Source organism: Trifolium pratense, linkage group LG7 (genome assembly GCF_020283565.1).
Source record: "Trifolium pratense cultivar HEN17-A07 linkage group LG7, ARS_RC_1.1, whole genome shotgun sequence".
NCBI classification, from domain to species: Eukaryota; Viridiplantae; Streptophyta; class Magnoliopsida; order Fabales; family Fabaceae; genus Trifolium; species Trifolium pratense.
The window spans coordinates 20,377,866-20,428,555 of NC_060065.1; the positions used below are offsets into that span (position 1 = coordinate 20,377,866).

At 32.8% G+C, this 50,690-nt stretch overlaps 6 protein-coding genes and 1 pseudogene across 6 annotated transcripts; 6 read left to right on the top strand and 1 right to left on the bottom strand.

Moving 5' to 3' along the window:
* Positions 1-567: 567 nt before the first annotated feature.
* Positions 568-924, top strand: LOC123896024. The gene has a single exon (XM_045946477.1). The coding sequence runs from the start codon at positions 568-570 to the stop codon at positions 922-924; it is 357 nt and encodes a 118-aa protein (XP_045802433.1).
* A 6,856-nt stretch (positions 925-7,780) lies between these two features.
* On the top strand, positions 7,781-9,592 carry LOC123896025 (annotated as a pseudogene).
* Positions 9,593-12,824: 3,232 nt separating this feature from the next.
* LOC123898536 (65-kDa microtubule-associated protein 5-like) lies at positions 12,825-19,914 on the bottom strand. Its single transcript, XM_045949518.1, has 9 exons — positions 19,779-19,914; positions 18,539-18,781; positions 18,221-18,436; positions 16,722-16,877; positions 16,477-16,636; positions 16,205-16,356; positions 14,363-14,450; positions 13,134-13,207; positions 12,825-13,062 (listed from the first exon to the last, which is right to left on the bottom strand). The coding sequence occupies exons 1-9, from the start codon at positions 19,788-19,790 to the stop codon at positions 13,000-13,002; spliced, it is 1,164 nt and encodes a 387-aa protein (XP_045805474.1). The 5' UTR covers positions 19,791-19,914; the 3' UTR covers positions 12,825-12,999.
* A 1,781-nt stretch (positions 19,915-21,695) lies between these two features.
* On the top strand, positions 21,696-22,944 carry LOC123898667 (probable carboxylesterase 8). Its single transcript, XM_045949680.1, has one exon. It carries the CDS (start codon positions 21,786-21,788, stop codon positions 22,794-22,796), a length of 1,011 nt encoding a protein of 336 aa, XP_045805636.1. The 5' UTR covers positions 21,696-21,785; the 3' UTR covers positions 22,797-22,944.
* Positions 22,945-30,061: 7,117 nt separating this feature from the next.
* LOC123893745 (probable carboxylesterase 8) lies at positions 30,062-31,250 on the top strand. The gene has a single exon (XM_045943546.1). The coding sequence runs from the start codon at positions 30,087-30,089 to the stop codon at positions 31,101-31,103; it is 1,017 nt and encodes a 338-aa protein (XP_045799502.1). The 5' UTR covers positions 30,062-30,086; the 3' UTR covers positions 31,104-31,250.
* A 9,523-nt stretch (positions 31,251-40,773) lies between these two features.
* On the top strand, positions 40,774-46,991 carry LOC123895699 (UTP:RNA uridylyltransferase 1). The gene is made up of 6 exons (XM_045946179.1): positions 40,774-41,930; positions 42,220-42,591; positions 44,986-45,209; positions 45,329-45,392; positions 45,890-46,086; positions 46,571-46,991. The coding sequence occupies exons 1-6, from the start codon at positions 40,989-40,991 to the stop codon at positions 46,782-46,784; spliced, it is 2,013 nt and encodes a 670-aa protein (XP_045802135.1). The 5' UTR covers positions 40,774-40,988; the 3' UTR covers positions 46,785-46,991.
* A 580-nt stretch (positions 46,992-47,571) lies between these two features.
* LOC123895700 (glyoxylate/hydroxypyruvate reductase HPR3) lies at positions 47,572-50,311 on the top strand. The gene is made up of 2 exons (XM_045946180.1): positions 47,572-48,157; positions 49,489-50,311. Exons 1-2 carry the CDS (start codon positions 47,672-47,674, stop codon positions 50,005-50,007), a joined length of 1,005 nt encoding a protein of 334 aa, XP_045802136.1. The 5' UTR covers positions 47,572-47,671; the 3' UTR covers positions 50,008-50,311.
* The last annotated feature ends 379 nt before the right edge of the window (positions 50,312-50,690 follow it).

Below are 50,690 nucleotides of genomic sequence, written 5' to 3' on the forward strand. Positions count from 1 at the left end.
GTTAATGGAAATTAATTAATGACAATTAATTTTATTTTATTTTTTTAGAAAAGAAGTTGAAGGGTTTTTTGGAAAAAGAAGGAAGGTGGGTAGCAGAGTACTTAAGCGGGATAATACAAAAATTTTGGCTCCAAATCAATGTTAACAATGTATCCTGTCTTAATATATAAAGGATGCGACAATCCTACAAAACAGAAACAAGTACCGTATGAGTTTTATTCCGATGTACTACTAATATATTAAAATTCATTATCACCAAAATTACTAATTTATCCTTATTATTTTTAATCACGTTAAGTTTTATATCTTTCATTGTAATTTTTTAAAAAAGAAGATATGCTTAAAAATAATAACGAAATAAATTATTATAGATATAAACAAAACAGAACAATCTATACGATAAAAATAGGAAAAAAAACAATAAAAACATTATAGAAAGTTTAGTCAATAAAAAAATTATAGAAAGAATATAAAAAAAATAAGAAGAAACCCCATAAAAATATAGAAATAATTATAAAAAAAAAACCCTATAAAAAACAAAAGAAACATAACAATATTTTGGTTACTATGGATGATGCGGAAAATCTCATATGGCACTCTCAGGTTCCTTTGAAGGTTTCCATCTTCGCGTTGCGTTTATTGCGTGACAGGTTGCCCATGAAAGTTAATCTGGTTACTCGAAGCATTCTATCTTCTACAGCTCACGGTTGTGTTTTCGAATGTGGAAAGGTCAAGTATGCTTATCACCTTTTCATCTCATGCAGCTCTGTTGGTTCTCTTTGGGATTTAGTGAGTTCGTGGATTGACATTCCTTTGGTGGAGTTCACTACATTGCGTAATCATTTTGTCCAGTTTACATCTTCAGCAGGTGGATCTCGAGCACGTCGATATTTTTTGCAGCTCATTTGGCTTGTCTGTGTTTGAGTTGTTTGGACGGAGAGAAATCGTCAATTGTACAAAGGCTCAACAGACACGCCCATCTTTTGTTGGACAAGATCAAATTTTTTTTCTTTTAGGTGGTTGAAGTCAACGGGTATTACGCTAGCATAGTTCACTTCCATAGTTGGTGGTCTAGTTTTGTTTGAGCCTTGTATGATTTGTTTTATTTTTGGATTTCTTGACTCGTTGTAAACTTTTGTAGTCTACCTCAATATGTCTTGTGATGGGGGGACTACTTTAAGTTAACATATCTCATTTTGCCTTGTTCAAAAAAAAAAATTCATAAAAAAAAAAGAACAGAAACATAAACAATATTACTAAAACATTTTCACCAGGGGGGATAAATTTGCTTAATAAAAATATACATGAGACCATTATTTATCACTAAAACATAAAAAATTGAATAAATTAAAATTTACAAGAAAAAAAAATAATTCTCCCTATATTTTAACAGTATTATATAACAAATTTTTAAATATTTAATTTTAAATCAATTTTTTACCTTAATAGACCCGTGCAAATGCGAGTCTTTAAACTAGTCACTAGTTACTTAGCATTTTCACCACTACAAACCTTTTAGGCACCCAGACCAATGCATACAACTAATCTTCAATTTGGACAGGTACATTATACATATGAAAAGAAGGCCACCTGTGACAGCACTATACTTGCTACTTCCTCCATTCTAAAACTTTGATCCTTTTAGAGTCTTGCACGTGGATTAAGAAATAATAAAAATTGATAAGTTAAGTAATTTTTACCCTTACTTTGTTAAGAAAGAGAAAATTTATTTAATGAATGTTTTAGCTTTTGTAAGGGTATAAATGATCAAGTATCATTAATTGTGTCTTGGTTTCCTAAAAGGACTAAAGTTTTGGGACAAAAATAAAAAGCTAAAAGGACCAAAGATTTGGGACGGGGGGAGTAATATAATACACAGGTTAATTGGTTATATTTTGGAACTCCAACGAAAAACAATGGCAAGGTTGATTGTGCAAAGAGTCGTGCTAAACAGTGTCACCGGGGCACTTGTTAAGCATGACAAAAAATGAAATAAAAAATAAAATTAATATTAAAAAGATAACTTTTGATACTTTTGAGGTATTGATAATGTCTACATTCAATCGTTCACTACATTGTCAAATGGTGGTCAAATAACTGCATCAAATGTTTTTGAATTCACTTTTGCTGACCTAAATAAGGCTACAAAACTGAATTTGTAAGCTGTTATTCAACATAAAGTTTATTTGTTGGCGATACAATTTTCATAAGCTGGTTCTACAAGTATCAACCAAAAGCAGTTCAATAGTTCACTTAAAATATCCGAACAATCCTTCAGAGAATGTCAAGATTGCCAGAGGATGGAAAAACTTCTGTTTTGACAACAATATTAAATTGGGAGATAGGCTAAGTTTTGAAATTCAAACAGATTGGCTTAAATGTTTTCGAGGTTTCCATAATTTAGATAGACTAAATATTATGTTACAAAACTCAACAACATTATCGAATGAATTATTTGTAGTCACATTATGTTATTTTCAAAGTTATTCATCTTCTGGTATATTGTTTTAATGGATGTTATGTTAACTATTTATTTTTTTTAACTATAATTGTAAACAAACATTGTGTCGATTAATGATAACGCAACCTTTTAATTCAATTAATTGTTTTGTTTATCAAAAAATATCTTCGTTGAAACCAACTTCGTAACGCGGTTGAAGGCACGTGCAACGCGCCGTAGAACCCTTACGACCTATCGCACCGATGTAATATAACGCGCCGAAGGCGCGTCCCGTGGATATTAAAAAGATAACTTTTGATACTTTTGAGGTATTGAATGCACGCATTTCGATGCAGAATTTCTATTTTTAAATGCTTAACCGGTGCCGGGGGCACTGTTTAGCATTTTCCTAGTGCAAAATATAGTTGTTCCCTTTAATTTATCGTCGATAGGAACAACATTTTCATGGTAGATAAATCAGCGTTACAACAATCAGAAAATAAAAACCAAAATTACGATCCCTTTATAGTTGTAACAGCTCACCTTCATCTGCAAATAACAATTAAAAAAAATGATTACAGTAAGATGTAAAAGACAGAAACATGATTATATCTCTAATCATCCTGGATTGAAATCTTGAAACCATGAAAATAGATAGAAAGTTCAACCAAATATTATGCTACATACCTTCGCTTCCTGGGTGGAACAATTTCTTGGCCAGACTTTACTTACCTCGCGGCCGAACTCTGGACTACTAGGGCCCCCTTCCCTTCATAAATAGAACAGCAATGGAATGAAGCATCTATATCTACAAGAAGGAAATGTGGTGTTAAAATATGTCAGGCCATGTTTCTATAATGCAAGTAAAAAAGGACTCATATAACTGGGTCAAATAAACCAAAGGTTTTCTCTGGCCAAACAGGTCCAATAACTTCAACTTTTTATAATTGGAAATAGACTATTATGATGATTGTAATGTAAATTCGAATGGATGAAAACTAATCTCATAAAAAGCACGATGAATCACCATGTGTAGTTAATAAATATTCGTTTTTCAATCATACTATCATTTTCCACATTTACTTAAAAATATAAATGAAGAACGGGAAGACAAGACCAATCCAGGTCAACAGATTGGCTTTTTTCTAAAGAAGGAAAAACATGAAAAATGTGAATTGTTCTTCAAATATTTGGCTACAAGAAGGAATGTTCATCACCTGGATTTCAATAAAAACCAAGAATCATTGTCTGCCTGTAAAATTTGGCAATATCTGTATTTAAATTTATAGGGATACAGGACTCCTTGAATCATTCCATTACTTTATATGCTTTTCATATTTTGATTTCTCACGTTCTTTACTGATTAAAATTCAATTAGATGTAAATGAACCATAACTATTTAGTCCTATTCCTAATAGATTGATCCCCAAATAACATATCCAAATCATAAGAAATAAATAGGGAAATCATGGAACAAATCATGATAATAATTTGAATCTAAAACCCACTTGGGGTTGGTCCAGTGATATTGGCTTGGATCCTTGGAGTATGCTCCTCTCAAGGTCTCAGGTTCGATCCCCCCTGATGCCAATTTCGGTGGGCTAAGTCCATACAGAGCAAAAAAAAAAAAAAAAAACTCTAGATTTAAATGGGCCCCCGCAAGTGAGCGGTGGAATTGGTCCCCTTGAATTAGTCGGTCTTAGGGCCGGATACCAAATTTTAAAAAATAAAATAATAATTTGAATCTAATCCTGGGAGATAAACTTAGATACTATAACATCATATGATAAGATATTTCATATATTCTAACATAATAAAAGCAGGGCAATCTTTTCTGCAACGTCCAACTGAGTAGATATTTGTAGATAGAATACAAATAGCATGCACAACAGTGGAGGAATATCTGATTGGATGGGGTATAGAGTGAAGATCCAATGGATTTGAGCGACAACAGTGGAGGATCACTTGAAATGCTTTAAGTTGACTTAAGATCATTCATGATTCTAGTATGTTTTGTTATCTAATCAAGTTTCTTTTGTTCCCATGAGATCAGAAACATCATCACTCCAAAATCATGGTTCATAAGCAACATAAAAAACAACTTCAATTGATCAAAATCAAGTTAAGTAGATTGATGAACTGAAGTTTCGATTCGTAACATCAGAATCAATATTAGATCATAAATTGTCTTGTTCACATTCAGTGGTGAAGACAGAAACTTTATAAAATCTGAGTACAATCTCATTTTTAATCAAAAATATCAGTTTTGCACTAAACTAACTCCTAAAACACCAAAAAATTTACCAGCTAGGCAAGTGTTGTCCGGGCTGTAGATCCGACCATATTCCCGTTATTGTTATTGTTATTGTTTTTGCTGTATCAACCTCTAATTTTTAAGGAAAAGATACTATGGAGGTCAGTTTTGGCCTAAAATCACTCTCTCAACATCTTTTTTTCCTTGCTTTCAATCTAAATAAGTGATTTTCACATAGATTAAATCTTTTAGTTTTTCTTTTTTTTTTGTTGTGATATCGTCGTCTGTGTGCGGCATTGTGTTGTTAGTCATCATTAGTACGACATTTGATTTTCTCGTTTTGTTGCGGTGTTCGTTTAGTTTGTATTTGAAAGATCAACTTGAATCAACTGCAGATTCAATCAATGATTTGGGCTTTATCGTTCCAGATCCGGAAGCATAGACATTCCGGTAACTTTAAATTTATGATGTTATTTGTAGGCATTATGCTGTTATATGCTATTAACTTGGATGCTGTGAGTTTGTTCACAGATTCATCATTTTTATTTTTAGCGGTGTTGAATTTGTAGTCACATATGATGTACTTTATCAATCATTGGAATGAATGAATATAGTTATTATTTTTCGGACAAAAAAAAAGGAAAAGATACTATGCTAATTTAGAATTTCGTAGTGAGGTAGTAAAATCAATTACTCTGTATAAGATAATATGGACAAAAAAAAGAAGACGAGAGATTGGTATGTGCCATTATATAGGGGTGGGCATGGTTAAGTTTTTAAGAAAAATCGAACCGAACTAAACCAAACTGTTTTCAAAATTCATAATAATCAAACCGAACTGAACCGTTTGTCTTTTAAACCGAACCAAACCAAACTGTTAAAATAGTTTGGTTTTATGGTTCTGAACCAAACTATAATTAACTTTTGACTAAAAAGAACTGAACCATTAAGATAACCGAATCGAACCAAACTGATAATCATGAATCGAACCAAACTATTTCATTTTAGTTCTAAAGCTGTTAGTTATGGTTCAGTTTTTTTTTGTTTGGTTCGGTTTAGTTTTGTATTTCGGTTCACTTTTTGGTTTTTTTGCCCACCCCTACCATTATGGGAGGTTTAGGAATGGATCATGATGCTATGCGGTAACTGAATCACATAATGTGGTCCATCAGATTTTAGCTATCCATTTCAAATCGGTTTATATATATATATATATAATGGGTGAAAGTTGTGTTGAAGAAGATGAAAGGGAAAATGAGTATAAGAGAAATAGTAATAGACTAAGAGAGGCGCATAATGAGGTTTTTAATCTTACCCATCCATTTTTTATCCAACGACTATTATTTCATTCTCATATTCTCATGTATTTTTACCATTCTCATAATATACATCCTATATATATATATTTGCTTTCACCACTAGTTTAATATGGTTCGAGGGTCAGTTCTGGCATCAAGTGGTTCCAGCCCCCTCCCGATCACAGTTGTAGGGATCGAACTGCGGTCCTCCCTACCAAATTCAACGCCAATCACCACTGAACCAACTAACGATCGGTTCAAATCAGTTTATATTGTATCTTAATAAAATTAGTATAAATCAATTTTAATCATTACTACAGGGTCTTGTTAACATGTGCATATAAGACACATGATAAGATAGTTTAATATAGAAATTTAACATTTAATGATACAAAACATTTAATGCTTTAAAAGTTAAAAACCACAAATTCTAAAGCATAATTTCTATTTTTTCTTGCTTAACACGTGTCATATATGCACATGTTAACATTCTCATTACTACAGAAAATATTTAATACAGAAAATCCTAATTAAAATCGCGTCAATATTTAATCCTGTTTCGTATATAAATTGATACACTAAGGATGCATTTAATTCGTAAAACAGCAAAACTGGACAGAACAATACAGAACAGAATAGGATAATACATAACAGGACAACACTGTACTGGAGAGATATAAAACGATAATATCTTTATATTCGAAAATAAAATGAGTATTTTCGTTTTTCTTATAGTTGTATTGTGATAAAAAGTTGTCATGTGGTTTAGTGAGGGACAAAAAATCTTGTTTTTGTCCTGTTACTTGCTACATAATTTGTCCAATCTCATAACCAGTTTCAAATCAAACAGAATACAACAAAAGTTGTCCAATTCAATACCCAATTTTTTAACATATCAAACGCACTCTAGAGTGAAAAACCTTGATGCACATGGGTTTCTGTTTCATTTATGTGTGCCTCGTCAATGTATCATAACTCCAACGTGCCAAACCATCAGTAGGTCGTACAAATTCTTATGAGCATGTTTTTCCTTTTAGTTGGAAATAATCTTTTTTAAAGTAGTCTCATAGATAAAATTTTTATGCAGGGTCGGTTTCGATTATTTGGAGACACTGTTTAATTAAATATTGAAAATTGACCCTAATAAAGAAATACAAAATACATAAAAAATAATAATTTATTAATATACATCTGATATTTTATGAGTATAAATAATATATAACTAATATTTTCTACCAAACAAATGAAATAAAAAAATATATTACTAATATTATATGAGCTCAAAATTTTGAGATGAGACCCTCAAAATTTTGAGGCCTAAGGCCGTCGCACACCTTGCACATGTGTGCACGCCGGACCTGATTTTACCTTGAAAGTAGATAAGTCGAATGACCGGGATTCGAACCCTAACCCCTACATATATAATTCAACGTGTCTCTGCTAACTTAACTAAATTCCAAAAACTTTCTGCTATTTCTTTTAATGATGTATTGATGTTAATGTTTAATTAATTAGACATTCTTTTAAAAAATTATTGTAATGTCTCATCTCTTTTTCCAACTAGCGCAGTGGCCACAAATATGAAACTATTGCTTGCAAATAATGCATGGCAAAAGTGTGATCACAACGAAACGTAACAAAAAAAAAAAAGTCAAAACAATGAATTAAAAAACCCTAAAGAAGAGAAATATTAAGTACCACCGATTTTTTTGTTCAACTATACAACATTTCCATGTTATAATTATTCACCATGAATGAAAGAAAAAATAAAAATAAAGCCTAAAGAAGAGAAATATTAAGTACCACCGATTTTTTTGTTGTCAACAAATACAACATTTCCATGTTATAATTTACTCACCATGAATGAAACAAACGCCTAAAGAAGAGAAATATTAAGTACCACCGATTTTTTTTCCCCAACTATACAACATTTTCCAGGTTATAATTCACTCTAAATTAACCTTCCTTCCTCTCCACACTCTTGAAACATTTCAACCACAATGGCAACATCACCATCTTCCAAACAAAACTCAACCATTGATCCCTACAAATTTCTCAAAATCAAACTCAATCCAAACGGTTCCCTAACAAGAAACTACGTCGTAGGGATGACAATTTGACTCATACACAGAGGGTACCCGCAAAAATTACCCACAACGAGTAGGGTAAAAATCCGCATTTTGGGTACGGGCACGGGTATGGGTAATTACCCGCAAAAATAAACGGGTATGGGTGCGGGTACCTTAGTACCCACCCCGCCCTATACCCGCATAATATATATTTATTTATTTTATTTATATTAGTATATTATAATATATGTAAATAATTTAAAACAATACAACTCTACTAAACTATTACATATTTTTAATAAAAATGTTTATGTATAACATAATATAAAAATAATGTGAATATTTAACATAAATATGAACTTTAACATAAGGTTAGTAATAATTTTGTTTATAATTTTCATTAGTCAATATTAAAATCTTTAAATTTTTTTTAATTCTATTAAAATTATATGATATTTTATAATTGATCAATTTATTTTTAGTAAAAATGCGGGTAACGGGTATGGGTACCTGGTACCCATAGGGTATGGGAACGGAGGCAAAAGTTGTTACCCGTGCAGGTATGAGAATGGGTACGGGTATTTTTTCAATCTACGGGTATGGGGATGGGTACTATAATACCCTACCCATACCCTACCCATTGTCATCCCTACTACGTCGTCCCCACTATGCCACCATCCTCCGATCTCAAAGACTCACAACCCGCTCTATCCAAGGATATTACCCTAAATGCCGACACAAAAACATTGATCCGCCTATTCATCCCAAACCCTCCACTGTCTTCCTCCACGGCTAAACTCCCCCTCATTCTCTACTTCCATGGAGGCGGTTTCATCCTCTACCACCCTTTATCCCTAATCTTCCATCATTTCTGCTCCACATTTGCTGCTGAAATCCCTGTCTTTGTTGCCTCCATTGATTATCGTCTCGCGCCTGAGCATCGTCTTCCCGCCGCATATAATGACGCCGTTGAATCTCTTCTCTGGCTCAAATCCCAAGCTCAAAATTCAACCCAATTTGATCCATGGATTAGAGACCACGTCGACTTTAGTACATGCTTCATAATGGGAAGTAGCGCGGGAGGTAACATCGCATACTTCGCGGCTCTTCGTGCTCTAGATCTTGATCTTTCTCCTGTTAAGATCCAAGAGCTGTTATTAAATTCTCCAATTTTTAGTGGAGCTCAGAATCTGAGCTCCATTTGATTAACGATCATATATTACCGTTACCTACAGGTGATCTCATGTGGACCCTATCATTGTCCAAGGGTGCAGATCGCGACCACGTGTATTGTAATCCAACGACTTTGAATGCAATATACGGTGAGAAGATCCAACGGCTGTCGAGGACTTTTGTCAACGGCTACGGCGGGGATCCATTGGTGGATAAGCAAAAGGAGTTGGTGAAGATTTTGGAGGCACATGGGGTGCACGTGGAGTCCTATTTTTGTTAGGATGGGTATCATGATGTGGAAATATTTGATCGTTCTAAGGCACAAGCTTTGGGCTCCTTCTATGGTGGGAAAGGCTAGTAGGTCTCCCACCGTGGGAAACTAATATTATCCGTTAGATTAAATAGATCATTTTAGACTTCTTACACCTTATCATTTTCAACTTCTTACACCTTATCATTTTCAAGTATCATTATTGTACTTTTCTACCACCCAATTGTTAAGATCTCTATTTCCATCTATGTCCGTCCACATTCACTTTCCAATTAATTTTCTTTTTCTTCTGTTTGGTGAGAGAGATAAAAAAATTATGGATTCAAGATAGCAAGTTTATGCACTCTGTGTTGAAGCCACTCTGGATCCCAAAAATAAAATTGAGAAAATCATAAATTACAAAATAAGAAAGGAAAAAGAGGTAAAAAATAAATAGTTGAGTGAAAATTAAAGAATCCAGATGACTATATGACAAGGAAAAGAGAATTAAAGAATTTGAATTAACGGAGTAATTGTTTTCATTGATATGTTTGCCTTCACTTCACATATGAGATCCACAATCTTAGCCTAGAATTGAGGAGATGAGAAAGTTCACTCTATTATTAAGCAACTATCACAACTTAATTACAAAATATTCGACACTTTAATGTTAACCCTCTATTAGAAATTAGAAATCAGATGAATTATTTATCTATTTTTTGGTCAGGAAATCAGATGAACCTTTGTTTATTTTGGCAGTGAAGAAGAAAGCACAAACTTTACTTCTTTATCGTTTTCTGGAATTTCATTTGAAATAAGGAGGTGGTGGTGGTGATACTGATAGGCATTGGAGGCAGAGAGAGGGAAAGAGAACAAAGAGATGAGAAAGAAAATGTATAAAGTGTTGATGGTGTATGATAACATCACCGCCCCATTATTTTTCCTAAGGTATCAGTTTATTGAAAATTGAACTTTATAATATTTTATTATTTTTAGAAGACAACATTCAACCATGCACCATTGATCAAATTGAATAATACTCTACTTTAACCACAGTTGATTTGCACATCCATCCAATGATTTCTGACATGACATTGTCCAATTGGTTCATGGAGTTCAAACATTTAATTGATCAGAAAATTTACTTCATCTAACTATTCTCAACAACCACCTAGAAATTTTGAATAACAATGCGATTCAGCACAATAAAGAGCAGGATACTGTGAATAGTCATTGTTTACACCTTGTTCTTCCCTTCGATCTGCTTCTTCCTCTGATTGTATTTCTAGTCGATAAGCTTCTTTTTAAGCTAGTTCGGAGTTCATCAAATCCGCCATTTCAATATTTACAACGTTCCCTTCGAGCATTATAAGAACCTTGTGCATTGCATAGACAAGATACGAGCACCAACAACCCAACTCCCTAATCTTTGAACCGCATGTGATTCCCTCAGTGTCATCAACCGCGGTAAATGCTATTTGATTATGATTTTTGACATAAGTGGAGGTTGGAATAGGGTATTGTTTTGGAATACCGAGAGGTATTCCGGCCGAATGACAGCAATCATAAAACGGATGAAATGTCGCCCCGTCAGGGATGTTTTCCATAATATCATCTCCTGTGCAAACAGAGAAACAATACAAACAAATGTCTATGCATAATTCAAAAAGAACAAACACAACCAGACAATAAAAAAGCAACAAAACGAGCAGCAAATAAAGTAGTTTATGAACTATCTCATAAACTAACTACCATTGATCCTTACCATATAATTGTTCCAAATTGCCGTCTTGATCCGGTCCAAGATCCATACAATATTCTTCATCAATTTTGAGCCCATGACCACTAAAAAAGAATATTAATTTATCTCCTTGCTTAGCACCTTCGGCCATTATTCCCAAAATCTGCATTATGTGGTCATGATTTTGTAGTTTCTCGACAAATGTGTCGGAGGAAGATGTTGGAACATCAACAATATAATCTGTTAAATATTTTATTTCATTTGGTTTACAACCGAACCCTCCAATCAGGTGCTCCCTAAATAGTGCCAAACTTGGAATAGACGATACTAAACAGTCATCTTCGTAACTCGGGTGTGCTAAAGCCACCAGTAAAACTTTGATCGATAATGGAGTAAGCTGAAGCCGCTTCTGCTCCTGTTAAGAACACAAAAATAAATACTTGTGTAATCCAAATTCTGAACTCACATGACAACCAAACAATTACCATCCAAATTGACTTTTGTGTCAAAAATACTGTAAAGATTTCAGTAGTATAGGACATTTTTCGATTGTTTCATTCATGTGAGAAGTAACAAAATAGATTCTAATATTTCATTTCACGCCTCATAGTTTCTATTTCGATTTTAAATTGACAATAACTATTATTGTCAATTTAAAATCGAAATAGAAACTATGAGGCGTGAAATGAAATTTTAGAATCTATTTTGTTACTTCTCACATGAATGAAACAATCGAAAAATGTCCTATACTACTGAAATCTTTACAGTATTTTTGACACAAAAGTCAATTTGGATGGTAATTGTTTGGTTGTCATGTGAGTTCAGAATTTGGATTACACAAGTATTTATTTTTGTGTTCTTAACAGGAGCAGAAGCGGCTTCAGCTTACTCCATTATCGATCAAAGTTTTACTGGTGGCTTTAGCATACCCGAGTTACGAAGATGACTGTTTAGTATCGTCTATTCCAAGTTTGGCACTATTTAGGGAGCACCTGATTGGAGGGTTCGGTTGTAAACCAAATGAAATAAAATTTTTAACAGATTATATTGCTGATGTTCCAACATCTTCCTCCGACACATTTGTCGAGAAACTACAAAATCATGACCACATAATGCAGATTTTGGGAACAATGGCCGAAGGTGCTAAGCAAGGAGATAAATTAATATTCTTTTTTAGTGGTCATGGGCTCAAAATTGATGAAGAATATTGTATGGATCTTGGACCGGATCAAGACGGCAATTTGGAACAATTATATGGTAAGGATCAATGGTAGTTAGTTTATGAGATAGTTCATAAACTACTTTATTTGCTGCTCGTTTTGTTGCTTTTTTATTGTCTGGTTGTGTTTGTTCTTTTTGAATTATGCATAGGCATCTGTTTGTATTGTTTCTCTGTTTGCACAGGAGATGAAATTGATGATATTATGGAAAACATCCCTGACGGGGCGACATTTCATCCGTTTTATGATTGTTGTCATTCGGCCGGAATACCTCTCGGTATTCCAAAACAATACCCTATTCCAACCTCCACTTATGTCAAAAATCATAATCAAATAGCATTTACCGCGGTTGATGACACTGAGGGAATCACATACGATATATATATATATATATATATCCCCAGTCAACTCAATTTATGTCACTATATTGGCAATGATGATTAAAGAGGAATACACACACCCTTGCTGGGAAATGCAGATTGAGTTTTTGTTCGATGATATATAAGAAGATTAAAGAGAAGAACAACAGAGGTTGAGAAAGTACTGACTGTAAGTCATACCCTAGATTTTTGCTTCTGTTGTACATTGTAATCATCCAAGCTATCCAACAATGGAACCTGAAATAAATTTGAGTCAGAACCTCGGTAATGTATCCCCATATTACAGTCACAAGTATAGTCATCATCACCTTTTCATATAAGAAAGAAACTCTTGTATCCGCCTCCCATGCTTTCACTTTAGCAGTTAAATTCCATACCATAGCTATTCAGTAAAATATTTGAAGGATAGTTAGAGTTAAACCAATGAGGAAACTAGCAGCAAGTTACAACCTAGAGCTTTGCACTTATATGTGATTTTTTTTTCTTTCTGCAAAGAGCTTATTTTCAGTCCTTCACATATGTTATTCAAGCTATGAGAAACAAGAATGATTACTTAATCTTGCTAATCTGCCAGCTTTGGAACATAGAATAAAGGTCTGGGATTAACTTCTTTCAAAATTACATAGTCTTATAACATCATAAATTATATAGATTTTAACTGCCAACACCCCATACAAATAGCTATTTGTTAGTCAATCACGGTTAGAAATTTCTAGTTGTCAGTTAGTAGGTTGCATATTCAGTAGCTACTGGCAAACGGAAAACTTTTGTGACCTTGCCTGGTTAAGATTTCTCGTATATAGATAAAGATAATAGCAGTAACATATTTTGACATGCCAAATTTAACATCTAGCTATGTTTTTCAAGTTAATTTATGGTTTGCATTCCAAAAGTTTTTCATTTATAACACACCATCTCAAATATTTATTGGTCAGATATAAGTGGATTCCAATGGCTTTTTTCACATAAAAAATAAGGAAGGCATTTACCTCTAGCAATGTTTTAAAAATTGGACCGAATCTGAAAGTTCAACCTGGTGAACTAGGAATTGGCCAGTTTGCCAATCCTGTTTGATCCGTAAATGTGGTTGGTTCACATTTTTGCATATATTTATTATACATTATTTATACTTAATACATTTTTTATTAGTCATCTATTTCATCCATGGTTGAACTTATTGAAGCATGACCTGAGGTCTCGTCAATTTGATTTCTGGTCAATTTTGAAAACATTGAGTACTGGTACCTATACGACATAATCAAAACTATATATGGTCATACTCATACTTGGAATTACTTCTATAAAATTATAAGAGTTTCTATTCATTCAAGCTTGTCCACAGTTTAATTGGTCTACTATTTCAGCGTGTTCTGAATACCATTAACATCTTAATAGCATTCTGATTCAAGCATACGCTGCAACTAGTTCACAGGTTTCCCTTAACATGAAGGCATAAAAATAAAAAATCTATTATAATCATCAAGATTCTAGATCAACCAAAATTACTACAAATGTAACATTTAAAATAATGACTCACATTGAATCTCGCTGACAAGAATTCGTGCTTTCTCTGCACGCTTCAAATTATTGTGTGCTCCTCTTACTGCACTATACCGATTTTCATCCTGGTATGACGGCAAAAATGGCAAATTGTTTATATTTTGATATCTTTCTCAAAATAGATATACTAATCTACTAAATAATAAAAAATAGCAAGTTTATCAAACTTTTTAATTGATTAACAGAATATAAAACATTTGTAGTTAGAATTGAAGTATTAACTTCTAATATTTAAAGTCAAAGTACAGAAATGTCCTCGATAACCATCATGGATAACTTAGTATAGCGATTTCATTTTCAACATAATTTTGAACATAATGCAAAATGACCAAAGCAGAGAATGTTTAAAATCTAATATTCTTTTGTATCTCCTACACGTAAGGATATTTGAGGTTTTAAGTGTGGACAATGCACGGGTCCACCCTACCAACTTTATTTAGAAGAGGGGCCAACCATTTGTGAGTATCTAAGTTTAGATTATTAGGTAAACCGTAAAGGCCCATAAATAGTTGCTCCCTCCATCTCATTATAAGCATCTCATTTGTAATATTTCTTTATCTCAAAATATTTGTCACTTTAGAATACAAAGGATTCATTATTTTTCCCCCTCATATACCCTTATTTCTTATGTCTTTAATCCACCTGACTACTCAATTAATAAGGGTGCTTTAGTAAATGAAACTTGTGTTTTATATTCATCATTTTCTTAAGAACCGCACACAAGTCAAATGAGACACTTTATAATGACACTGAGAGAGTAATAGTTAAATATTAGAAAGGGAAACCAAATAAACTGAAATTGAATTACCAATAAACTATAGTAACCTGTGTGCATATAACAGTCATCAGGTCCCTTTGGGTTGAAAACAATAAAAAAAATCATATATAAATGATAAAATAAACATATTTGTACGCTATGGTGATAAATTTCATCTGCATCAATTTATAGCTTCTTTAAGAATAAAATAATTTGAAATAAACTTAAGAATGGTATGTTGCATGGGTACTCCATTTTAGACCGAGTACCGGTACCGGGTACGTACCGGGTACCGGTACGCGTATGGTACTCCCCCGGTACGCACCGATGCCGTACCTATTTATTTTTTTATTTTTTTTTGCAACGGGTACACACGTGGTACACCTGTGGTACTCGCGTGGTACACCAATCCAAAAAAACACGATTTTTTTTCTCCTTTTTCTTTTATTATTAGTTTTTTTTTATAGGAAGATTTACGTTTTTTATTTGTTTATAATATAAAGTAGCAATTATTGCTAAAAAACAATAACAAAGTAGCCGCCGGAATTATTCACTCATTCATTGAAAAAAAATAGACTAAATTCAAAGAGAGATGAAGATCTAGTTTTTATTCATACCAATTTTCGTCTTCTCTCAAGAAAGAGAAATATTAATACTTATAATGAAAGTGCAACAAAAACGTGGGATATTCGTAGAGATGAATGAGATTTATTTAATATATAGTTGATATTCTTGAAATTGCTAGTCTTTCTCGCGGTGAACCTAACTAGAGGTCACTCTTTTTAGTGATGATGAAGAGGGAAATAATTGACTCTTTTTGAGCTAATTGGTTTTTAATTTCATATTTTGATGTTTCGAACAATTTAAATTACATTTAAAGTGTGTTGTGATATTTTTTATGTTTAATTATTTGTTTTAACAATATAACTATATTATTTGATATATATAATTATATTTTTAAAAAAAATTATAGGGACGTACCCGTACCTTAGTTTTTCTAAAAATGACGTACCCCGTACCGGTATCGGATACCGGTACCGTACCCGCACCCGGGCAACATACCCTTTCATATGCATCTAACCATATTTCCTCCTCAACAGCAAATTTCCATTTCTCCACCCTATCTAATATATCTCTTCTGCTTAGAGCTTGCTCTTTGGCCTTTATGATTCGATCATCCATGTTTTGAAGCAATTTAGACATATCAATATTACCTGCAAATTAAAGGTATTTAAGAGAAAACAAAATGGAAATTAAAGGTACATACATTTGTAAGTAGCCGCATTTAAATTTCAAGAAAAAAATTAATAACACTTTAGATATAGTTTATGTACCAGATTCTATGAGGCTAGTCGGAATCTGTCTAGCAGATTCACTATCCACATCCATGTCATCTCCTTTGTAAATTACTTCAAGTTCATTCTGCCTTTTAAACACTAATTCCTTCATCTTACTGGCTTTCAAAACATTTAAGCGCTGAACTTCAACCTCAACCTGAATAAATATAAATAATAATCAACTAAAATTCAAACTATGCAAGTAAAATTGCAATGCAAGTTCAAGTCATATAAGTTTTAACCTGCTTGATGACATCAGCAGAAAGGCACCCTCGGATTGACACTTCATCAACTGATGCTGAAATTAATCTAGTAACATTGCTAAAGGCCTTTCGCTCATCAATTGCCATCTCCATAAGATCCCATAACTCTACCAAGAATTTAGCAAGTTCTTGTATCTGCAAGAAAGTAAAATTATATTCATAAATCTTCAAGAACCTGCTGGAAAAAATTTATCCATCAATAACAAAATTAGACGTGCAATCCATTTTTATTTATTTGCATGAATTAAAACAATAGTACCCTTTCAACCTCATGATTCCACCCTCGCGTCATACTCCCTCTAGTCCTTATTATAAGAAAAAGTTTATTTTTTAGGTTCATAATATGATTAATGTATTTGGTCTATATTAAGGACTAAATACATCAATCGTTCTATGAATCTAAAAAGTTAACTTTTTTCTTATAATAAGGACTAGAGGGAGTATTAGAAAAAGAAGCAAACCCATCCCATACACAAAAAGAATAGTTCCAGTAATAAAGAAAAGACAATATTTATGACTTAGTTTGGTTCATAGTAGTCAATCCTGGATAGCAGAGCGGCCAACCCCAAAACTGGGATAGCAGGATAGCGTATAGCGGGATAGCCGCTACTTGAATTATTTAATATATAACTATATAATAATTATGACTATATATATCTAAATATTTTTATTTTTATACTAAATATATGCATATGTAGTTATTTTTTATTTAAAACAATATTTAATAATTACTGAAATAATAAATTATTTTTACTATTATTTAATTAGTGCCAACTATCTCCTTCCTATTGGAACATATGACATTTTAAGATAATGAAACAAAGCATCACGTAAGACGACCAAATCATGCGATGGCGGCAAACGGAGACCATGTAATGGCGCTGATCAGGGGAATTCAGCCATAAAAAGTGCTTCGTGCTCCATGAAAACACAAAAGCAGACTATCCCCTAGGCTGGAGCGGCCTCCGCTAACCCGGCTGGAGCGAATGCTATCGCTAACTGCTCCGCTCTGCTACCGGCCTTCTCATCGGCGCAGCACGTTGCCGCTCCGCTCCACCGCTAGAGTGCCACTATAGCGCGCCATCGACTACTTTCGTTCATTGCATCTTATACCTTTAACATAAATTTCAACCTTATTTTATAAAGCATTGAGTTTTACTGTCAAATACACTTTCTTCTGATTGCATAATCACCTTATTCCAAATTCCAATTGCATACAAAGAAGGATATTAGAAAATCAAAATAATTATTCAAGCTGCAAGAAAATAAGAGATAGAGCATCAAAAGATACTGCAATTCGATGCAAGAAATGAATGAGTTGACTAGGATACTTATGACCATTTAACACTAAACCAGTAACTGTTGGTACAGCTTTTACAGTGATCATTTGCTGTATCGAATATGATGATCCACCTGTACTACTTTCAATAGCAACAGTGAGACACATGCAGTATTTAATCTAGATCAGAAAAAGTGACCTTTTGTAGCCTTTGTTGTTTTTCCTGCTTTAATGAATGAATAGCCCCAGTTAAGCTAGCAAGAGTGTCGTTGCTAATGCTTAGCGATGCACCATTTGATGAATCACTCAAGCTTGGGTGGATATCATTTAATGTCTTCGAAAAATCAATTGACATTACTTCTGAAAGCTCACTAATAGTACTGATATGACTCTTCACTTTCTGATGGCGCAACATCTGATTGGAGAGAAAATAAGCAATATTAGGCTAACACTTAGGAAACTAAAAAACATATGGAAGTGTCGATATTATGCAACTATATTTTGAATTTGGTAGCACCTTTTCATTTTGAAGTTCATCGAGGTGCGAAATGAGTTCCCCCAATTTCTTCATTGTCAGATCACATTGATCAACATCTTGATCCGTGACACCTTTCGATTGTCCACAGCCTGCTATTTCAGCACATATCTGAGAAATTTGGGACTTTATTTTTAAAAATTCCTTGAGCCTCTCGTCCTTCTTTGACCTCTCCTCTAAGGCAGGTCTGATGTTGGCTAGTTGCTGCTTCAGAGTGCCCTTTCCCTTTCAAATGCAGAACTGTGTTAGTTGAGTATTTATCTACCAAATTAATTGGCAAAATTCTAATTGTGCAACGGAGCAAACATAAGGATTTGGGAATGATCAAACAGGGATTGCAATTATTAACACACAAAAATTGAAGAAAATAATTAATCATAAAATCTGATAATGATTACAGTTAAAAAATGTGTCTGTAAAATTCAATTTCATAAATAACTACACATGTTGATTATTAAGAGTTAAAATACAGTCTTCTATCTAACTAAACATTAAGGATTGCAATTATTAACTACACATGTTGATTATTAAGTAACTTATAAATGCTAAAACTACATTTTGATTTGCTTATAAAAGATTTCAAGTGTTAGCAAAAAAAAGTCCAACTTTGGAAAGTTTTAGGTTCCATATTAGTTATTGAAATTGTAAGATAGGCTAATTTGGTCCATGACATTAAGAAAATTTTAAAATGATCTCAAAATTTAAACTCAATCACATTATTAATCTTTTGAAGTTGGTCACTTTAATCCTTGAAATGGTCATAAAATGTGCAATATGGCTGAAGACATTCGACTAATCTTTTAGAGTTAATCAATTTGGTCCTTGAAATTCTCACAAAACGACTGATATGATCGAAGATAATCAATTTGATGGACAGTTTTGAAATTTTGTTAATTTTAGGGATCAAAGTCAGACCCTTACAATTTCAGGGACTAGATTAGGGATTCACAATCTTAGCAAAAATATAATGGAAAATTGTGCTTAGAGTGTCGTGTTCAGTGTTGGCGATGGCTGATGGCGGAGAGATAAATCACACCATACTGGCTGTTATGTGGTGCCGTTATATTGGCCTATGGCGGAAAATCCCACAATATCACCCTAAATAGGCCATGGCGGAGAGCCCAAAAACCACCACGGATACCAGCCATGGCCGATATTCAATAACACTGGCCGTGTTAATAGAAACAGCAATAGTACAAAAGAGAATGCCAATGGAACATACCCGTGAGAACATCACAGAATCCCCAAGAGAAGAAGCAATATTGGTGACTTCAGATTCAGTATCAGCCAGCCACTTAAACAAGTCAGCTTTGTGCTTTCTGGTTTCCTCAACCTTTTTGTGATAAATGTCAAGACACTCTTTGATAGCGGGTTGGACTTAACAGGCCCAAGAGGACTATAAAAAAACCTTTTTGGGTGCAAGACTTTGAAATTTTCTTTTTTCTACCCCAACAATTGTCAATCTACCATAACATTAATTTTAAATGGACGAATTTACCCTCATATATAAACTAAAACCATGAAGAAAAAATTTGGTTATTGGAACACTTTGGAAAAAAGTGTTCTGATATGTAAAATTTTTCTAACTTTTTTTTATCTGAACACTTTGAAAAAAAGTGTGTAGGTATGTAAAATTTTTCCAAATTTATTTTGTTACCTACGCACTTTGGAAAAAAGTGTTCAGGTATATAAAATTTTTCTAATTTTTTTTTTGTTACCTGAACACTTTGAAAAAAAGTGTGTAGGTAACAAAAAAATTTGGAAAGATTTTACGTACGTACACACTTTTTTTCAAAGTGTTCAGTTAACAAAATAATTTGGAAAAATTTTACATACCTACACACTTTTTTTCAAAGTGTTTAGGTAACAAAAAAAAAATAGAAAAATTTTACATACCTGAACACTTTTTTCCAAAGTGTGTAGGTAACAAAATAAATTTGGAAAAATTTTACATACCTACACACTTTTTTTCAAAGTGTTCAGGTAAAAAAAAGTTAAAAAAATTTTATATACCTGAACACTTTTTTCCAAATTGTTCCGGTAACCCAAAAAAAAATTTACATATCAGAACACTTTTTTCCAAAGTGTTCCGGTAACCAAATTTTTTTCTTCAGGGTTTTAGTTTATATATGAGGGTAAATTCGTCCATTTAAAATTAATATTGAAGTAGATTGACAATTGACGTTGAAAAAAATAATTTCAAAACCTTGATGCACATGGGTTTCTGTTTCATACTTTCATTTATGTGTGCCTCATCAATGTATCATAACTCCAACGTCAGATAACCCACCAAACCATCAGTAGGTCGTACAAATTCTTTATGAGCATGTTTTTTCTTTTAGTTGAAAATAATTTTTTTTAAGTAGTCTGGTAGCTAAAAATTTTATCCAGGGTCGGTTCCGATTATTTAGAGACACCGTTTAACTATTAAAAATTGACCCTAATAAAGAAATACAAAATACATAAAAAAAATAATAATGTATTAATACACATATGATATTTTATGAGTATATATAATATATAACTAATATTTCCTACCAAAAAAATAAAATAAAAAATATATAATTAATATTATATGAGCTCAAAATTTTGAGATGAGACGCTCAAAATTTTGAGGCTCGAGGCCGTCGCACACCTTGCACATGTGTGCACGCCGGACCTGATTTCACCTTTAAAGTGGATAAGTCGAATGACCTGGATTCGAACTCCGACCCCCTGCATATATAATTCAACATGTCTCTGCTAACTGAACTTAATTCCAAAAAAAATCTGCTATTTCTTTTAATGATGTTAATGTTTTATTAATTAGACATTCTTTTAAAAAATTATTGTAATGTCTCATCTCTTTTTCCAACTAGCGCAGTGGCCACAAATATGAAACTATTGCTTGCAAATAATGCATGGCAAAAGCGTGATCACAACGAAATGTAAAAAATAAAAAAAAATAAAAACAAAACATTGAATTAAAAAAGCCTAAAGAAGAGAAATATTAAGTACCACCGATTTTTTTGTTCAACTATACAACATTTCCATGTTATAATTATTCACCATGAATGCTTAAAAAAAAAAATTATTCACCATGAATGAAAAAATAAATAAAGCCTAAAGAAGAGAAATATTAAGTACCACCGGTTTTTTTGTTGTCAACAAATACAACATTTCCATGTTATAATTCACTCTAAATTAACCTTCCTTCCTCTCCACACTCTTTTGAAACATTTCAACCACAATGGCAAAATCATCATCTTCCAAACAAAACTCAACCATTGATCCCTACAAATTCCTCAAAATCAAACTCAATCTAAACGGTTCCCTAACAAGAAACTACGTCGTCCCCACCGTGCCACCATCCTCCGATCCCAAAGACTCGCAACCCGCTCTATCCAGAGATATTACCCTAAATGCCGCCGCAAAAACATCGATCCGCCTATTCATCCCAAACCCTCCACCGTCTTCCTCCACGACTAAACTCCCCCTCATTCTCTACTTCCATGGAGGTGGTTTCATCCTCTACCACCCTTCATCCCTAATCTTCCATCATTCCTGCTCCACATTTGCTGCTGAAATCCCTGCCTTTGTTGCCTCTGTTGATTATCGTCTCGCGCCTGAGCATCGCCTTCCCGCCGCATATAATGACGCTGTTGAATCTCTTCTCTGGCTAAAATCCCAAGCTCAAAATCCAACCCAATCTGATCCATGGATAAGAGACCACGTCGACTTTAGTAAATGCTTCATAATGGGAAATAGCGCGGGAGGTAACATCGCCTACTTCGCGGCTCTTCGTGCTCTAGATCTTGATCTTTCTCCTGTTAAGATCGAAGGACTCCTATTAAACTCTCCATTTTTTAGTGGAGCTCGGAGGACGAAATCTGAGCTCCATTTGATTAACGATCATATATTACCGTTACCTGCAGGTGATCTCATGTGGACCCTATCGTTGCCCAAGGGTGCAGATCGCGACCACGTGTATTGTAATCCAACGGTTTCGAATGCAATATATGGTGAGAAGATCCGACGGCTGTCGAGGACTTTTGTTAATGGCTACGGTGGGGATCCATTGGTGGATAAGCAAAAGGAGTTGGTGAAGATTTTGGAGGCACATGGGGTGCACGTGGAGTCCTATTTTTGTGAGGATGGGTATCATGCTGTGGAAATATTTGATCGTTCTAAGGCACAAGCTTTGGTTGATTATGTTAAGAAATTTATACTCTCTACTGTTACTCCTCAATCCTCTATGTAAAACTTTATGCTAGGATGTATTTTTATCTCTTGCTTTTTTAAAAGATCATTTAAAAAATAATTATTGGCATTATCACGTTTTTGTTAATTAGGAAAATGTCTGGATGGTTATATTATATGCAACTTTCACTAATAAAAGAATATTGTTATAATAAGATGGTAGCTGTGCAAAAAAGAGGATTCCGATTTTTCTTTTTCTTTTTTGTGATAAAAGAGGGCTAACGCCCAGAGAAGAAACAGAGATCTACATAGTTACATAAATATTCCTAGGCATGCAAGCCCCGGAAAAATCATCAAAAAGGAGACTAGATATTCCACTCGGAGGGGTTTCCATAACATGAGTATTAAACGAATCCAAAGAAAAACTAAAATTGGTCAGCCAATCAGCACTCCGATTTCCTTCCCGCAAAGTGTGATTGAAATGCACCTGCCAGTTCAATTTTGAAAGCTTTTGTATACGACGAATCAAGGTGGGCGTCTAAAACCTGGTATGCAATAAAATCGGTCAAGTGATGATATATATATATATATATATATATATATATATATATATATATATATATATATATATATATATATATATATATATATATATATATTTGTGCACATATTTGACACACAAATCACATTTACTTCCTCTTTATCACTAATTTGATTGTTCTAAGAACGTACTGACTGTTTTATGCTTGAATCTTATTTAAATTCATAACCTTAATTTTCTTTTAAGTTGATTTTTTAAAGGTTCAGAATTCAAACCACCTTTCTTGTGAAAAACTTTTATATTTCAAGAACTTTATTTTGATTTCTCAATTAGTTTTTAATTTGCAATTAATAATAGGGTCATGCTAAACAGTGCCCCTGGGGCACTAGTTAAGCATACTAAAAAAGGAAACAAATGATAAAGTTAATGATGAGAAAAAATAACTTTTCACATCATTAAAACATTGAATGCACAATTTACGAGATAAAAAATTCTATATTTGTATTCTTAACTAGTGCCCCGGGGCACTATATAGCATTTTCCTTAATAATAAAGGAGAAATATGTATTTGAATAATGCTAGCAACACACTCTTTAACAAACATACTCCAAAACAGTCTCTTTTATTGGTTGAAATTCACATGGGTCCCATAAAAAATGTGGACCCATATAACTTTTATGGAACCCATATAAATTTTATTGGCTAAATTGCACTTTTGGCCCCCTAAGTTTCAGAAACTTGCAATTTTGGCCCCTTATGTTTCAAAATAGCAATTTTGACCCCCTAAATTTCAAAAAGTTGCGATTTTGACCCCTTATATTTTAAAATAGCATTTTTGGCCCCCTAAGTTTCAGAAAGTTGCAATTTTGACCCCCTATGTTTCAAAATAGCACTTTTGACCCCTATCTTTACCCTTTTTGCAAAAAGTCAATTTTGACCAAGTCAAAGTTGATGTGGCATAATAATATACTAGTGCCCAAACGGGCACGTTCCGTGCCCGTTTGTGTGATCCACATTCTCTATTGTGTTAAAGTATATAAATTGTAAACAATGATTTTGTGTAAATTATTTTGTGTTAAAGTATATCAATTATTTTACTTTCTTTCTAGAAAGCAAAAATAACCCATTAATTTTGTCACCAATGATTGACATCCCCATAATTTGTTAAAAAAAAAACATAAACTTCGAAATTATAATTTCTTCTATTTTCGATCCAACTATTTCTGCTAATTTATGTAAAAATTATTCTCAATTTTTTATGTATCTTTTTCTTTTAATGAATAGTATTAGCTTTTGGAAAACAACCAATTAAGTTACATATGTTGATTCCAATGCAAAAAACCCCTTAAGTAAATAAATGAGGAACAAAATTTCTAATAGGGATAATGTTCAGGTGGCCATTAACAACTTAGAAAACTAAATTTTAAAAGGATGACCAAAAGCTTATAAAAAAAAACGATGACCAAAATCTCAATTATTTTAAGTAGGACAAAAGAAATACACTTAACTATTATTTTCTTTTTTTGACGAACACTTAACTATATCTTGACATAATAACATGGATTACTTCAATAATGAGATTTAAATAAACGATCTAATCTCGTAGTTCTCTCAATATTTTAGAATAATAGAATAATCCATCGTTTAAACTAAATAAATGGCAAATAGAAGGGAGTAATTTTATCACTAAAGAAGAAATGAGTTCCTAACTTTCATACATTCTACCTCTTTTAGAAGAAATGAGTTCCTAACTTTCTTTCCCTTTAAGACAAATTTGTTCGTCATTTAATCCTCAAATGACATAGTGTAATAGATTTTACCTATTTCGGATATGCAGCAACACATAATTCAAATTGAAAATAATATACTTTAAAAAGAAATGCCTTAGTAATTAATGGATTCTAATTGTCACCGCAAGCATTTGATTTTACAAATTACTCTATTTAAAACATCATATAAAAATGTTATACATGTTCATATCTCAATTGATATTGCACTCGAAAGAATAAAATTAGTTGTAGAAAAAAAACAATATATATAGTTTAACTTCGGATAATAATATTCACCCCTCCCTCCCTGTATTTAACCCATGGAAGCGGCCTCAATGGTCCCCTGTTTTTCTACTCTATATTTTCTATTGTCCTGTTCCTCCGAATCTCTCTGTTGATGTCGATAAGATCTGCTTATTTTCATGTTGAATAGATTCTAATAGAAGAAAAAAGAAAAAAAAAATTATAAAAATTACAATAACCATCGTTAGATAATAGAAATATAAAAGACATCTATATATATAATTCCTAGATAGTTCTCCTACTATCCATCTTAACCCTAATCCACATCACCCACTTACATCCAATTAATTCACACAATAATGCCACATCACTTCCTTATATTATATCATTTTCATCTCTATTTTTTTTTGTTTCCACATCACTTCCTTATATTATATCATTCTCATCTCTATTTTTTTTTTATATTATATCAATCTCATAATAAATAATAAAGAATTATGTTTCTCCAATTATCCAAAAATTGATGTCACAAGATGTTACAATTTTCTACATTATTATTGAATTATACCTCTCCAATTATCCAAAAATTGATGTCACAAGATGTTACACTTTTCTACATTATTATAACATTTCTTAGTGACAATGAAGATGAACATAGTTGGATTCTCTTTCAACATTTATCCCATTTAAATGTCAACCGTTTTCATAGAAACAACAAAGAGTTTATAATTTAGTCACACAAAAAAATACAAAGAGTGTATACATTATTGACTTAATTACATTATAATTTTAGAGAAGAGTGAAGGTTATGCAAAAAGTTAGGTTATGGGATTGAAATATATAATAATCATTATCATTATCATATTTCATTCAATTTTAGTGTGTCGCCTATGCGTTGCACTATTGCATTGGCTGGCGCACCCCACAAAAAAAAAAAAATCATTCAATTTTGATGGTCCGTACTCATTCTCTATACATATAGGTATATATATTGGTTGGAGGAAGTGATAAGTACATCACTTTTATATTATTATTATTATTATTATTATTATTATTATTATTATTATTATTATTTTCATTTTATAATACTTATTGTTACAATTTATACGAATAATTTTTCAACATTATAATATAAAATACCACATAACACCTGTGCATCGCACGGGTGTGAGACTAGTTTATAATACAATAACGACAATGAGAAAAATATTGAAAATAATATAGTAGGAACAAATTAAATTTTACATTTTGTGTGATATGAGTCAACATTCATTCGCCAGCACATAATATATTCATCTATGGATCATTTTAACAGAATTTGAACAAAAATTGCAAAGGAATTAAGAATGCAAAAATAATGAAATTGAAACAAAGAGTGAAAGAATGGGAATAAGAATATATAATAATGTAGAAGAATAGTGAAAATTGGAGTAAATATGCATGGCAGAGAAATGAAGTAAGTACTTGGTTTGTTTCTTCTCATTATGTGCTTTTCGTTTCCTTCCCTTTTTTTATGGTAATGTGAAGCACCAATGTATTGCTCAATTTTCTATTTGTTGTGGTTACTGATTTATTTCTGAATATATTAACCGTTATATAGAATGATTTGTTTTTTGGTGATCAATGAGCGGTTGTTAATATAAGGGAGGAGAATGAAACAAATAAAGAGAAACTACTTGTGTAGTTGGTTTTGAAAGTTAAAGAAAATATGGTTTTGGAAGTTAGAGTGTCAATACGGGTAATTTGGGGTTTTTTAAAAAAGGCTACACCAAAAGAAAAGTATTCCCTTTATTATTGTTATAGATAAACCTGTTAAGCATAAACTGCAGAGGCAAAATAACATAATTAAAATGACATAACAAGTCAAACTTATTACATATAAGAAATTACATTCAAAATAGAAGTTCAAGACACTTTTCTAAATCAAAATGACATAACAAATCAAGTCATTACATATAAGAAGTCATTACATAATCAAAATAACATAATCAAAATGACATAATAAAAAGCACGAAGGGTTTCCAATTTCCATTGTTTCCTATTTTTGGATTTGGGATTAGGGTTTTTTTTTTACGTATAGTGAGAAATCCTTTTGAATAAACGTCACGAAGGATTAGGTTAATTATTTAGGATTTGAGATTATATATGTGTTAGTGAAAAAATAAATTTAATGCACGTGACTTCTTCCTTTTATTTTTTTATTCTTAGTTTTTTTAATTATAAGATGACAAAAAAATGCTGACGTGGCAGCTGAGTCACTTAAGTGACTTGCCACATCAACTTTGACTCGATCAAAATTGACCTTTTGCAAAAGGGGTAAAGATAGGGGGTCAAAAGTGCTATTTTGAAACATAGGTGGCCAAAATCGCAACTACTGAAACTTAGGGGGGCCAAAATTGCTATTTTGAAACATAGGGGGACAAAATCGCAACTTTCTGAAACTTAAGGGGCTAGAAGTGCTATTTTGAAACATAAGGGGCCAAAATTGCAAGTTTCTGAAACTTAGGGGGCCAAAAGTGCAATTTAACCAAATTTTAATTAATAGAAGAGAGTGTGTTAGAGTGTGTTTGTTAAAAAATGTGTTATTAGCACTCCTCGTATGTATTTTAAAGTTAAAAAAGTCATGTACAATTAATTAGATGGATATTGTAGAGTACTAATATTTTTTCAACACATAATCGACTCTGTCCCAAAATTTGGTTTCAAAAACTTTTTTCTATTTTAATACTGTAAATTTTAGTGGCGATTTCAATGTTTTTGAGCAACCCACTAATTTTGTACCGCAATCTTGCCAATGACCCTTAGGAATGACAATGGGTAGGGTACTGTAGTACCCACCCTCATACTCACAGTTTGAAAAAATATCCGTACCCATTTTTATATTCGCGTGGGTAATAACCTTTGTACCCGTCCCCATATCCTATGTGTACCTAGGTACCCATATCCGTTACCCGCAATTTTACTAAAAATAAATCGTTCAATTATAAAATATCATATCGTTAACTACACATTTGGTCCCTTACGTTTATTTTAGGTTTCAATTTGATCCCTTACGTTTAAAAAGTATCAATTTGGTCCCTTACGTTTATTTTAAGTTACAAGTTAGTCCTTTCCGTTAGTTTTGTCACTAACACCGTTTGAACAGTACACGTGTCAGCGTGTCCAAGTGCCACGTGTCAGTCCACGTATGCAAATTGACTGCCACATGTGACAAAATTGACGGAAAGGACCAACTTGAAACCTAAAATAAACGTAAGGGACCAAATTGATACTTTTTAAACGTAAGGGACCAAATTGAAACCTAAAATAAACGTAAGGGACCAAATGTATAGTTAAGCCTTTTAATATAATTATTTTTTTAAAAGATTTTAGTGTTGACTAATTAAAATTATAAACAAAATTTTTACTAGCCTCATGATAAAGTTCATTTCTTTGTTGACATATTCATATTGTGTTTGTATTATGTTATAAATAAACTTTTTATTAAGAATGTGTAATAGTTTAATAGTGTTGTATTTTTTAAAATTGATATAGACATGTAATTATATAATAATATATATATAAAATAAATAAATAAATATATATTATGCGGGTATGAGACAGGGTGGATACTAAGGTACCCGTACCCGCACACATACCCGTTTATTTTTACGGGTAAATTATCCATACCCATGCTCGTACAAAAAAATGCGAGTTTTTATCCTACCCGTTATGAATATTTTTTGCGAGTACCTGCTGGGTATGAGTCAAATTGTCTTCCCTAATTACCCTTTGCCAACATGAACACTAAAAAGATACTGTATAAATGATATATATGCAATTAAATAGAAAATCATTTTAGCTGGCATACTTTGACAATAAAATTCAATAAGTCCAAAAGAAACAATAATTATTTATCCATTCTATATACCTAAAGATTATATCCAAACTTACCTCAAATATAAGTAAAAACTTATCTCAAATTATTTATGGTTAGGATTAGACGTGGATCCTATTAGGTGGTGTCGGTTTTGATTTTTTTATTGGTTTTCCGCTTATATATGGTGCATTTGTTTTGTAGCTTTGCTTTTTCCGACTTCTGTTCGTCTTGTGCAGAAATCGATTATTAGTAATACAGTAATATATTTGCCGTTTCAAAAAAAAAAGTAAAAATTATTTTAAAAAATTGATTTATTTAGTTGATTTTCTTTGGCCAACTTTTACTTAATAATATTAATTAGTATAAAAAATTAAGATTATTTTATTAATGATTTGCTTAATTTGTTAATTTATTTTGCATCAATGAAATAAAATTCTTGTGGTTTTATATTTTTTTGTCTTCCACTACTAGTTTAATCTGGTTCGAGAGTCAGTTCTAGAATCAAATGGTTTTAGCCTCAATCACCGATCACTGCTAAATTCAACGTCAATCACTACTAAACCAACTAAATATTAGTGTAATTCTTATTGGCTTTTGAATTATATGAAACTACACCTTGTTTTATGGAGCTGCACTTTCGACACCCAATTGCTGTTCAGAAAAACTTTCGAGTTTAACACCCAACAATTTCAATTCATTGCATCGCCACATTAGCTCATTTTAAAACTATTAAAAATATTTGATTCTTATTAATTGTGTGTGTAAAATTAATTTACTATAATTTCATCAATTCACAACCATGAATAAAAAAGTCTAAAAACGAGAAATTTTAAGTACCATCAATTTTTTTTTGTCAATTCTACAACATTTGCATGTTATAATTATTCACTCTAAATTAACCTTCCTTCCTCTTTGCGATCTTCAAACATTTCAACCACAATGGCCGAATCATCACCTTCGAAACAAAACTTAACCTTTGACCCCTACGAATTCCTCAAAATCAAACTCAATCCAAACGGTTCCCTAACAAGAAACTATGTTGTCCCCACCGTACCACCATCCTCCGATCCCAATAACTCTCCTCCGCAACCCGCTCTCTCTAAAGACATTATCCTAAATGCTTCCACAAAAACATCGATTCGTCTCTTTATTCCAAACCCTCCACCGGCTTCTTCCTCCGGTAAACTCCCCCTCATTCTCTATTTCCACGGAGGCGGTTTCATCATGTACCACCCTTCCTCCCTCATCTTCCACCAATCATGTTCCACATTTGCTGCTGAAATCCCTGTCGTTGTTGCCTCTGTTGATTATCGTCTCACACCTGAGCATCGTCTTCCCGCCGCATATGACGACGCTGTTGAATCTCTTCTTTGGATCAAATCCCAAGCTCAAAATCCAAATGAATCTGATCCATGGATTAGAGACCACGTGGACTTTACCAAATGCTTCTTAATGGGAAATAGCGCGGGAGGTAACATCGCCTATTTCACGTCTCTTCGTGCTCTAGATCTCGATCTCTCTCCTATTAAGATCGAAGGACTCTTATTAAACTCTCCATTTTTTGGTGGGGTCCAAAGGACGGAATCTGAGCTCCGTTTGATTAATGATCATATATTACCGTTACCTGCGGGTGATCTCATGTGGACCCTATCTTTGCCCGAGGGTGCGGATCGTGACCACGTGTATTGTAATCCAACGGTTTCAGATGTAGTATACGGTGAGAAGATCGGACAGCTGCCGAGGACTTTTATTAATGGCTACGGTGGAGATCCATTGGTGGATAAGCAAAAGGAGGTAGCGAAGATTTTGGAAGCACATGGGGTGCCCGTGGAGCCCTATTTTTGTGAGGATGGGTATCATGCTGTGGAAATATTTGATCGTTCTAAGGCACAAGCTTTGGTTGATTATGTTAAGAAATTTATACTCTCTACGGTTCCTCCTCAATCCTCTATGTAAAACTTTATTCTAGGACTAGGATGTATTATTACAGTTTTGTTAAATACACTAGAAGGAAAATTTCTCATTGACGGATGATCCCATTATATATATGCACAAATAAATGTATTTAGTCTAAATTTTGAACAAAATAAATCAAGTTTCTTTGATTTTGACTAATTTTTGTTTAATATAATTACTAAGTGAAAATTTCCACGAATTTAAATGGTCATAATTAATATCAAGTTTAAGAATTTATTCTTCGAAAGAACTCACTTGCAAAACTTTACTAAAAAGTTGGAATACTACTCACCTCTTTTTACTTTTTTTTTTTGGATTCAATAGTATTGTAGATAGAATCACACATTATAAGTGTGAAAAAGTGTGAAAAAGTGAAGTGTTAATAGATGTTTACTTCCTGCAATGTAGGAGAGTTTTGATTTACCCCTATAGACTGTAATATTATTTCTTTGAATTATTCTCATGTAATGTGAAGATTCTCTCGTTTACCCCCTCATGTAAAATGTTGACTTAAGATTCCGTCTTTTTGCCCTTATAATGTTTGCGAATTTTGATTTACCCCCTCACTGACCATGCCACGTCATCATTTTTGTGGAATCTTAATTCAACATATTCCATGAGGGGGTAAACGAGAGAATCTTCACATTATATGGGGGGTAAACAAAAAATATAATATTACATGATGGTAAACCAAAACTCGCACACATTGTAGAGGGTAAACACCTATTATCCCAAAAGTGAATAATCTGAAATTCGAACTTTGTTCAATAATATTTTTATTAACTAATTGAGTTACTCTTACAAACCACACACCTTTATTTTATGGATAAATTATACACGAGTTTTAACTAATTTTTTTTTTTTACAAAAACTAACTAAAAATGTTTTAATCAAACACATCCACACAGTAAACATACTAGCGCCTATTTAATAGCTCTTATTTAAAAAGAGCTATTAAAACTTAGAAACGGAGCCTTATAATAGCGGTTTGTGAAAAACGCTATTGAAATCATAAACGTGGAACTCTATAATAGCATTTTTAAAAAGAGCTGTTAATACTGATTCCCTATAATAGTGTGTTTTGCATGAGCGCTATAGCAAAGAAAACAACATTTTTTTTTAAAAAAATTATTTCAGAATTCACACTAGGTGTTTTTGTCATCACTTGGTGTGGAAATTACACAACATGCTATGAGCACTAGCACTAGTTAATCAAACAAATTCCAAAACAAATATAACCTACACAATATAAAACGATAAAGAAAGCTAAGAACAATGTACCCAAAAAAAAACAAAGAACAACACGAGGATTTGTTTAGGGAGTTCCCTGGATTTCTCGTCTTCGCTTGTCCGGTACATTTCCCCCCAATTAAGAATTTTATTTCAAAAAAAAAAAAATGATTTGAAAGAGTTTATACGAGAGATAGAAATCAAAAGATTAAGCAAAACTCTTCAATCTTCGACGATGAATTTCTCCACTCTTGCTTCCTTGATCTTCAATCAAGATCAATCATCAAACGCTTTCTCAAATCTTCAACGATCCCTTGTTGTGAGTACTAAATCTTCACCAAGATTTCAATCTCCAACCCAGATCATGACCGATTCTATCGAACAACATTTGTCGCAACAACTTCAATCCCAAATTGAAGTATACACTTAAGGTTCTTCCTTAGAATCTTCAAACCTTAATCAAACCCAAAAGACGTCGGTCACAATTGATCACCACCATGGACGTTATGTCCAAACTTGACTCACCAACTCATGATGATAAAGAATGAAGATGAATCATGAAGGCTTGTTTTGTTTCTCTCAAAGAACGCACAATGACACTAAAGATTCTCTCCAAAGAATTTACTAAGCTCTCTCTAGAAAGAATGTTTCTAAAAAGATTATTCTCTAATTTTTGCAAAGAACTATTTATAAGCCAAGGCAAGATGAAGTGACACGTAGACAAAAATTTTATCTAACTGAGCAATGCACCAGTTCATACTTAAAGGATGCACCGGTTCATCCAAAAAAAAGAGCAAACAAAAACACATCTAACAATTTTGCCCTTCTTCATCTGAGAGATACACCAGTCCAAAAAATCTCAAAATACTTTTGTATTGGTAAAAGATGATTATCTTATAGTACAAAATTCTTTCGGATTTTTGACAGAAGGCAGTGCACCGATTCACACGGGTCTTGCAGTGGTTCAAGATTCGTAGAATTGTACCGACACAAAATACTCTATGGATTTTCCATATTTCTTATGCACCGGTTCATATAGGCTTAGCGCACCAGTACATAATTGGACCGGGTGTGGATATGAAAATTTTACCAAGACCCAACAAGAAATGACCCAATATGATCCAATCCACAGTTTTGAATAATGCAAGGCGGATAATGAAGGCGCCTACATCTGAAAATTGTGGCGCTAAGTGAGGAAAAATATCTCCTCCATGATCTCCCACTCTGATGACTTTTAATAAGGAAGAAGATAACAACCACCCATCATGATCTACCGAAATAGGGGGTAAGGAGGAAAATAACCACCCCTAGGAGCGTCATTCACGGAAGAAGAAGGAGTGGCCGAAAAACAGGGTAATGGATCTTGGAGAAGAAAGAAGGAGACTCTATAAATAGCATTGATCATTCATGGTCAGATATAAGATTTTTTCCATTCATACACATATGGACCTTTTTGGTCTAAGTTTGTACAATACTATTTAATCCAATATCAATAATACAACCCTTTGAGTGTTCACCAGAACAATAATTTATGCAAATCATGGACTTGTTCATTCCCCACATGTTCAAAAATCATTTTCTTGTTCGATATATTTTTTGCAAAAAAGCCTCTTAGAAAAACTTTAGTCAATATTTTGCCTACTTCAAATTAAATTATTTTAAGCCTATTTTTGACATCAATCAATACTAAGAGAGCATATGCATTTACAAATTGCTCTTCTCCTTTCATAAATTGATAAAAAAAATTCTTCATTCACTAAAAAATACGTTTTAATAGTTTTTTTTTTTTTTTTTTGTGTGTACGTACAATATATGATCAAATCCCTTCTTTTTTAGCTCTTTCCAAGCTCAACAATATAAGGAGAGAAGATTTTCTGCCATGCACTTTACCTCATGTGTCATCTTGACCATCCATTCATTTATTGTATGTTTTTGTTCATATTATTAGAAAATATTGAAAGGTTTAGATTAAAGTTGGACTACTGCTCGGTGAAAATCTCATTGAAGAGGATCCATCCTCCCACTCCCCCACATGAGATAAACATAGAGAAGAAGAAAAAAGAAAAAAGCCACAAACAAGTGTATGTTGAGAAGATTCCACATGTACACATAACACATGAATTATCCAAAGAGTACACTAAATTTCATTGAAATATGCATATGGTTCTTCATTAAAACTTTTCAAGCATAATCTAATTGTACTTATAGCTCCATCTTCTATGCTGCACCAAACTTTCATTGATAATCCAAGTTAAAAGAAAAAAGTGTATAACATATATATTATTAAGTTTAAAATCCAAATATTAATTAAACTAGCTATGACAAAAACAAAAAACAAAAATTCAAAGTATAAACTCCCTTACAATATTTATAACTGCACTAGCTCTAGCAGGGTCCACCATATCAATATTGTGGAACCCTACAGGATCAAAACGAGCTTCAACTTGGACCCCACATTTGACCAACATGGTCACAAATTCTTGTTGTCGATCAACCATGATGTCTCCACCATACCCAATAATAAGACATCTCTTTAATTTCTTGACATTTTCCAAATGTGGTCCTTGCACCATTGGATTGCAATATCTATGGTCACGATCTGTTTCCTTAGGCAAAGCCAAATCCCACATCATGTCCAAAACTGGTAAAGGCAGAGTCTGGTCTGTGGCAAACCTTTTGTAAACAAATAGTAAATAAAGTTAGTAATGTGACTAGTGTAAAATAAATTAAAGTGATGTGATTATTATGGAGATTATAGCAAAGGATTTAGATTCAATACTATAATTAATTGTGATCGTTGATTTGATATCGGACGGTTAGATTTAAAATATAGTTTTATAAAACAAAATGATTTTAACCACTAATCAGAGATTGAACGTCCCAAATCAATTACAACATTCTACTATAATTGTGGGAAATTCAACTCCGTATAGTAATGAATGTTGTCGGTAAAACTTGAGTCAATTGAAGATGTTGATATTTTTTGGATGTACACTTTTATCTGAGTTTAAATCTGAAATAAGTAGTTATATGCTTAATATTTTCAAGGTTTGTCACACTGTTTACAAATACACAACAAATATAGTAATATGTATTCATCCTTTATTCCTCTTTTGAGAGACTAGTTAGTTAGAGGATTCAAGTTTTGGATCTTGAGTTCTTAGCCCTTTTCATTTATAAAATAAAATGAATGATAGGAGCTTTTTACTCCTCTACTATATGTGATGAGAAACCAAGAGCAAACAGAGGCCAAGTAACAAAATATTTTGCCAAAGTAACAAAAAAAGGAGAGAAAATTGAGGTTCAAAATATTAGTATATAAAAGAAAAAAGAAAAAGAAACATTCCTATAACTTTTTCATGAAATAATAAAGAGATGTGTCATTCTAAAATTTGACTATGCAAATAATAAAAGTTATGGACCTTAATTCTGAAGCAGTTCTTTTCGCTCCTGAAAACATAGGTTGGTTCATAACAAGACCAGCAATTTTTAGAGGCTCCAAGTTCATATCATCAATTTGCATAGCCGTATTGAACACAATGTTCCCACCACAACCACATCCATACAAATAACACCTTGAAGGATCACCATAATCTTTCAACCACTTCTCGCCGTTGGAATCCGTCACTTGTTTCTTCACCCACAAAATAGCTTCCCGAGCATCTTGGTATTGCCCGGGAAGTCTGCTCTCTGGTGCCCTACGATAGGCTACAGAGATAACAATACTAGGGATATCAGAAGCAAAATTCGAACATTTTTTATGAATGTCATTATCAGCAGGGCTGAATATTATCCAACCACCACTATGAAAGTAGATCAATATCGGTAGACGTGCTACCGTGTTGTCATTTGATGGAAGTTTTGTTGGCCTAAAAATCCGAGCCCATAGTTTTTTCTCATCGTTTATGGTTATGTCTTTGGACACCGTGGAAATCCCCGATATAGGCTCGGGGTTCGGGTTGGTTTTCGGAGTCTGATAGGCGCGGTTGAGGCTTCCGTCGGGTTTTAAACTCAAGCCAAAGTGGCTGTATGGATCAAATTTTGACATTTTTTTAGTTTTCGTTTTTCAAGGATGATGGTGGAAGAAGGAAGCAAGATATAATAATAATAATATAGTGAATTATGATTTAGCTGTGTGTAGGTTAGTTAATTGATTTTCTAAAATTGAGAAATCGGTGGATCTAAGTAGAAATTTTCTTGGCTTTGTGTGGAAGGTTACTAGGTGGAATAGCTTAGCCTAACACATGTTACGTTTTGTACCATGTGAATTTATGTAATGTTTCATGAAATGTTAGGGATTGGATGAGTAGAGGTCACAACAAAATATTAGGGAAAAATAAATAAAGTTTTTTTAATTGTCAATTGGTGTTTACCGGTACAATTTGTATCAACAACTGTCAAATAAGTTATTATTTAGTAAAAAATATTTAATATAATTTTTATTTTTTTATACATATTTAATATAATTTTAAAAGTTAAATAACTAAATATTCAAAAGATGAAATCATTCTTGTTGTTACTGATCATTTTTATCCTACATTCCATGCTTAAAATCGCTGCAACATGTTAATTAGTTCACTCGTGCATCATAAATTCAATTTCTGAATCTATTGATCAATCTAGCATGTTCGCTGAAAATGCGATTGATGTATAGCTCGAACTCAATGAAAGATTCATTCAAGGTGATTTGATAAGAATCCTTGAACTTATGCAAGAAATGTACAGTTTGCAACAAGAATCAAATGGGTTAAAAAAAGACCACACTGTTTCATCGAAGTAACAAATTTTTTCACAAGACATTAGGGTTTGAATTGTAAATTTTTTAAAATTTTAACTTCGATTAAAACAAGAGTTGAATTTAAACAAGTATCAAAATAAAAATTGTTAGTATAGTTGTTCTTTTCGGTAGTAAATTAAAATGAAATGTAAATTGTGTCTAAGTCTAAAGTGTATGGACAAGTAAATAGGGATGGCAATGGGCGCCCATGGGTGCGGGTTTGACACTTATCAAACCCCCACCCGAAATCATCACCCAAACCCAAACCCAAACCCAAAGGCTGTTCGGGACCCAAACCCAAATCCGCAGCACATTTGTAAATAATTTGCAAATTTAAGAAATTAAATTCCAACATAGACTTTGAATTAAATTACAACTAAAATTAAGGTCTTCCAAGGAAATTCAAATATAGACTTTCAAGAAATTACAACATAGACTTTCAAGAAATTAAATTACAACTAAAATTTAAGGTCTTCCAAGGAAATTGAGGGAGACTATGGGGGTAATTAGGTAATTATAAAATATTTCGGGTGGGTGTATGGGTTTCGGGTGTGGGTTTGACTGATACCAAACCCACACCCATATTATCGGGTGTCACCCGAACCCAAACCCAGTCAAATCGGGTTTCGCCCGTTGACTTGAGTTTGGGTTCGGGTGGGTCTCTCGGGTTTGGGTTTTTTTGCCATCCCTACAAGCAAAACAAAAACCCATCCTAGTTTACTCTAAAACTTAAGCTACATCCGGTCCTCATGTCTCTAAGTTTATCCACTATAATCTTGAGATACTACCGACGTGAATTACAATTTTTCTATGATCTAATCAAAGATCAAAATCTTCAAGCCCCCAAGGCTAATTCACCTCAATCGGTACCTCGTACACAAGGTAACAAAGAAACAACAAAGTGAGAGTCAATTCACCATAAAAGTTAAGAATATGAGCTTCAATGTAAACTTGTGTTTGGATCTTGAATCAAATTTTTACTTTTAAAGTTAAACACAATAATTTCAAATCAAGTCACATTTAGGTCCAACATGAGTTAAAATCTTCTTCATTTTATTTTTTTAAAAAAATAAAATTATTTAGAGAGAAAGAAAAAAAAATTTGAACTATTTCAAAATTTTATCTCATTACAAAATTTTGGATTGTCGGACCCACTTTCTCGGAAACTAAATAATTAATACGAAAAAATATATATTTATTGATGGTGGAATCCACTTATGCAGGTCTCTTTTTAGTAGTATGTTAATTTTTTAAAGGGAAATGCTAACTTTTTTTTTTCTTTCTTGAAAACTTGGTATCCGTCCCTAAAACTGACTAATATAAGGGGATCAATCTTATCGCCCACTTGTAGGGGCCCTATTTAAAGCCAGAGTTTTTTTTCCTCTGTATGAACTTAACCCACATAAATTGGCATCAGAGGAAATCAAACTTGAGACCTTGAGAAAATCATACTCCAAGGATCCAAGCCAACACTACTAGACCAACCTCAAGTGAGTTTAGGGAAATGTTAACTAGTGTTTATAGAGCACCGGTTAAAGAAACAAATGTATTGTAGTACTATTAAGTAGTCTTGAAACTTGTGTAATTTATCTTTTCAAAATACAGAGAATGTTATTTTTAATATAAACTTATTTATTTTAATTTTCTTAACTAGTTCCCTAAAAACACTACTCCCTCCGTCTCAAATATTTGGTCCTTTTAGTTTTTTAGTTTTGTCCCAAAACTTTGGTCATTTTAAGAAACCAAGATACAATTAATGATTCTTTAGCATTTATACACTGACAAAAAGTAATGCATTTATTAAATGAATTTTCTCTTTCTTAATAAAGTAAGGGTAAATATGACTTAAGTTAACAATTTTTGTTATTTCTGAATCCACGTGCAAGATTCTAAAAAGACAAAAGTTTTGGGACGGATGAAGTAGTTAGCAAGATCCATTTTTATAAGGTATCTCTATGTTGTTGTATACCCCATTCGTTGAAATCTCAATTGGATAAATTGTTTGACTTGTGTTTAAATAAGGATGTGACAGTGACAGATATGTGTAGGCTCGATTGAGATTTGATAAATTGCTTGGGAGTGGATGCCCGACTCTGATACAAATTATTCATTATGTGGAGTTTATCATCTTATGACTCACTTGTATCCAAAAGATATGTCTGCTCATAGCGTAATCTTATTTGGAATAAGTTTGTACCATCAAAGGTCCCCACTTTTGCTTGGCGATTTGTTAATAACAGGTTACCCACAAAGTATAATCTATTTATCTGTGGATGTTTACGTAATGATTCCATGTTATGCTCAGCTGGTTGTAATGTTATTGAGGACATCCATCGTTTATTTCTGAATTGTCGTGTTTTTGTTATAGTTGGAGTGGCATCATTTCTTGGTTAGGGATCATCTCTGATTTTCATGATAATGCAATTTCGTTGGCATCTCAATTTTGCGGGGCTCATGATTTCTGCAAAAATATTAGGATCTATATATAAACAATTTGGTTGGCTTCAATTTAGAAAGATAGAAATAATAGAGTCTTTAACAACAATAAAATTACTATTAAAAGGTTGATCTTTAACATCAAAGTTCAAGTGTTGGTTTAAAACAAGAAAAAAAAACTTTGGTTTTTTTATCTAAATCTTGAATGCCCAATTCAAAAGTTTGTATGGGGTTCAACAAAGGGTGATGTTTTACTTTGTGTGTGTTAACTTTGACATTTTTTTGATGTCATCATGGACCCTAAGCTCAATTTCCCTTTGAAAATGAGCTAAGTGTTCCCCACGATTGTACTACTACTTGACAACTGACAAGAGAGGGAAATTCAGTGACCTTAGATATTGAAATATTCTTGCAGGATAGTATAAACTTATGCATCACACGAACCTAACTAATTGATCAAATATTTCCTTCAAAAATGAAAAACTAATCTAATTTACCTTTGGTATAACAATTTTTTTTTATATCTTACTTTTATTCATTCTTTGTTATTTAAATCAATTTTTAATTAATAAATTGTTTTAGATAAACTAAATAATAATAATAATGATTAAAAATTAACATACATAAATAGAGAAGTAAAAATTTGAACATGATCAGACTTTCTAATTTAATAATTTTGACGTTTCTATTTTGTAAGTTGATTTTTTTTTTGTTAGGTGACCTAATGACTTAAAATTTTACATTTAAACATGGATAAGTGGAGTGCCTGGAGTTCGAACCCCGGTTCCTACCAACTGAGCTAAACTCACATGGACAAATCAAATTTTTAATAACATAAAGTATATATTTTTTTGACAAAATAAAATAAAATATTTAAATTTTTTTGATAAACGTTGATTAATTAAAATTTAAAATATTTTGCACGATTCTTCACATTGCTCAATTCAAGATTCAAATCCATTCAAAAAACTGTTTACAAATAAAACAAAGATAAGATAAAGGATAATAATTGCATAAAAAAATAAATAAAGGATAATAATAACAAAAATAAAAATTGTACCAAAAAACAATATTAACACGAGATGAAACGATATAAGCAGATAAGTAAAACAATGTTACACAAATAATTAATAATATTTTATTATTTTACCACATCATCTCATTTATTTATGTTACTCAGTATTTTAAAACTATTTATATGACATGGAAGAATAATGATTTTGATGGTAAAGTTTCGATATCCTAATCTAATAACAAACTACTGTACACACACTGCTTAAATCCAGATTCGATCCCTATTCCCGAAATAATTTTATTTATAAATTAAAAACTTCCTTTCTTCTCTGCTAACTCTTTCTCTCACAAACTTCAAATCAAAGTTTTTTCACTTATCACATCTCTCTCTCTCTCTCAATACTCACTGCCACGTCATCTTCGCCGCCATGAACGGCGGTGGAGGTAACTTCCCTCCGTCGCAATCAAACGGCGGCGATTTCCTTCTCTCTCTTCTCCAAAAACCTCGTCCTCCCCAACCGTCATCCACTCCGTCTCAACAATCTCTCACCATAGATCCTGCTGTCGCCATGATGGGTCCCACAATCCCCTTCTCTACATCACAATATCCATCCAACGGTCACGATCATCTCAATCTTCATCCCCTTCATCATCATCTTCATCAGAATCAGAATCTTCCACCATGGTCCCACACACCTTCTTCTTCTTCTTACCCGCAAAACACATTCGGGTTACTCCATAACCCGTTTTCACTTCCTCGGTTACCCGAAACCCATTTCACAACCACCACCACCAACAACAACACCACTCCACTTCACTTCTCTAACGGTGTTTCCCTCGCCGACAATCTACGAAGATTAGGGTTTCCAATTGAAACTAACAACAATAACAGTTTCATTCACCATCAGCAACAGCAGCAACAACAGGAATTGAAGTTACAGTTTGGATCTTTACCAACAGTTTCTTATGCTAATACTTCCTCTGAAGTTTCTTCCAATGGAAGCTTCAATGGTTTTGATAGGAATTTTAGGTCAACTGAACAAATTAGGGTTCCACCTGGATTTGGGAACAATACAAGGGGAACAGGTTATTGGAGTTCAGAGGTTGGTGATGGTGAATTGTATAGTAAGAGGGAGAATGTGAGATTAGGGTTTGGTGAAAGGAGTGATATTAGAAGCAATGTGGGTCATGAATTGAGGCTTCCTGATCAGCTTGATAATCCTGGTCCACCTTCTGGGAGTGAACTTCATTCTGATTATGTTGATGTTGATGCTATTGGTGAACAGATAGCTGATTCGTTGTTGCTTGGGGATGAGCTTGATGATAAGAATAGTAGCAGCGCTAAGAAACGACATGGTCCTAAGGAGAAGGTTAATGCTTTAAATATTTGCTGATATATAAGGATTTCGTATTGAATTGTACAATTTTACCGTTATTTGTTGATTTTGTCAATGTCAATAGGGAGGGTTTAGTTCTTTGATTTAAATTTCTTTGGGGAACTGTTTGTGAAAAAATCTAGGTTGTTGATTAGATTTTTTAGTTAGATGTCAATTATTATCAATTTATGAGGTTAATTTAACTATCTTAGTATAACATGGAGTAAATTATGATGAAATGGCATCTTTAAGTATGACGGTTACTTACAGCATTTATTATCAGGATGCTAGATTTTCAGACGCAAGAGGAAAGCAGTTGCTAAGTCAACGGGCAAGAACGTTTAAAAGACAAATGATGTGCCGTAGGGATATAGATAGTCTTAGTGTTCCTTTCCTTTCATTATATGAGTCTCTAATACCACCGGAAGAAGAAAAACTGAAGCAGAAGCAATTGTTGGGGTTATTGGAGAAGTTAGTTTGTAAGGAGTGGCCAATGGCTCGGCTTTATCTCTATGGATCATGTGCTAATTCATTTGGTGTTTCTAAAAGCGACATTGATGTTTGCCTTGCTATTCAAGAAGCTGATATGGACAAGTCTAAGATTATAATGAAATTGGCTGATATTTTGCAATCAGATAACCTGCAGAATGTTCAGGTGAGTTATTGATATGGCCTCATAAATTTCTATGGTATATTTGCGGATTTTGTTTAGTTTCATTTATTAAGTAATAAGTAATGTTAAACATGTATTTCATAAATGAGATATGATGACTTTTGTCGTATATGATGCCGGAAAAATAATCTCTATTTGGTAGACATTTATTATTCTACTGCCTTGTTTCAATTTTTGTTAGCATGGCAGTTAAGATTGTTTTTATTCCATTGCCTTATTTTCGGTTTTTGTACGGTATTGGAGTTTTAGGATTGTTATTACCTCTAGAAATTCCGTTCATGCTCTGAAACTTGATTTGGTGTGATTGTGTGGCTTCGTTGATGATGGGATTGTGCAATCCCTCTGATGACAAATATCTGATTTTTAGCTTCTCACAAAAACCCTATTCGGCTATTTGCAATCCCTCTATGATGACAGATATTGATGACAAATACTCTGCCTTTCTTGTGGGCGGGTGTCTCCCATCTCCCCTGGTGGTCATTTGTTGGTTGAGGTCCTTCAAATTGAGTTACGTGCTCCTCTACTCCGGTTTTGCTAGTTCAAGCTCATCCTCAGCTCCTCTGGTTTGAGTTCTTTCTCTAGTTTGAATTCTCTGCTACAAATTGATTAGCTGGTGACTGGTTCTGCTGCTTCTGTAATATTTTCTGTTTCCTCTTCTTTGGGGTTGTTCATTTGATGATTATCCCCTGTTTCTGTTTGCTGCACCGAAGATGTATCCGATAGGGTTAGGCCAAACTTGTGTTAGTGGTGCTGCAAACCCAAGCTTAGCTGTTTTGTTAGTGGTGCTAATGGCACTTTTTAAAAACATGGTGTTTTATACGATTTTAAAAACATGATTTTTAATACCCCAATTTGTCCAAAGTTAATTGCCGCTTGAATTGTGTATGATTTCCATATGATTTTTAAGTTCAAGTCTGATGCAGGGTATGTTGTGTGATACTGTCATTTAGAGGTCTTTTTTTTATTTTATTTTCTCTATTTTCCTTTATATGCATGTATATGAACTTACATGAACCTATATACAGGTTTTATGAATTTTGTAGGATCTACAAGAATGATTTTCATTCTTGAGTTCCATATTTGATCCCAAGTGAAATATCAATTTGAGTCACCTTGTTTGCTATTCATTGATCCATTGCTCACTGCAATGCATAAGGCTCAAATCATATTCAAAGACTGAACAAAATTAATAAGTCTTGTAGATAGTAATCAAAATGACATGCACAAGCGATACTTCCATCCAGAATATATATTAGTCCAGAATATATATTACTAAAAAATGAGAAAAAAGAAGTAATTGCTACTCAGGAACCACATACATAAGATTTAATCCTTTTGATGGTGAGCCATAAGGCATTCTCTTGCTCCACTTCATCACAGATTTCTAACTGAAAAATGGCGGTTTACAAATTAACTACAACAAAATAACATACATGAGAGTCAATCAAAGAGAGAGAAGGTGGAGAGTAAACTGCAAAGTTCTTTTATAACCTTGAAAAGCCCGAATTGCCATCTGGTTTGTCTCCAAACAAAAAAAAGGTATTTTTCAATGGAATATGATATTATCATAGTTTTTTTTCGCAATGATGTAGACAGTAGGACATTATGTAGTGTTTTTTTTTTTTTGCAGTATTCAATAGTTTTTAGTGTGGTTCGTATATTAAGGGTTTACCTTTGGACTCAGGAGTAGCAGAAGCTATTTCCCCCACTGTTTAATGCTACTGCCTGGTTTTCTCCATACCCTCTCTGTTAATTTTTGTCTCCTTTATCTTGAGACTCTACCTCTTCTTTTTTCCTCTTCCATTTCTATTCCTCTATTTGATTATATATTTGTCTGTCTTCTGCCTTGAAAACTGAAAGAAAAACTAAAACTGAAGTCCCCAAAAATTGTTGTTGTTATCAACTATTATGTACAGGATTATATCTTTATACATGTGCTTGAACAATCTCCAGGCTGATTGCTTTTTATACTAATTGTTTGTTGTTCATTTATGTCTAGAGGAAATTTGGTTGTTTTGATAATTGTTTCTAAAAGGCGTAATCTAACAAAAAGCCACCTGATGTGATATTTCTTTTGGCCAGTTGTTTGAATGCCAATGGTGCTTTTATGAAAAAATAACTCAAATATGAAAAAGAAGATAAAGATAAGGTAAAACGGAATGAATAGTGACAAGGCGGCCTTCAATGAATATTTTTTACACGCAAGAAAGAATATAAAAAGAAATATCGGGAGAGAAATACAATCATCAGTCATTTGAAACCCAGAAAATAAATTAATGTAACAATGAAAGAATTGGAAGATGATTACTGTACTCATCGAATTAATTAAATTTAATTGAAAATTTCTTCAGAGTCTTAATTCGTGTTTGTGTACAGGCATTGACACGAGCAAGGGTTCCTATAGTAAAGCTCATGGATCCAGTTACAGGAATCTCTTGTGATATATGCATTAACAATCTCCTGGCTGTTGTAAATACAAAGCTTCTTCGGGATTATGCAAACATTGATGCAAGGTTACGGCAGCTGGCTTTTATCATTAAACATTGGGCAAAGTCAAGAGGAGTTAATGAAACATACCATGGGACCTTATCTAGCTATGCGTAAGTTCTCTTCTGGTGCTATTTACATAAACAAAATTCTTTGTAAAATGATTGAATTGCTGATGAATGTAGTATAAAACATTTTGCTGTAAAAATAATTTGTTCAATTCTAATTTCAGGTATGTTTTGATGTGCATTCATTTTCTACAACAGCGACGACCTGCTATCCTTCCATGTTTACAGGTGTGTAAATATCTAGACATAACCTTTCCACTTCCTCATTATTGTGATACATATGTTGCAGAAGTATCCTTCATTTTGATCTGAACACAATAACCATGTTTCCATTCATCATAGAAAGTGAAAATCAAATTAACCAAGTTTCTTTTTGTTAGCACATCAAATTTTGTGTTATATCCCTGATAATTATTTTTGAAAAGCACATTTTAGGCATAGGATCAACCAATCAACTCTAATGGGTATGAAATTATGAATCATGTATGTAGGATTTGCAAATGATAAGGAAATTTTCACTTTCAGTTCTGTCGCGGGTGAAAGTTTTAATGTTTGCCTCTGGCAGGCTAATAGTCACAAGAATAACATCTATGAAATATTTTTAAGCAAGTTTGGTTAATTCTTTCTCATTAAGCATGGCATTTGAGTATTTTTGTACATAATTATATGCCTAAATTTGTAATGTAAATCATGAATTTGTTGATTAAATAATATTTTCTGTATAGGGGATGGAACCAACATACTCTGTGACTGTGGACAATGTTGATTGTGCATTCTTTGACAAAGTTGAAAAACTTGGTCATTTTGGACGACATAACAAGGAAACTATTGCTCATCTTGTGTGGGGATTTTTCTATTATTGGGCATATTGTCATGATTATGCAAATTCCGTTATATCTGTACGCACAGGAAGCACAATCAGGTAAAGAGAATTCGGCATCTATCAATTTTTTGTCATAGTAAACCTCTCTCAAAACTACCATTATTTATTATTGGCGTTTTTAAATATTGTTTTGGTTTTCTGACATGACATGACTGTTTATAAGATATTTACTGCTCTATTTGAATAAATAGTTTAATTAAGTGCTTATAGTGTAAGCGCTTATCCATAAACTTTCTATAACAAAAGGTAAAATAAAGTCAAACTGTTTTTATTAGATATTACTTAGTTATCTTGGAGAGTTTATGGAAATAAGATAAAAACAACTTATGGACATGTATGTTATAAGCTATTTTTTAAAGCTCTCCTAAACTGTCACAAGTACTTAGATAGGTTCAAATAAGTCAAATTCAAAAAGAGGCCCTAAAACCATCAACAATACTTAATTGCTAAGCAAGAAAACTAACATATCCAACATTGTTGATAAAGACTCAGTTTATTGAATATGATACTCTTTCTGGTGTAGCAAGTGCGATAAGGATTGGACAAGAAGGGTCGGTAATGATCGTCATCTGATATGCATAGAGGATCCCTTTGAAATATCTCACGATCTGGGTCGAGTGGTAGATAAACACAGCATCAAAGTTCTCAGAGAAGAATTTGAACGTGCTGCTGATATTATGCAGTATGATCCAAATCCATGTGTTAAACTTTTTGAGCCTTATGTTCGTAGCAGTTGATTAACAGGTTGTTTTGAAAATAGATTTGTAGGTGAAGTAATGAACACTTTGGCTTGTAAAGTTTCTTTTGCCACACATTTGATATTTATTAACCTTGTCTTATGTTGATATATGTGTATTTATTATGAGCGTTTTAAATGGTATCTCAATGTAAAGAACTTTTGGTTTTGATCTTTTTTATTTGAAAGCAAGAATTTACTTTTATTATATTACTATTGTAGCTTTTAAGAACAACACTGTTTAGAACACAGGAAATTTGGAGTTGCATAACAAATGACTTGCAGTTTTTGTGATCTCATATTTTTAGAGAATGAAATTTGTGTGCTAACAAAATGTTAGTCATGGTATTTCTTTACCGAATTCTGTCAGGTGGAATCCTATTTCTCCTTCATTAAGGATGTTTTTTTTAGAGAGAGCAAATTTTACTATTTCTAGATAAGAGATATCAAAATTTAATTCATGTGGATGTATTTGAAAAGTCAAAATATTTAACTAAAATGTATATGATTCCTTCATGTACATATGTACTTTTTTTTTTTTGCTGTAATGTGAGCATGTACTTAAGTACCAAAAATAAATGTGTACATGTACTTAGTTAGGCATTGGTTTGTTTATTTATATAAAAAAGTTTTTGGATAGTTTTGTCATTTTATTTTTAAAAAAAGTGTGGATGTTAGTTAGGCCTTGGTTTGTTTATTTTTAAACTTAATTTTAAACATTTTATAATGACCATGGACGAGGTCATATTATTAAAATTATGTATAGCAAGCAACTATAGTATCAAAATTCAAAAGTAGAGATGCAATAATGCATTATATATCTTCATCCTCATTTCCATTTCAAACTAACATCCACACTCCAACACAACCCAACAAGGCAAATATTCAATGGCAAATCAAAAGAACAACATCATCATTGAACAATCCTCAGAAGACAATAATCTCCCAAAAATATTCCTTCACGGTCCTCCCAAATTCTCCATAGTTCTCCAACCCAAACCTTCTCACAACTTTCATATCCTAAACCCTTCTTCTCATCCCCCACTCCACGAATTCATAGCTCTTAATCCTCACCATGTCTCCTCCATCACCGCCGTTGTCTGTACTGGCGGCTTCCCCGTTAACGCTGAGGTCCTCCAACTTCTCCCCTCGCTCCGTCTCGTATGCACCCCCAGTGCCGGAACTAATCACATTGATCTCTCTGAGTGTCTTCGTCGGGGTATCCAGGTTTCGAGTGCCGGAAATCTTTTCTCTGAGGATGTTGCTGATTTGGCTGTGGCTTTGCTGATTGATGTTGGAAGGAAAATTTCAGCAGCAGATCGATTCTTGAGAAGTCAGCTTCAGAAGCCTTGGGATTTTCCACTTGGTTCTAAGGTCTGCAATTTTATTTTATTTTAATTTATTAAAAAATATATACTGTATTGTATATAATGTTTTATATTTTGCTGGTAATCTAAGATGTGAATTTAACTTAGCTGCCATCTATTTGATACGGATTGCCTGGCAATAATCAAAATATGACTTTTTTTTTATAAGATTTTATTTTTTTCCTACAAATTGTTTATTTTTATATTTACAACTTGTTCATTTTTAAGTATTAACATGTTTGGCTTTAAATATTTTTTAAAATTGACTTATTTAAGGCTATAGACATAGTTTTTTATTTTATTTTTATTTTTATTTTTTAAGTATTGACAAAATGACAAAGCAATCATAAACCCACACACACATGTGAGGGGGTCGGGGTTCGAGCCCCGGTCATGACGTCCGACCTAACATTTTTTACATATTTATTTGTCAGTTTAGATAAAACTTTTGGACAAGGATATAATACATTACTAGTATTAAAATAAATAATGATTGTAACAAAAAAAAATAATGATTAGTTAAGGCTAACTATTTGGTTTTAAATATTTTTTAAAATTGACTTATTTAAGGCTATAGATATAGTATTTTTTTTTTAGTATTGACAAAATGACAAAACAATCATAAACTCACACACACATGTGAGGGGGTCTGGGTTCGAGTCCCGATCATGACGTCTGACCTAAAATTTTTAGCATTTATTTTCCGGTTAAGATAAGACTTGTGGACAAGGTTATAATATATTACTAGTGACGGGAGAGAGTATTTGTTTTTATTTCAATGATAAAAAAATAATTAATTAAAATATTTTTATTAATAGTAGTTAAATGAGTATATTAATAAAAAATAATAATTTATGTTGTATTTGTATTCTAAAAGTACAAATAATATGAGAAATAAAAAAATTGCAAAAAGGGGACATCTATAATAAGAAGGAGAGAGTAGCATGAACACTTTTAAAACTATTTGAAACAGCTTATTATGACAGAAAATAGTTGTTTATAGATTATTTTCGTAATGCCTTAAAGATAGCTTTTATAAATAGTTTGATTTAAGTTTTTTTAATCCAAATACAGCTGTATGAATATTTTTTCTTGCTCTTTTTCCCCTCCGATTTTAGGTAAAGAGAGTCATGATAATTCGAAGTTCAATTAAAAGATAAGCGTAAAATTCACCATATATAGTGATCCTTATGGCCCCATCACATCACTAGTAAAAAAGTTAATACAATGATTGTAATAGTGATCCTAATGTAACTAATATAACAAACTTCTTAACTAATTACAACTACCTACTAAATTCCTTAACCCATAGTATTAAACTAATGTGAAGTGTTTCAGTTAACAGGAAAAAAGATTGGAATTGTTGGTATGGGAAGAATTGGCTTAGAAGTTGCAAAGAGACTTGAAGCATTCAGTTGCATGATATCATACAACTCTAGAAACAAAAAACCATTACTTTCATACCCTTTCTATTCAAGTGTCTTAGAACTTGCCACTAACACCAATGTGATCATTCTCTGTTGTGACTTGAATGACCAAACAAGGCACATTGTCAACAAAGAAGTCATGTTAGCATTAGGAAAAAGAGGAATCATAGTAAATGTTGGAAGAGGTGCTCTCATTGATGAAAAGGAATTGTTAAAGTGTTTGATCGAAGGTGAAATTGGAGGTGCTGGTTTAGATGTGTTTGAGAATGAACCTCATGTTCCTAAAGAGTTCTTTTCTTTGGATAATGTTGTTTTGTCACCTCATAAAGGTGCCTTAACTTCAGAGTCTTTGATTGGTATCTCTCAACTTGTGGAACAAAATTTGAAAGCTTTCTTTTCAAATAAGCCTCTGATTACTCCAGTTATATAGTTGAATTTAATGTCTTTGGAAATCTCAATTTCCACGGTAACATTCGATGTTTCGCCAAAGTCGCCGTTCGTATTCTTCATCTTACCGTGTTACCAAACATACTCTGATTTCTGTTTTCTTTATCATGCTTTGAATAAATTGTGTAGTTGGATGGAATGTATATATGATGGTGTTTTGTGCTAATTTTTGTTACGTTGAAATTATAGAATATACACAACTTCATGTGAAGTTCAAGTTCTCAATCAGCTCTAATGAATAGGTGCTTCAACTTCTGTTTTTAGTCCATAAAAAAACTAGTAACCAGATCAATGATTAGGAGATTCAAAGATGAAATGTAAGTTGGTATGGCAAACGAGAGTTTGGACAGAAATTGTATGCATAACAAAGATTGACAAGCAAATGAAAGTGACTATAATTATAACCATCAAGAAAGCAAACTAACTAACAGTTGCACAAACTAACTGTTCCAAACTCGACCAAGATCAAATATACGCGGCCCAAGTACTTTAGATTCAACCCAATATAATTCTCTCACGGAAGCTTCTCTCATACGCCAACGAAAACGAACATGATAACTACTCTATGCTACCTGCAAAGAATAAACTCTTTATACACTCACAGGACCGTCAGATCAATTTAGATGGCTCTCACCTTCTCCAATGCCGGTCGTTGACACTTGGCAC

Excerpts from the sequence above, each read along its gene's own strand:
- LOC123896024 (XM_045946477.1), top strand. The coding sequence starts at position 568 with ATGGATGATGCGGAAAATCTCATATGGCACTCTCAGGTTCCTTTGAAG.
- LOC123898536 (XM_045949518.1), bottom strand. Across the intron at positions 16,878-18,220 it reads AACAACAAAGGCTACAAAAG|ATACAAGAACTTGCTAAATT; the intron begins GTCACTTTTTCT and ends ACTTTCTTGCAG. Across the intron at positions 13,208-14,362 it reads TCTTGTCAGCGAGATTCAAT|CTATGGTATGGAATTTAACT; the intron begins GTGAGTCATTAT and ends TTTACTGAATAG.
- LOC123898667 (XM_045949680.1), top strand. The coding sequence starts at position 21,786 with ATGGCAAAATCATCATCTTCCAAACAAAACTCAACCATTGATCCCTAC.
- LOC123893745 (XM_045943546.1), top strand. The coding sequence starts at position 30,087 with ATGGCCGAATCATCACCTTCGAAACAAAACTTAACCTTTGACCCCTAC.
- LOC123895699 (XM_045946179.1), top strand. The coding sequence starts at position 40,989 with ATGAACGGCGGTGGAGGTAACTTCCCTCCGTCGCAATCAAACGGCGGC. Across the intron at positions 42,592-44,985 it reads ATAACCTGCAGAATGTTCAG|GCATTGACACGAGCAAGGGT; the intron begins GTGAGTTATTGA and ends GTTTGTGTACAG. Across the intron at positions 45,393-45,889 it reads CTATCCTTCCATGTTTACAG|GGGATGGAACCAACATACTC; the intron begins GTGTGTAAATAT and ends TTTTCTGTATAG.
- LOC123895700 (XM_045946180.1), top strand. The coding sequence starts at position 47,672 with ATGGCAAATCAAAAGAACAACATCATCATTGAACAATCCTCAGAAGAC. Across the intron at positions 48,158-49,488 it reads ATTTTCCACTTGGTTCTAAG|TTAACAGGAAAAAAGATTGG; the intron begins GTCTGCAATTTT and ends GAAGTGTTTCAG.